This window comes from Ananas comosus, linkage group 10, assembly GCF_001540865.1.
Source record: "Ananas comosus cultivar F153 linkage group 10, ASM154086v1, whole genome shotgun sequence".
Classification (NCBI taxonomy): domain Eukaryota; kingdom Viridiplantae; phylum Streptophyta; class Magnoliopsida; order Poales; family Bromeliaceae; genus Ananas; species Ananas comosus.
This window is the reverse complement of record NC_033630.1, coordinates 4234971-4307059: the sequence shown is the minus strand read 5'-3', so window position 1 is coordinate 4307059 and position 72089 is coordinate 4234971. Positions and strand designations below refer to the sequence as shown.

Here is a 72089-nt window from a genome sequence, read left to right as displayed (position 1 = left end):
CTTTCTCATAATTCTCACTAGCTACAATAATTTTATTTTATCACATCAATTTAATTACATCAAAAATTAATTAATATAGAATATATTTTATTGTACCATATATTTTGTGTCGGTGCGATAATACAATGTTCATTGTTTCTTATTAAGAAAAAATTGTAACAAAGATTTGCAATGATTTTCATTTATTGTAAAAATTAGGCTAATTTGCATTAAAAATTCACAAGTTTTGAGCTTTTGCAAAATTGAGCTATCATTTTCGATTTTACAGATTCGGGCTGGATTTTCAGAAAATTGCCCAAAATATTATTATTTCTTTTTCTCTCTCTTTTTGTTTCTCGTTCTTTTTTTTTTTTCTCTCTCCAAAAAGAGAGGCGGAGGTGCGAGCAGAGACGGAGACGGCCCGCCTCGGCATGCCCCCCGCGCTCTGGGCTCTCGCTTGCGGCTGCGCACCACCCGTCCTCCTCGCCACTGACCCACCAAGGCTGCGCTCACCGCCGCCCTTTGGAACGCCCCTTCTCGTCTCCGCCCCATGTGCCCTCACCCGCGCCCGCGCCCGCGCACGCACCCACTTAGCCCCTGCCCTCCTTGCCTCTGACCTCACCGAGACTGCGCCGTGATCCTCTTTTTTTTTTCCTCTCCAAACCTCCTCCACCGCCTCCACGGTCCTTTGCGACCCACCTCTACCTCCACCTCTACTGTAGTAGATTTTTTACCAAGCAAACCCAATTCTGGGAACTCGACGTCCTTACCACAGCCGCACCGACGACGAAAAGGAAACACTTCTTAGCGCCAAAAAGCTCGTTGGCAAAGGAGGGGACACGCGACCCACCGCACCCATCCGGAATTGACGACAAGCGATGTAGAGACGGAGAAGAGTGTGAGGACGCAAGAGAAGAGGGCGGGGCGGCATCGAGCGCGCGGCGTCCCAAAGGGCAGAGATGAGCGCGGCCTCAGCAAGGTGGGAGACGAGAAAAGCATGGGTGCACGGGAGCATCTCTAGTCAAGCACTTTTATTTGCTTAAAACAAAAAAAATTAACTAAAAATTAAAAACTAGAGAATAATTAAGAAGAAGTAGAAAAGAAAGAAGAAAATGATGAAGTTGTTTTATTAAGATAAAGTTACACTGTTTTAGAAGAATGTTGCACTATTATAGAAGTAATTTGCATTCTTTGAGATGTAAACTGCATACTTTTATGTGAAGGTTACATTCTTTAAACGAAAATTGTACTATTTAGGAGATAGTTATACTATTTCTTCTCCCAAATAGCACCCTTTAAGATAAAAGTTACACTCTTTAAACGAAGATAGTACTATTTGAAAGATAGTTATACTATTTCTTCTCTAAAAAAGTACCCTTTAAGATGAAAGTTATACTCTTTAAATAAAAGTTGTACTATTTGAAAGATAGTTATACTATTTCTTCTCCGAAAGAGCTCCCTTTAAGATGAAAGTTATATTTTTTAAACAAAAGTTAAACTAGATAGTTACACTATTTCTCCATCAAAATAGTGCAATTTTAGGACTCTAAGATCAACTTCAACAAAAGCTCTCTCATTCCGATCAACCTGTCGACGGATCAAATCTCGGGCTTGACCAATGTCTTGGGCTGCTCCACGCAAGATTTCCCCTTTAAATACTTGGGTCTTCAACTATCACCTAGACGGCTTCTCAAAAACGACTACCTATCTCTAATCGAGAAAATCGATAATCGTTTAGCCGGATGGAAGGAACAGATGCTCTCAAGGGGAGGTCGAGTCGTGCTCATTAACTCGGTACTCTCAACCATTCCTACCTATTTTTGCTCAGCCTTTCTACTACCCTCTTGGGTTATAAAATACATAGATAAAATCCGCCGAGGTTTCTTTTGGAGAGGTAAAATCCTAGATAGCGGTTTTCATTGCTTAGTCAAATGGGAGCAAGTGTGCCGTCCTAAAAGACCTGGAGGTATGGGGATTCGAAATTTACGGTCCATGAATTCAGCCTTGTTGATGAAAGCTCTTTGGAACTTCTACGATTCACCAAACACTCCTTGGGTACAACTCTTGAGGCAGAAACACTATAAACATAGACTACCTTCATATAACGATGCTAAGCCTGTGGGTTGCTGCTCTATTTGGAGAGGCGTCCTCAGCACGGCGGCGCCTTTCCATACCTCGGTTTCTTTCTCCCTGGGCAACGGAAAAGGAGTATCTTTCTGGAATTCGAGATGGTGCGGAGACTGCGTCCTCAAATATACCCTGCCACACCTTTTTGCTGCGTCGAACTCTAAACATCTCTCGGTCGCAATCTGGATCAGACGCTTCGCAACACGCTCCAATTTGGGGTTTAATACCTCCCAAGGTCTCGAGATGCAAGACGAACTTCAGCAGCTCACAACTTTACTTAATACCTGGATGCTGTCGGATCTCAGAGAGGACAAGCCCTCGTGGCGCTGGACTACCTCTGGCAATTTTTCGGCTCGGAGCGCCTACAACTTCCTCATATACGACGGAATCAACGACTCAAGAATATCCTTCCTGTGGAAAATCAAGATCCCTCTAAGAATAAAGATATTCTTGTGGTTAGCCGCAAGAAACAAAGTACTGACAGCTGAAATCCTGCAGAAAAGGGGATCGAACGGGCCTTCCATCTGCGTGCTTTGCAACTCAAACGCGGAAACTCTGGATCATATTCTTTTCCAATGTACTTATGCTAAATCATTGTGGAGGGGGCTGCTTCACAATTCCAATACTGCACAACTGTCCTTGACCACTGTATCAGGAAATTTAGCGGACTGGTGGAGACAAAGCAGGAGCACGGTGTCGGGAGTATCTAAAACAAACCTGGACCTCTGTTTCGCAGCAGCCTGCTGGGAATTGTGGAACGAGAGGAACAGGAGAATTTTCAATGATCGTCAAGGTCACTACAACAATCTAAGAAGAAGCGTCCTGTACATGGCAGACCTCTAGAAATCTGTGCTTCACAACTGAGATGTCCCAATCCTGTAGAGGAGCTGGATTTTGTTGTGGTTGTGGATGTTCTTCGCTTTCTTGATGTTTTTCCTCGTTTTCTTGAGGGTCTGATTTTCGCTTCCTCGACTGTCTGGACGCAACTAAGACCTTGTCCGAGGTCTTATTTGTCTTCTGAAATAGGGAATACCCCTGTTTAATCGAAAAAAAAAAATAGTGCAATTTTTTTTAAAGAGTGTAGCTTTCATCTTAAATTGTGTAGTTTATATTTCAAGGAATGCAACTTACGTGTGTGTGTGTGTGTATATATATATATATATATATATATATATATATATATATATATATATATATATATATAGCCCGGCTACTATACTCTTTGGAGTACAATCGCTCTCGTACTCATAAGTCGTTTTCGATGAGAGAGCTTCCGGATCGACGATCAACACTGTTAAACATTATCTAGAGCATTTAAAATGTCTAGAAATCAAATTTTATAATTTTTCGATATTATTTACCTTACGATCAAAAGGTAACAAAATTGACAATTTTTAACGGTCAGTATGGGATTTTGCTAGTTTAATGGTGTAAAGAGGCTAAAAATTTGCACTTTTGCTGTGCGAGGGGTCTTGGCATGTTTTGCTCTTCATATATAGAGAATTAAGGTTGTTACCTTGATAACTAGAGACCTTTATTGAATAAGAGATATTGCATGAAGTGGAGACTCATAAGCTGCATTAGGCAAGTATGCTCAGTTAGTCCTAATGTATATGACAATAAGTCTCATACAAGTTGTCATATGCAGGATACAGAGAGAGGAACAACATTAATTTCAAGTCATGTCAAAGAAAAAGTAAAATTAAAAAAAAAAACCCACTAGTGGAGAAAGGAGGAGGCCTAGGCCCCAGCTGTGTCTACACCCATGTCATAGAACTGGAGGACAGTCCCAACTATGGTATTTACATTTTAATTTTGTTACGTAACATAAGATGGACTAGAAAGAAATGCCTATGTATAAAAAGAAAGATATAAACACAACCTATAACATTAATACAATAATAGAACAGGTGCATTTTTACACTCTTGGATACATCGAGTATTGCACAAAACTCCCAAATAATTCACAAAAAATAAAAAAAAAAGTATTTTACTGACCTGAATGACAAATGACCGGTTTTGCGTAGAATGTTTAATCCGTTGGCACCGATAACCCTAAGTGCAATTTCTGTATCATTTTGGAAGGATATACTTGTTTTTTTCTCCAAAATTTTCAGTGCCCCGTGGACTCTGGAAAATGATTTAGAACACTTTTTAAAGTAAGATATTAATGTAAATAAAACTTCTACAATACTAATAAAATACAAGAAAAATATAAATTTAGTATAATTTGCACAACATGTCATTTTCTACACCAACAAAAATAAATAGGTTTTAATCATACTTGACAGAGGGAGAGAGAGTAAAATAATTCAAAACATATCATAATTGTGTGTTGTGCATGGAGTGTAACTTACAATAAATAAAATTGTAGCAAACACAAGAATAACATGAACCATACATATCTCATCTCACAAGGGCATTTCTCCGAACACCTAAAACTCCAAACCATAACAACACAACCCTCAAAAATTCCAAATTAAAACTTTCAACATTTAAATCAAAACAAATCTGTTGTAAGAATTTCATCAACCACGTGATATGCAACCTTCTGATTGTCTCATGAGCATCTCCACAAACACCATTAAAACCATCTCTACACATAGCGAGAAGTTAATTACCAGTATAATATTAATATTAGATTCCACTAACACCAACCTCAACATATCACATTAGTAACAAATTACACTAAAAATTTACTAAAAGAAGCTAATAAAAATCATACCATTGTCACAATGGAAGATCAAAAGCTCAAAAGCTTTAGAAATCCTCGTCCTCCCCTTTTTCTACTCAATTACCTTAATTTCCCAATCCGAGCCTCACCATCATCCCCATCGCCATCCGCGTCACACAACGCCGTGCCGGAGTTTCGGGATTGAGCTTGGATTTGTGAAGAGGAGCACCGGCGACGGAGGTGTTAATTGAGAGAAGCCATTAGCGAAAGGGACCGAGGAGAGAAACTAGGGTTAGGGCTTGGATCTGTGGTAGGGAGGGAGGAGGGGGAGAGAGAGAGAGAGAGAGAGAGAGAGAGAGAGAGAGAGAGGCGGGGAGGGAGAAGACGAGGGTGTCGGGATTGGGTTTGGGTTTGGATGAGAGGGGGTTTTGGGGTTTTGATAGATGCATTTAATACCTAAATAATAGTAAGATAATTAAAATTGGTAATTAAAAAAATAATTTAATATAATTTAATTAATTACGACGCTTTGGAAGCGTCGTCAAGATAATTGTTTATTGTTTCGCCATATATCAAATATTATAGACACTAGAATAAAGCGTAGTCTAAAAAATATCAGTATTAAAATATTTTGTTGTAGTGACGTGAACCATTAGGGACGTTAATGGGCATGGATATCCGAAATATTGTCTGAATCCGAACTCAAATGGGACGGATTTATCTGAGCNAGAGAGAGAGAGAGAGAGAGAGAGAGAGAGAGAGAGAGGCGGGGAGAGAGAAGACGAGGGTGTCGGGATTGGGTTTGGGTTTGGATGAGAGGGGGTTTTGGGGTTTTGATAGATGCATAGTAAGATAATTAAAATTGGTAATTAAAAATATAATTTAATATAATTTAATTAATTACGACGCTTTGAAGCGTCGTCAAGATAATTGTTTATTGTTTCGCCATATATCAAATATTATAGACACTAGAATAAAGTGTAGTCTAAAAAACATCAGTATTAAAATATTTTGTTGTAGTGACATGAACCATTAGGGACGTTAATGGGCATGGATACCCGAAATATTGTCTGAATCCGAACTCAAATGGGACGGATTTATCTGAGCTAAACGAATATGGATTCAGTTATAGATATAGAAAATAAAAATCCGGCCGATATAGATACGAGTATGAATTTTGTATTTACCCGACCCGAACCCAAACTCGAACCCAAATTCGAATAAATTATATATATATATATATATATATATAGTGAGGCTACTATGCTATCGGAAACACGGAGCCTTCCGTGCTTCTAGTTCGTTTTCGATGTTGCGACTTTTGAATCATCGATCGGCTTCGTTAAACTTGATCTAGAGTATTTGAAGTACCTAGAAAATAAATTTTATGATTTTACAATATCATTTGCCTAGTGAACGAAGGGGCTCAAAATCAACGACTGAAAATAAAAATCTTACCAAATGTAATAATATGACATTAAAATTTTAAATCAAATATATTGATCTTATTTTATATAGTATAAAGAATTTTCTATCAAAATTTCACGTGATTTGGATATTTCTACACCGTTAAACTTGCAAACGGCTCACTACGGCCGTTGAAATTTGTTGATTTTGAGCTCATTCGATCACTAGGCAAATGATATCGAAAAATAATAAAATTTATTTTCTTGGTACTCCAAATACTCTAGATCAAGTTTAACGGAGCCGATCGACGATTCGAAAGTCGCAACATCGAAAACGAGCTGGAAGCACGAAAGGCTCCGTGCTTCAGATAGTATAGTAGCCTCACTCATATATATATATATATATATATATATATATGTATATCTATAATCTATAAATCTAAATGAAAGCACAATATTTCTTGCTACGTGGCAAGTTACCCTTCATCCCTTCATCCTCATAAATAAATAAATATATGAAACCATTTTCTTTATCTAAATATCAAATTAACAAAATAATTAACTCTCTCTATTTACCTGCTACTTGAGTTTATTGCTAATAAATTCATTCTGTTTAATATGGACGATGTAGATTCATTGAACCACTAATCAATAGTGACATTAAATATCAAATTCTTTACTCTTGGACTTTTATCTTATGAAACCAACCCTTCGCCTTCCCTTCACATATAACGCCTAATTTAACCCTATCTAAACCGTAAATTTAGAAACCCATCCAAAAGGCCCAACCCTTTGCCTTCCCTCCGTATATAACGTCTAATTAATGTATGCACTCATTTTAACCCTAATATAATCGTAAACCATAAAAACTCACGCAAAAGCCTCATTCTCTCCTACGCATGTCATGAAAATGAAAGCCTATTTTGTTTCTTATAATAAATTACAACCTCCTTCATTTAGCAAGAGATGTGGGATCGATTTACTTTTTTTTTTAATTCCTAATTTTGATGTATTATCCTCTTCTCATTTAGCCTGAGGCGTGGGCGATGCTTCAGGTCATAACGGTGGCGGAGACGGTGAATTGTGATGGCAGTGGAGACTAAGACGGCTGCGGAAGAAAGTGTGGGCAATGACAGTGGAGATCGAGGCGGCAGTAAAAGCAATGGCAAGCCTCGCCCTCTTAGAGACCAATATTAAGTGAGAGTTTCTCTATCTTTTCTTTTTTTTTTCTCTCTCTTTTTATTTTCTATTTTTTTAATCTATTTTTAACTTATTTTACAGTATTTTTTGAAATTATTTGATAGTTTCTGTTTAAGATTAGTTGGATTGGATTAAAAATCTAATACTCTGATAATACCTGCCCGCCGCATCGCGCGGGTAACTACACTAGTATATATATGAGCTAGAATATTTTTAAAAGCACCAATCCCTTGGTGCTTCTAAGTTTCTAGCTCTTGGATCTACTCCTTAATTACTAATACCCTTTGGATCAAACACTATTCCACCTACCGCCACCTATCACCATCATCTCAACCCTACATCTCTTCATCCAATGGTTAAAAACTCAAAAGCACCACCCCCTTAGTGCTTTTGAGAGTATTCTAGCTCACACACACACACACACACACCAAGTTAACATTTGGATGAATAAATATGCAGTTAGGATGATAGTGGTCCCTCTNATTTATTTATGCAATATATGTATTGTTATCCTTAACTATTTGAATTTGTACTTTTCTTATTCAAATATTGATATTGTATGGCATAAATGTTTAATGTTGCTTTTGATTGTGTTTTGAAAATTTCGATTTTACTATAATATATTTTAAAATATGGTAAAGATAAATTATTATTTTGGGTTCGGGTTTTTGGGTTTGAGTTTCGGGTTTTTGGTCTCGGTTGGATATGGGTATGGATTTTTAAAATCCGTCGGGTTCGGGTCCTTGTTCAGATTTCAATTTGGTTTTCGGTTTTGGGTTCCTATGAACTATGTCATGAAAATATATAAAAAAAAATTTTGAATTTAAACATGAGTGGGAGTGTTAAATATATAAATATCGGGATCTACTAATTAAACCTTTTAGAAATTTACAATTATTTTATTTAATTTAACAACACATTTTTTTTCAAAAAAATCTCTATAACTTTTATTTTTTAAAAAAAAATAATATAAAATAATAAGAAAAAGCTATTTTTACATCCAAAAGTGGGATGTAAATTTAATTTACATGCATCCTTGCAAGAGTTTAGACATTCCCTTGAGTTTAAATTACTGTTAAAATATTATCCTCAATGGATAAGTTGTAAGATTTATATATAATTTTAGATGTACGGATAATATTGCTCAAAATTTTTTATAATAAAATAATATTTTCTCTATTTTATCTTTTTATATTTAATTAAACTAACAGAATATTTATCACTAATCTATGTAATCTGTAAAATTTAAAATATTATCAACATAATATAATTTTTTAATATATATTTAATATACTAAATTAAGTTATTTTCAATTTAAGCTAATCGGATCTAATCTAAAATCATTAATGTTAGCTATTGATCTGTAATTTTTGAATTTCACCCGTATTATCCAAAATATATATAAAATTGAATAAAGCTAAACATTATTATTCTAATCAAATATACACTAATTAATATGTCCAATATATAGTAAATTAAATTTTTTTATGTGAATTCATCTAATAATCTAATCTAACCCGATAAAGTATTACCGAAATTCCTAGGAATTCAATTAAACAAGTATCCAAACCAATAGCTTTTATATATATATAATTTGGTTTTGATATGATTTTGTCAAATTGATTTAAATTTATTTGATCTGATCTTCAAATGATTGCGAAGAAATTAACCAACAAAAAGATCATTTACACGCGTGGTTCTTAACCTTTAACCATATTTCATCGAGTCCCTAACCATGGAACTAAATTCTTAACCTTTAAGTTTTACTGGGATTTCAATCGGGTACTTGATCTTCTAAATTATTGCAATTAGGTTCTTAAGTTTTTTTAGCCGAGTAATTTATTTATTTTTTTATATATACACATATTTTAGGACCATCCCAAAAATGTGATTATTATTATGAAAAAATTATAATCGAATTCAATAGAGATATAAGTTACAACACTTAAATAATTTACGATAAAGATTCATAATNTGAAAATCACACCAATTTATTTATTTATTATTTCTTGTAAAACAAGATAACTACTAAGATTCAGAGAGAGAGAGAGAGTGTTGTAAGTGATTTAGTCGATAACATAAGACATGCATATACGTACGTACATACGTAGGGTATTCCTAATTCTACTCGAATCATGATTCTCACCGTTAATATATATTCTTACCAAATACGTTCTGGGATATTTGAGATTTGAGAGCCGTTGAATCAAGTGCATGTTATCTCCTTTTTTTTAAAAAAAAAAAGGTACAGAGATCCCTCGACTCAATTTTTGTTCCTCTTCTTGTTCTTCTTTTTCTTTACATGTTCTTAACTTCTGATTTTTAAGTCTTTAATGGCGAATAAGAGGAAGGAGAAGCAGTTGTCGGATGTTCCGGCACCCGTCAAGAGGATAAAGAAGGAGAAGAACACGAGAGCGACTCCGAAACGGCGCTACGACGATATGACTGTCGACGAGGCACAGCGGTCGGAGTTCGTGGCGGCCATGCGGAGGACCGGGTGCGACCAAGACCCTGTCTGCGTCCTGCGAAAGAAGGTCACGAGCAGCGACACGAGCAACCACCACCGCCGGTTCTTGCTCCCGCGCGACGCGCTGACAGGTGCGAAGCAGCTGGAAGGGAAGCACCTGCACCTGATCATGTCGGAAGGCGAGAGAAAAAGAGCGCTCGAAGACGAGAAGGGCCTTGACGTGAAGGTTCTCGGCCGGTCAGGGATTGTTCGCGACATGATGATCCGGTACCTGTTTTCGAACAAGGCCTACCGCATGATCAGGGGTGACATCATGCGGTTCGTTGCCGAGAACCGGATGCGCGAGGGCCAGGTGTTCGAGCTGTGGGCGTATCGCGAAGGCGATACGCTCAAGCTGGGCGTGTTAAACTATGATACGGCGCCTCGGCCTGATCCTTCTCCTCCTGCGCCCACTGCTCCCGATCAACAGGAGTCGCCTGGTGGGGCGCACGAGGCGATGAATGTAGCTGATGTTCCAGGTTTGGTTGCGGGTCCAGTTTGTCCCGCGCCCGTTGCAGATAATCGGATATTATTTGCGCGAGCGCTAGAGGCGAATGTAGTTGATGATCCGGTTTTGATTGCGCGCGACCGTGAAGCAGGACGATCGCATCGTCGTCCAGACAGACCGATATCGCTTCCGTTTGATGATGTTACAGAGGTCGCAATTTTGTTGTTGGCGGCGAGTTTGACTCACAAATCCAATCAAAAACGAAGGAAATGAGGGTGTAGATTATACCGTATCGCTAGCTTTTGAAATAAAATTTTCTAATTTCATTACAATAGAGGCTCTTGGATAGGAAGTGTACGTAGCCCACTGAATTGCAATTTGCAGTGGGTTGTAGAGCCAACACTCTTTTTAATGATATATGTTATTAATTACAGCAAAAAAAAAAAAAAATATTGAGATGCAGTAAAATAAAATAAAATTGTGTTTTAAATAAGATAAATTTATTTAGTTAGCGCAACAATTAATCTTTACTGTATCACCCTGAAGTTAATTTGATTTTCGACTCCATCTTTCTTGCGTTTTTGTGTGTTAAATAAATCCTGTGTGTACAAAATTAAGAAAAACTTTTAATTTCGACTCAATTCATGGTTTAATTCTTTTTGGATTTACGATCATTTAAGCTAATTGTTTTGGAGATTTTGAGCACAAATTTTAAATAAATTAATAAATGGATTTTTTTTATTTCAACACAATTCAGTTTAACTAATAACGAAAATTTAGTTGGGATGCCGAATTTCAATTTATCATAACAATTTGTCATTTACTCGATCGCGCTTGCACGCAGCGAAATTTTAATTGAATTTAAATTTATTTCAAAGAGAAAATTAAATTTCTAGGAATGACTAATTCTTGCTCTTCTTTTCCTCCTCCTCCTTGTGCACACTCTAACATAAAATAGAGTTTAATATAAAAAAATAGATATAGCTTAACATATATACAACCTCCAATAATCTTTAAATACAAAAAAAATAAACAAATAAATGAATTTGATCTTCGCCTTTCAATTTACATCTTCTTTACGTTCTTTTATGAGCAATATTTCCCTCACAAGTCATATATGCATACATGCATGCACGTACGCATCATGTGGCGAAAGTACGTGACGAAGCGAGAAAGGCGACAGTGGCGTCGCCGGTTCGTATGCCGGTTTTCTTTTTTGGTGGCGATGTCGCGGTCAATGACGCTTTTGATACACCGAAAGTAGTCGATGCGGCACGGAATAACGATCGCCCCCATCTGGTGGAACCCGAACTCCGCCTCGGCCGCGTCGAGCATGGCCGCGAAGAGCGGGTGCACAAGGTGCCCCACCGGCACCACGAACCTCCGCCGCCTCTCCCCCTCGGCCCCGACGCTCACTGCGACATGTCCCTTCGGCGGCAGCGGCAATTTTGTTACGGGCCATGGCCAGTGAAGGTGCAAGTTCTTCCATGAATGGTGTTGCTGCAGCGTCTCTTTGCTGATGCTGTCCATGCCAAGAAACATGAAAATCAAGCGCGCAAAAGAAGCTACAAATCAAAAGGGAGCTTTTGAGAGAGAGAGAGAGAGAGAGTTGCAAAGGGGATTTGATACTAGAATTAGGAGAGGGTAAATATATATATATAGGAAATGAAAAAGAAAAAGGAAAAAAGCTAATTGGAGTCTAGTTTGAATTGGAGTCGGCGTTGAAGATGAATTGTTAGGTCAAATTAAGACTATTAAGTAGAACACGATTTCATTCTTTTTGCCCTTTGTGTATTAATTATTACTAATTACTAAATTTGGTACGTAATTGGTCTACAGAGCTAGTACTAATGATAGTTAATTAACATTACGATCGATTCTTGTTGCACTCCCTGCTTTCAAACAATCTAAACAGAAATAAATTACAAAATTTCAGTAAAATTTTATTTTAAAATAAAATTTTGTTTGCACTTTCTTTTATTGCTCAACAATTGATTAAAAATTAATTTTACTGTGCTTACTTTTTCTAATTTTTCTAAAATTACAGTTTTATTTTGTCAGGAAGCTGGACATAGATAAATTGTTTAGTCCTGTAAAATAATATAAAATAATTATTTTTCTCCAAATAATTTAATTATGTTCAAATATTTTACTTATATTTGGGCTCCAGACTTTTTAATAGTCTAAAATATAGATTTGAATATGATAGGAGTAAATTAAATTAAATTATGGGCGTGATGGAATTCAAACTGAGAATTTCAAACTCAAATCTCTTATTCTCGTAATATTACTCCAAAAATGAATGAATAATATGCCCTATCAGAGACAACTTTTTATAAATGATCATGTTAATATAGTAAAAGACTAATTATTATAACCATATTCCTTCCTTGCTAGAGTCTAATCCACGGCCGTTCCAAGTTGCACCGTAGGGATGTAATGTGGGCCGTATCGGACCGACACGGCTCACAATAGCCGGGATGAAACCGGCTCTTTGGCCCGAAAGATACGGGCCATACCGGGCCGTGCTTCTGGCCGGCCTCTTAAAATATTTATTTTAATTTTTGTAAACAATTTAGTATAAAATATAAAAATATAAATAATAAATATTTTTATTTAAATTAATATTTTGATTAAATCATTAAAATTAATTATAATATAGTAAAAATTTATTTTTCTTAAAAAATAAAATTATATTATTTTTTTTGAAAAAAAAGATGAATTTTTGGTCCAATAGACCATAGAATAAAGGACTGACTCTTGGGCAAGCCCGTCTTTCCAGGAGTTCAGAAGTAAGATCCCAAGGCCCTGGGCCGAGCTGGCTCGGCTGGAACGGCCCAAGCGGGCTGTGCCATGCCGGACCACCTACCTCTTGTTGGCCCGGCATAGCCCAGGCCCATTTCGGGCCGTGTCGTGCCTCCAGCATGGCCTGAAAGCTCGGGCAGGGCAGGCCAAGCACAAGTGCTATAGTACCCATGCCGTGCTGTAGCCCGGCCCGAGGCCGGGCCCGGCCAGGCGGCCCACGTGCCGCCCGGCCCATTTGACATCCCTAAGCACGTGGTAGGTTCACCGTACAAATTAACCAGTATATTAAAATAGTTAAATGAATTTTCTAATAAATAGATATATTTGAATACTCTTTTGATAAATAGATATGATATGCTAGATTATGTTATTGGACAGAGATTTTCTTTAATTTAGGGTTAATAACATTGCTATCAGTTAATGTAAGCTTATGCTTCCATACTTCTTGATGTACAGAAATATCAAATTCGTTTGTCTTGTCATCTGATGGAATGTTTTGTTTCGTCAAATAATAAATTTAATTTATCTCTGTTACGCGCAGATGTTCTAAAAATATAAATAGATTATTGGCAGGTCGATAACATAATAGATCAATATGATATCGTTGAATATGAGTTAATAAAACAATGATTCTCTAATAATGAAAATTTTTAATTAACGCCAAATTGTTATTCATACAGGCCAACTGGTGACTGAAAATTTCTACTAAAGTTAAAACTTTTCTCCTGCTAGCAGTTAAAAAAAGACTGCTGCTTACCGTGGACAATCTACTCAAAAGAAAGCGGTCGTGATATAACTAATGTATTTTGTATGGCGCTGAGTTCGAGACTATAGATCATTTGTTTGCATGGAAAGTCTTGATGCCATTGGCCATACTAGTGGAAGTGTTTTTTAGATATATAAATGATGATTTCTGGACAGATGGGTTTTTTTTTTTTTTTTTTTTTGAAACTTTTTAGAAGGCTTGGAGTTAAGAACTTCTATGGCATCTTATATTATTAGTGATGCTTCTTTTTCTCAACTAGCCCCTTTATTTCGAGTTCCTTATAAATGGGTTCAAATGGGAAGGTCCCCAAAAGTTGTTTTTTTTTTTTTCTTTTTATTTGATCTCCAATATGAGATTGTATTNCTGGACAGATGGGTTTTTTTTTTTTTTTTTTTTTGAAACTTTTTAGAAGTAGAAAAACGTTAAACTTTTAGAAGTAGAACATTTTTAGAAGTAGAAAAATGCCCTTTTAGAAGTCGAAAAATGTACTTGACTTTTCTAACTTTTTTTTTTTTTTCGAGTTCCTTATAAATGGGTTCAAATGGGAAGGTCCCCAAAAGTTGTTTTTTTTTTTTTCTTTTTATTTGATCTCCAATATGAGATTGTATTTTAGATCTTCAAAAAATCGACTTTCCAATATCTTTCCTTGATTTCATAATTTGATATTATTTTGTTCTTCCGCCAATTAATATTTAAATCTATTAAAAATTAATTAAGATAAATTTAGATATTAATTAAAGTCGAAATCCTAAATATATTAGAATTAGAGTGCATTTTTGGTTGAACATTATATATAATGCATTGGGCTAATTAATTAGCTAAAGGGGGGTGAGAAATAGTACGGGGAGAGAGAGAGAGAGAGAGAGAGAGAGAGAGAGAGAGAGAGGCTGTGAGAGGTGTACGGTTGGAAAGCTTGGCCACCGTTTGTATGCACCTAGTGCACGGGTGCATGGAGAGAAAGAGAGTTGTCTTCTTTGTAGATTTATAGAAGACGAGAGAATGATAGAAGAGATTCAGAAAGAGGGCTCGGGTTGTAGCTACTCTGTATAGAAGAGGAGTCATGTGTAATTTTTTCTTATTTATTGAATCTTATTTTACCTATATATTTTTCTTTTTTATGATTATATCAGGTTCTACTGAGAAAATGGATTTATGGTAAAAATCCGATTCGACGCTTTCGTTGCGAAATCTCAACAATCGGTACCGAATCCACAGCAGTCGGTATCGGAGTGGGTTGCAAATTCTCAAGATCTGGTACCGGGGCGAGTACCGGATTTCCAACACATCAAGTGGCCGCCACCGGTGTTAGAGCCTTTAGCCCGTCGCTCTGCAGACGCCTCTCTAGCAGTCGCTCCCAAATGATGTTGATACCTTTAATAAAAGGGTAGACGAAGCACTGACATGATAGAAATAACTCTATTTTTAAAAATCTACCCACTAATGTTTCTCTAACAACTCATCGTATCGGAGTGTTGGCAAAAGCGTGAGCCAAACATTGTAAAGCCGGAGGATGCCTATTTCTTGATTTGGACCTGGTCATGATGTTTTTGCTGTTTTTTTTTTCGTAGCCTTTTTTCGCGAACCTCTTGTCCTTTTACTTTTTCGCCCTTCTGAGATCCTGGCTGCCTCACCTTATGTAGCTAAATTTATTTGCTTAATAAATAAAGCAGGTAGCGTGCTACTTTTTTCTCAAAAAAAAAAAAATTGTTAGGCCAACTAAAGAGTCTCTACTAACAACATTAATGAATAGAACAATTTATTGCCTCTATGTACTTAAAGTTGACTCGGGCAAACTTCATCTAAATGTTCTCACGCACAATTGTTAAAAATTCACATATAAATTATTCCACATTGAATAGTTATAAGAAAGTAAAATATAGTGTAGAATTATTATACTTTCGAAAATATAAAGCACTGAAGATTTCTGACTTTTAGTTCTTGAATTAAAAATTATACAATTAGAATGATAATAGTCTCCCTCAGAATTACGTGATCGTTCTAGAATTAAATAGTCCCCATATAATAATAATAATAATCTATTGTTAAAAATAGTCACAAAAAAAAAAAAAGTTGATCAAAAGCCCAAAATGCCAGAAGCATCAAGTCATTGTGCTTCCGAAAGCATTATATGATAGCTCTACTGGTAAAATGTGCAGTATCGGTATATTAATTAGTCCAAATCTAATAGGCTTAAATATTTACCTTAAAGAAAATTTTATTAAATATATCACATTTGTCACGTGCTCATATAGGTTTGGGCTGTACCAGAACTTCCTAATAACACACGTGAACTATATAGTAATAAGTTTTCAATTAAAATAAGAATTTAAAGTTTGAGTTTAAAATTAGAATTAGATTTCAAAAAGTAAATTTTAACTGCTTCTAATTTTGGACATCAAAAATCAAAAAACTGATTCTAAAAATCAAAATCAGATTTTAAAAACGAAATTGCTAGACGCTCTATTAATTAAGCTAAAAGTCACTTTTCAAAAACTAGACCAAACACTTCCTAATATGGAAACATATATAACAGGAGATCCCCCGGCGCTAGACTACTTGAAAAAAAAAAAAAATTCTCTAAAAGCAATTCAGGGGATCTTGGAGTGGGTCTACTGGCTTTGATAAAATTTATATTTAAGCTGAGCACTTATATATTTTAGCAAATTACTTAGGCATTCAGTTTACTACAAATAAAAAAAGATAAAATATATAAATTTCAAAGAATTTTAATTGATTATAAACGGAGGGTAAATTATCACTCATCAATGCACAGAAATAACAAAGTACGAAACTCACATCTTCAGGGCCACCAAAAAAAAAAAAAAGAAAAAAGAAAACTGAAAACAAATAAATGAATTTGATATTTACGTTTTTATTCACATTTTGCTTTGATTTTACCAGTCAATAATTCTCCCACATGAAACCAAATTAAAGCCTGAATGACTCAAAAAGAACAATAATGAATTCAAAGAACCAAATCCAATAAAGATCACCATCACACATAGATTACGAATTTCTTCAAATGGTTAAGGGATGCAAGTTATATCTAAGTTACAATTTAATTAGCAAGAACTCTCGAATACAAGTTTTTTGCTGCAGTAATTACTGCAAAACCGCCTTAACTGCCTCTATAGCCAAGTGTCTACAGTGTTTGTGTTTCATCTATATTATGATCATGCCACTCACCTAACTATAAATGGGGACTAAAATGGCAGCTTATGTTTTCTCAGCTTTTTGAAGAAATGAGTCCAGATTCCTCTCTCTCTCTCTCTCTCTCTCTCTCTCTCTCTCNTTTATTTTAAAAAATAAACCTGTTAAATTTTTATTTATAAATATAGTCTTATAAAAGCGGTTAATGATTTGCTGTTTTTAAAAGCGGTGAACCATTCACCGCTTTTTTTCTTTTTCTCACTTCTTTCTATATTTCTACGGTGGTAAAAGCAGTGAACCATTCACCGTTTTTATTCTTTTTCTACTCCTAATAAGGAGTTATGAATGCGGTGAATCATTCACCGCATTTAAAGGTCTATTTTTATAATTATTTTTTTAAAAAAAATATTTTTATAATTATAAAAATTGATAGGATTATTTATAAAAAAAATTCTAGAATGGAACCCAAGTATATATCATTTAAATTAATAAATAAAAGCGGCATAAAAAATCAGGCATATATCCACGATAATTTAACTACACCTGGGCATCATCACCATAATCCAGGAAAGAACATACAGAGTAATTAATGTATCAATAAGAACGAGAAACATACACACTCGCACACACGTGCGCACACAGACACACCCACACACGTGCGCGTCATAAAAAGTTCAGGGGCGAACTAATTATTATTATTATTACTATAAACAGAAATAAAGAACCATCACGCAGATCGAGTACGTAGAGCAGGAATGATCAGTCTCACGAATCTTTCAGCGACAGTAACGCTTCCGCGGCCGGCAGTTCATCGGCATCAAACTTATCATCGACGTCGTCTTCGCGTACTGCCGTCTTCACGTACAGGTTTTTCGCTGCAGCAATTGCCTCATTAAATTAATAAATAAAAACCGAATAAAAAAATCAGGCATATATCCACGTAATTAACTAGGCATTATCATCACCATAATCCAGGAAAAAACATACAGAGTAATTAATGTATCAATAAGAACGCGAAACATACACACTCGCACACACGTGCGCACACACACACACCCACACACGTGCGCTTCATAAAAAGTTAAGGGGCGAACTAATTATTATTATTACTATAAACAGAAATAAAGAACTATCATGCAGATCGAGTAAGTAGAGCAGGAACGATCAGTCTTACGAATCTTTCAGCAACAGTAACCCTTCGGCGGCCAGCAGTTCATTGGCATTAAGCAGGGCCATGCCGAGGCCGCCGCAGGAGAACCCAAACACCCAGATGTCGACGCGGTCGCCCACGCACAAGTTGTTGAGTTTCACAAAGTTGTTCCAACCGCTGATGAGGCGGCAGTTGCGGGTGGAGTCGAGGAATTTGAGCGTCATGGGAAGCTCCCGTCCCAGCCAGTCGAACACCCTCACGGGGAGCTCGTGCTCGCGGTCGACTACAAGCGCGGGCTTGTCGGACTTGATCAGATCCTGCAGCGTCTTCACCGTTGTGCGGCTCAGCAGCAGGCGGCTCTGCTTCCTGCGGACGTCCGACTCTTCCAGCTTCTTCTGCTGTATCAACGTCGGCTGGCTCACCTCCACCTGCAGCTGCGCCAACAGAATTTCGACGCACCGCGACGGCTCCGGTGCATTGCTGGTGCCTGCCGCGGCGGTGCCGACATTATCAGCTGGGGGGTCTGTCCTCGGCTTCTTCATTGCCGGTGGTTGCGCGGAGTGCCCGGGCTTATGACCAAGCACGTTCTCCATTTTGGACATCAAAAATCAAAACTGATTCTAAGAAACCCCCGACGCTAGACTTCTTGAAAAAAAGAAAAATCTCTAAGCAATTTAGGGGGTTTGGAGTTGGATCTGCTGGCTTTGATAAAATTTATATTTAAGCTGAACACTCATGTATATTAGCAAATTACTTAGTGCTTGTTTGGTCGGCGGTTTAAGGAGGGAGATAACACCCCCTATAATGTTTTTTCTTTTTCTTTGTCCGTACATACGTGGCATCCATCCGCATATCCGCACCTCCTCTACATAGTTTGTGCCCATAAAGTCTTAGTGAGATTATATGCGCAAATGCCTAAACCAAAATTCGTCATTGTTTTTTTTGAGAAAAAAAAATCAAAATTCGTCATTGCTAACCCATTCAAAGCAATTTACGGGCGCAACCTTTTTTGAGCCCTTTGTCAACGCATTTCTTTAGACAAAAATTCCGTCACTTCCGAGAAATATTTAATTTTACATTATAAATTTTAAATTATAAATTTTAAAAATTTATAATTTATAACCTTAAAATTAATATTAATATTTTTAAATTTTAAATTTTAAATTGATAAATTTAAATTTTAATTATTTAAATTTTAAATTTGATATTTTATATTTGAAAATTTTAAAATGTTTAATTTGTAATCTTAAAATTAATATTTATATTTTTAAATTTAAGTTTAAAGTTAAATTTTTAAATTTTAAATATTAATTTTAAAATTACAAATTAAATATTTTAAAAATAAAATTATTTCATCACTATTAATGTTATATAAAATTTTCAGATTTACTTTGTCGTTAAATATTTTGTCAACGTATCCCAATATTGTTGTCGGGGAAGAAGACTGTCGATTTCGGATAAGACAACAGGCAAGATAGACATCATTATACAGTACGAATTTTTTCAAAAAATGCGAATTATATCTGAGTTACAATTTAATTAGCAAGAACTCTGGAATACAACTTTTTTGCTGCAGTAATTACCTCATTAAATTAATAAATAAAATCAGCATAAAAAATCAGGCATATATCCACGTAATTAACTACACCTGGGCAACATCACATCATTACGAAAGTACATACCGAGTAAATGAATCATCACGTTCCAATTACACAACAATAGATTAACTAAAAACTCAGAAACTATAATTCGGCATCTGCTTATGGAATCATTTAATTGCATTATTATGTTATTAATTACACCGGGGTATACATTACATCAGGCTCCGCCATGAAATTAATGAATCTTAATTGAATAGCAAATTAGAGAAACTATAATCAAACCTAGCTTCTTTAATAATCCCCCCACTTACATCAATTAAACCCAGGATTATACTTCATAAAAAACTTGAGGGCGAACTGATTATTATTATAAACAAAAATAAAGAACCATCGTGCAGATCGAATCCCCCAAATTACATTAATTGAACCGAGGATTATACTTCGTAGAAAATTGAGGGCGAACTAATTATCATTACTATTGTTGCCATATGGTGTGTCCACATTGGCGGGTTATGATTTGACCCGATCCACATAAGTTGTGGATCATGATTTATCCTAATAAGTTTAGGATAAGTATAAATTATATGTTTCTTATCAGTTAAGAAACATATCTTATAATGGATATTTATTATATGTTAATAAATATCTCAATCCTAATCCTAATGAGATTCAGGATATTTAGGGGTTCCGTTATTCTATATATACGTCCCCGTTTTCTCCCGTGGGAACGACGGGAAAAATAATACGATCTAATTAGAGAATCTACAAAATCTTCCTTCTTTTCTCTCATCTTCCTCTCTGGGATTTCCACCTACGTTCCCGGGGTTTTAGGGTGTGGACATAGGAGAGGACTCTGGTAGCCCTCTCCGATTGGCATCCGTGACGTAAGGCGATCCGTTACGTGACGTAAAGCGTACGCGTGGAAGAAGGCGAGAAACGTGGGAGATCCAGAAGCATCGAGACAAGGACGATCCAAGAAGGCTTGTAAAACAAGCAACCCGATCCGATTCCGGTTCCCGGATACGTTGGCTATCCGGTTTGTAAGTTTCCGCTGCCTATTATTTCCAACAACTATAAACAGAAATAAAGAACCATCTTGCAGATCGAGTACGCAGAGTAAGGAACCATATCAGTCTCACGAATCTTGCAGCAACAGTAACCCTTCCGCTGCCAGCAGTTCATCGGCATCGAACTTATCATCATCGCTGTCTTCGCGTACTTCGTCGCCCTTTTTGCGGTTCAGCAGGGCCATGCCGAGGCCGTCGCAGCACCGGAACGCCCAGACGTCGACGCGGTCGCCCACGCGCAACCCGTTGCGTTTCACGAAGCGGCCCCAGCTGCCGATGAGGCGGAAGTCGCCGTTGGAGTCGAGGAATTTGAACGTCATGGCGTGCTCCCACCCCAGCCGGTCGAACACCCTCACGGGGAGGCCGTGCTCGCGGTCGACGACGAGCGCGGCCTCGTCAGACGTGATCAGGTCCCGCAGCGACGTCTTCAACACCTGTGTGCGGCTCAGCAGGAGGCGGCCCTGCTGGCTGCTGACGTCCGAGTCCGTCAGCTCCTTCTGCAGGATCCACGTCGGCTGGCTCACCCCCTCCCGCAGCAGCGCCAACAGAATTCCGACGCACCGCGACGGCTTCGGCGCACTGCCGTCGCCCGCAGGACGATTGTCGGGCCGCGGGCTGCGTTTCTTGGCGGTGATGATCGGTGAAGGCGCGGCGGTGCCGACGGCATCAGCTGGGGGGTCTCTCCTCGGCTTCTTCCTTGCCGGAGGTTGCGCGGAGTGCCCCAGCTCATGATCTTGCGCGTTCTCATCAAGATCTGGCGGCTCAGATTGATCGGGAACGTCGGCGCGGTTTCGCACTGACTCCTTGAAGATGGCCATTGATGGTTTCTTGAAGCTTCAATCGACCGGGAGCTCTTCCTGATGATCAAGAAGCTGCTGCATGCGTACGTGATCGCCGAGAGAGAGAGAGAGAGAGAGAGAGAGAGTTGTAAGTGGTTACGTCGCGTAGCATAGCATAAGACATGCATATACGTACATACGTGGAGCAATTCCTAATTCTACTCGAATAATGATTAATCTTAACTTAATGTTGATGTATATTCTTACCGTTAACGATCGTGATATATAACTCGTGTTGGTAACTTCGAGTTGAAGGCGATCGTGCTTTCACCAAATACGCCCCGGGATCGATGTTGAGATTTGGACTTCAGAGCCGTTGGATCAGGTTCATAATGCATTGTTTAAAAAAAAAAACAAAAAACGAAAAAAATCGCTGAGACAAGGAAATTCAATCGAGTTTATCTTTTTATTTTTTTTTAATATATACGCATATTTTATGACCATATCTAGAATTTGATTATTAATGCTAATTCAATAGATATAAGTTGCAGTACTTAAATAATTAAAAATTTACAATTAAGATATTAATTAATTTTTAAAATCAATAGTAGAGAAAATTTTATTTATTGTTTCATAAAAAAATAAGTGTTTAAAATTTGTGTGCGCTACAAAACGTTTCATTGATCCTACTTAATAAAAGTTACTATTAAAAGGACCCAATTTAAACATTAAAAAAAACTTAAGGATCTAATTGTAATCATTTAAAATTATTTAAAATTTATCCCATAACAAATGAAAATCACACTAATTTATTTATTTACTTATTTATTTTTTATAAAATAAGATAACTATTAAGATCGCACATAATCATTCCTTACAATTCAAAAAAAAAAATCAAACTGTTAACTAACTTGGCACGCAATCAGAGCCGTCAATCTCCTTCAATTAATTCCATCCTCTCACCTAACTTGTCGCAAGTATAAATGTCACAGTTGTTAAAATCGGCACGATAAATAATAGATTCAAAAAAATAATTAATATAGAAAAAAGAAAAAAGGATGAAGCACACCGAAATTTACATATATATGATTCGGCTCTGGATGAAGACGGGGCAAAATTTTTTATTAATATCAAAGGTGGAGTGCAAAGATTAAATCTCGGCAAAATTCAAATTTTCAAATGCCCAATTTTCAAATGCCCAATTTTATTTTAATTTATATAACTATAAATTTAAACCAAAATTATAACAACAATTATCTGTAAAAAAGATCGAAAATATTTTATTAAAAGACTTTAATAATGGTGAAGAAGCGGAAGGCGAATTAGATGTTGGATGTTCCGCGCCCGTCAAGAAGATAAAGAAGGACAAGAAAACCAGTCCGAAACAAATCGAATTTCAACTGTACTAGAATTTATTTAATTCAAAGAGAAAAATAAATTTTTACAAATGACTAATTCTAGCTGTTCCTTAATTTCTTCCTCCTCCGTGCACAAACTCTAACATAAAATAGAGCGTACGTAATATAAAAAATAGAGCTCAATATATATACAAGCTCCAATTAATAATCTTTAAATACAAAAATTTAAACAAATAAATGAATTTGATCTTCCATCGTCTTTCTATTTACATCTTGTTTTATATTCTTTTATGAACAATTCCCTCACAAGCCATGGATGCATGCATGCATGCATGCATCAAGTGCGAAAGCATGCGACGAAGCGCTGAAGGTGGCTGCGCTGGCACCGCCGATTCGTATGGCGCCGGTGCTCTTCCCTGGCGGCAGCGTCGCGGTCGATGACGTTTTTGATACACCGAAAGTAGTCGATGCAGCACGGAATAACGATCGCGCCCGTCTGGTGGAACCCGAACTCCGCCTCGGCCGCGTCGAGCATGGCCGTGAAGAGCGGGTGCTCAAGGTGCCCGACCGGCACCACGAACCTCCGCCGCCTCTCCCCCTCGGCCCCGACCCTCACTGTGACGTGGCCCTTCGGCGGCAGCGGCGATTTCTTTGAGGACCAGGGCCAGTGAAGGTGCAAGTTCTTCCATGAATGGTGTTGCTGCAGCCTCTCTTTGCTCATGATGCTGTCCATGCCAAGAAACATGAAAGCCAAGCGCGCAAAACAGGCTACAAATCAAGAGGGAGCTTTTTGAGTGAAAGAGAGAAAGAGAGAGAGAGAGAGAGTAAAAGAGAGTTGCAAAAAGGATCTGGTATTAGCTGGGAGAGGGGGTGTATATATATATAAGAAATGATAATAATAATAATAAAGCTAATTGGAGTCTAGTTTGAATTGGAGTCGGCGTTGGAGATGATTTTGCTTGGTCAAATTAAGTAGGACACGGTTTCTTTTTTTTTCTTTTTCGTTTGCGTATTAATTATTATTAATTAATTTGATACATATATAATTGGTCTACGTACGGAGCTAGTATTGTTAACCGTTAATTAACACGCGATTTTTGTTGTGCTCTCCGCTTTGAAACAAATCTAAATAGAATTAAATAACAAAAATTTAGTGAAACTTATTCTAAAATAATAAATTTTATTTGCATTTTATTTTATTAATTGTTCAACAATTTATTGAAAATCATTTTTACTGTGCTTACTTTTTCTAATTTTTCTGAAACTATAGTTTTATTTTGTTAAGAGGAGAGATCATAAGAGGTGGCCGGATAACATGTTCAGTCCAGTAAAATAATAAGAAATAATTATTTTGTCTCGAAAAAATTAAATTATGTTAAAAAATTTTACTAATATTTGGACTCTAGACATTTTTAATTGCTTAAGATGTAGATTTGAATTAAATAAAAATTAAATAAAAATAGGAGTGTGATAGAATTCGAACTTAGAAGTCGAAACTCAGAATCTCTTATTCTGATAATATATTACTTAAAAATTAATTAATAATAAGCCCTAATGCAGACAATTTTTTATAAGCTACATGCTAATATAATTATGGGCGGACCATATTCTCTCCTAGAGTCCAACCCACCGACCGCCCGATGTAGCACGTGGTATATAACTATATAAACTAATATATTAAAATAGTTACATTATTTTTTTAATAAATAGAGATATTTCAATAGTCTTTTGATAAATAGAGATTATATGTTAGATTACGTTATTGGACATAGAATTTCTTTATAGGTTTAATTGCATTGCGAGCGCTCAAACTTTTTATGGAAATTACTTAATTTGGTTCACTATTCGTTAATGTGAGCTTGTAATTCCAAACTTCTTGTTGTATAAATATATTAAATTCGCTTGTTTTGTCATCATAAAATGCTGTTTCGTTTTGTCAAATAATAAACTTTATATCTTAGGTGCACACGTGTGTACTAAAAATATTTACCCAGTGTTAATTTGGTTACTTTTATATTAATAATCTCAGCGGCAAATAGCATAACACATCAATTTGATATTGTTGAATATATGTTAATGAAACACAGTTTATTAATAGCTAAAATTTGTAGCAATAAATTTTTCTTTCACACACACACAGATGTTCTCGATCTGATAGCTAACATTTTTAGAGATATATGTTAATAAAACACGGTTCTCTAATAGCTAAAATTTTTAGAGATAAATTTTTCTTTCACAATGTTTAAAATAGTGTCAAATATGTAAGGCCAACTCAAAAATCTCTACTACAGACATTATATAATTAGCTGTGTACTTTAAGTTAACCGCAAACTTTAACTAAATGTTCTCATACACACGTGTATGAGAATATATTTATATGTGAATAGTCCGACATTGAATGGTTATAAAAGAGTAAAATATTTAAGATCCATATATTATTAGACTTAGATCTAATAGGCTTAACCTTTTAGTCACATCCCTCATGTAGGGTTGGGCAGAAGTTTATAATAATATGCGTGGACCACATAGCAGTAAATTTATCATTTTTGGTGAAATTTATTTTAACGCTCATTGTCTTTAGTCATAACAGATTATCTTTTAAAGTTCATAGAAAATTCAGATTCCAAAAATTATTGAGAAGGTGCAATGACAATCATAGTGACATGTAACTCCTATATATATTAGCATTTGTTTAATTGTGCATTTAAGGACAATATGAAGATAAAATAAATGTAATTGCTTCTAAAAGTAGAAAAAAAAATAGTAATAATAGATCGGAAGTCGCATAATATAGAAATATAACAAGAGACCTAGTTTGCTCATTTGAGAACCAATACATTTATAAAAAAGATGTCCGAAAAAAATATCTGTGAATACTTTAGGAGGTCTTGGAGTGGGGGCCTACTGGCTCTAATAAAATCATCAAAATTACACATAGTTTACTAATTTCTTCAGAAGATCAAGGGATGCGAATCTGAGTTCCAATTTAACAAGAACTCTCGAATACAAGTTTTTACCGTAGAAATTGACAGATTAGATTATAAATTAAAAGCCCTCATGCAAAACCAGGCATATGTACACGTACGTAATTAACTACACATGGGCATCATCCTCATATATAAAAGAACTTAGAAAATTAAGTAAATATATCATCGATCACATCCAATTATACACCAAGAGATTAATTAACTGAAGACATACAGGAACTATAATTCGGGATCTACCGATCTAATCATTTAATTGCATTATTATATTATTAGTTACACCAGGGTACGTATACATTACATCAGGCTCCACGTACCATGAAATTAATGAATCTTAATTGAATAACTAATCAGAGAAACCACAATCAAACCTAGCTAGCTCCGTTAATAATCCCCCCAGTTACATTAATTGAACCCAGGATTATACTTCATAAAAAATTAAGGGGCCAACTAATTAGTATTACTGTAAACAGAAATAAAGAACCATCGTGCAGGTCGAGTACGCAGAGTAATTAAGGAACCATATCAGGCTCACGAATCTTGCAGCAACAGTAATGCTTCCGCGGCCAGCAGTTCATCGGCATCGAACTTATCACCATTGTCGTCTTCGCGTACTTCGTCGCCCTTCTTGCGGTTCAGCAGGGCCATGCCGAGGCTGCCGCAGCACCGGAACGCCCAGATGTCGACGCGGTTGCCCGCACACAACCCGTTGCGTTTCACGAAGCGGCCCCAGCTGCCGATGAGGCGGAAGTCGCCGTTGGAGTCAAGGAATTTGAACGTCATGGCGTGCTCCCGCCCCAGCCGGTCGAACACCCTCACGGGGAGGCCGTGCTCGCGGTCGACGACGAGCGCAGCCTCCTCGGACGTGATCAGGTCCCGCAGCCTTGTCTTCATCACCTGTGTGCGGCTCAGCAGGAGGCGGCCCTGCTGGCTGCTGACGTCCGACTCCGTCAGCTCCTTCTGCAATATCCACGTCGGCTGGCTCACGCCCTCCCGCAGCAGCACCAACAGAATTCCGACGCACCGCGACGGCTTCGGCGCACCGCCGCTGCCCGCAGGACAATTGTCGGGTCGCCGGCTGCGTTTCTTGGCGGTGATGATCGGTGAAGCCGCGGCGGTGCCGACGGCATCAGCTGGGGGGTCTCTCCTCGGCTTCTTCCTCGCCGGTGGTTGCGCGGAGTGCCCCAGCTCATGATCATGCACGTTCTCGAGATCCGGCGGCTCGGATCGATCGGGAGCGTCGGCACGGCTTCGCTTCGTCTCCTTGAAGATGGCCATTGATGGTTTCTTGAAGCTTCGATTGGCCGGGAGCTCTTCCGGATGATCAAGAAGCTGCTGCGCGCGTACGTGATCGGGGAGAGAGAGAGAGAGAGAGAGAGAGAGAGAGTTGTAAGTGGCTACGTCGCGTAGCATAAAGTATATAAGACATGCACATAGATACTCACGTAGGGCAATTCCTAATTAATATTACCGTTAATGTATATTCTTACCGTTGACGATCGTGATAATTCGTGTTGGTAACTTCGACTTGAAGGTGGTCGTGCGCTCGCCAACTACGCCCGGGGATCGATGTTGAGACTTCAGAGCCGTCGGATCAGGGGCGTATTATAGATTTTAAAAAAAGTGCCGAGATCCCTCAAATCAAATTCTGATTTTTTCTTTATTTTTTTGAATTACGTGATTATAGTCTGCAGAGTTTACGCGATTGAGACTGCCTTTATCCCTTTATATTTTATTTATTTATTTATTTATTTATTCAGGTAACTTTTTTTGTCTTGAGAAAGTTTGTTAGCCAATTATTGTTATATTAAATTGGGTTTGCAACCGAATCTAGTGGGTGCAGGGAAATTATAGAGAGCGTTGCCAAATTATTTATCTTTCATTAGTGAGTTTGAGTTGAGGGCAAATCCCCTTTGTTTTGCCAAGTTAAGGGCTAAAGCTACTGCTGTTCTTTTGAAATATTTAAGTGTTGTTATTGCTGTGGTTGTTGTTGTTGTTGTTATTATAATTATTATTAGTAGTTATTATTATTTCTCTTTTTGACAATGTTACTTATTGTCAACATTCTCTCCCACAGTGGCTAAAAAAGAAAAAAGGAACTACTAGAGACAAATTAAGAAACTAAGAATCCATTTCGCCCAGCATTAACAACCCGGCATTTGGCCTACTTTGTTGGCCGAGTCGTGCAACCGGTCAATGGGGTTTAATACGTTACCACAAAAACTTCAAATTAAAGCTTTTTGAAATAGCAAGAGTTGGGCATGCCGGATCCCTCCCGATGCATCTCAGGCAAATGAGGCCCTGACATGGCGTCTCGAGCGACAAGATCCCAGTAGTACAACAAACCTTCACATAGTTCCAAAGAGTCCATAATACAGTAGTGTATGTATACATGTGTGTTATGTATAAAACATAAATCCTGCATGTCCCAACCTTCACAACCACATATCGATACGAATTTGGTTAAAAAAATAGTTTTCCAGCTAAAAAAAGTCATGGAGAATGTCTTATGGACATTTTTGCTTCTCAAAACACCACCAAATAATATAGTAGCAATCACAAAATACCCATAAGAGCCTCTTCAATATAAAGAGCTAAATAAGCAATATGGAAAAGGACAAGGAACCCATGGTAGGAGTCTATCAAATAGAGAGATTCTTTTTGAAGGCAACGCAATCCAAAATCTAACAAAGATGGTCTTCTCTCCCCCCAACCAGAAAAAAAAAGAGGAAAAAAAGAAAAGAAAAGAAAAAAAAAATTGTTAGAATAATAATCACCTATCCGCGTGCTCTCTCTGACNGAGAGAGAGAGAGAGAGAGAGAGAGAGAGAGAGAGAGAGAGAGAGTTGTAAGTGGCTACGTCGCGTAGCATAAAATATATAAGACATGCATATAGATACGTACGTAGGGCAATTCCTAATTAATATTACCGTTAATGTATATTCTTACCGTTGACGATCGTGATAATTCGTGTTCGTAACTTCGAGTTGAAGGTGGTCGTGCGCTCACCAAATGCGCCCGCGGATCGATGTTGAGACTTCAGAGCCGTCGGATCAGGAGCGTATTATAGATTTTAAAAAAAGTGCAGAGATCCCTCAAATCAAATTCTGATTTTTTCTTTATTTTTTTGAATTACGTGATTATAGTCTGCAGAGTTTACGCGATTGAGACTACCTTTATCCTTTTATATTTTATTTATTTATTTATTTATTTATTTATTCAGGTAACTTTTTTTGTCTTGAGAAAGTTTGTTAGCCAATTATTGTTATATATTAAGTTGGGTTTGCAACCGAATCTAGTGGGTGCAGGGAAATAGTAGAGTGCGTTGCTAAATTATTTATCTTTCATTAGTGAGTTTGAGTTGAGGGCAAATCCCCTTTGTTTTGCCAAGTTAAGGGCTACAGCTACTGCTCTTCTTGTGAAATATTTAAGTGTTGTTATTGCTGTTGTTGTTGTTATTATTATTATTATTATTACTTCTCTTTTTGACAATGTTACTTACGTCAACATTCTCTCCCACAGCGGCTAAAAATGAAATAAGGAACTACTAGAGACAAATTGGAAACTAAGAATCCATTTGGCCCTGCCTTTTGTGCACAGTATGAGACACAATGACCCAAAAGCCCGGCATTTGGCCTACTTTGTTGGCCAAGTAGTGCAACCGGTCAATACGGTTTTGATAGGTTACCATAAAAATTTCAAATTAGAGCTTCTTGAAATAGCAAGAGTTGGGCATGCCGGATCCCTCCCGATGCATCTCGGGCGAATGAGGCCCTAACATGGCGTCTCGAGCAACAAGATCCCAGTAGTAAAACAAACCTTCACATAGTTCCAAAGAGTCCATATATAATACAGTAGTGTATGTATACATGTGTGTATGTACAAACATGAATCCTGCATGTCCCAACCTTCACAGCCACATATTGATACGAATTTGGTTAAAAAAATAGTTTTCCACCTAAAAAAGTCATGGAGAATGTCTTATGGACATTTTTTGCTTCTCAAAACACCACCAACTAATATAGTAGCAATCACAAAATACCCATAAGAGCCTCTTCAATACAAAGAGCTAAATAAGCAATATGGAAAAGGACAAGGAACCCATGGAAGAAGTCTATCAAATGGAGAAATTCTTTTTGAAGGCAACGCAATCCAAAGTCTAACAAAGATGGTCTTCTCCCCCTCAACCCAAAAAAATAAAAAAAAAAAGGAAAAAAAGAAAAGAAAAAAAAACATGGTTGGAATAATAATCACCTATCCGCGTACTCTCTCTCAGGGACGGAGCTAGGTTGAGATTGAGGGGGGCCATGGCCTCCCCCCAAATTTTTATAATTTGCATAATAGTCCTTTTTATATAAAAAAAATTTAAAAAATATTTTTTATTCAATTTTAAAAGTATGACGAGTAATCTGTTTTTTTTTTTTAAATTTGGTGCTAATATAATGCTCTCTCAACTCTGAGTTTATTTATTTTTTTTTTATTTAGTACCTTCATATTTTTAATTATTTTAGATATTTTTTATTTAATTAAATTAAATGTTATATTAAAGTTAATAGCTCTGTCAACTAATAGTCATTTATTGTTACAATTATATTTAGTAAAAATTAATAAATTTAATTATTCACTGAATTACTATTAGATTTAGTAAATTTCAAAGTTATTTGAGTGAAATAACATAAATAAAATAATTAGAAGTTAAGTAGCTATAAAAAAAGAGGTAATGCTTTTTTACACTAATTAATTAGTCAATACATTTTTCATCAAAAATTTGACTAGGTAAACTTTGTTTATTTGCTGAAATTTTGATTTGTATGTATTTTTGGGCCCCCTCATAATTGAGTGCTAGCTTCGTTCCTACTCTCTCTGACTTAACATTTATTAATCTTCTTTACTCTCAAAACGAATAAAATGCCAAACCTGCACGAAAAACAAAAAGAAAAACAGTGTCCAGTTAGATAAACTATACACAGAAAAGATCCATAAAGCATGATATTCTAAAATAAAAGCAATGTGGACATACAAGCACTAATGCATTAGTTCTTACAATGGTTGAATCCTATTACTGCAATAAAAACGAGATTTGCAAATACAAAAATATAAGAAGAAAATAAAGCGATCAAAAGATGCAATAACACAAAAGGAGTCTTTGTGTAGGAAGCAAATTTTGGGGAATCGTAACTCTAATGAGACTAAGATAACTATGAAACCACGTAAATTCCAAAAAAATTTGGGCCACATTGCATCTTAATTACTGGATTGGAAGCATCAGCTGTCAAAGTGACACAAGAATGTGATGGACGGCAGCTGAATAATGAACGAAGAAGACAGCTTAATTGAAAGTACTAGCATGATCAGTAGGTGTAATTAGCAATGCGGCTTCCTTAACATGACCGTGGTATATGCAAATATAATATATAGCTCCAAATTAGAGTGTAATTCTAATTATAGTTTAGTTAGACTCCTATTTATCCTCTCTATAGGTCTAGTAAAATTTAAATTATATCTTATCCTAATTAGATTAGGATTTTATTTTAATTTATATAACTATAAGTTTAAATCAAATTATAACAATAATTGTTTGTAAAAAAAAGTTTGAAAATATTTTATTAAAAGCCTTCAATGGTGAAGAATTAGCGGAAGGAGAATCCGTTGTTGGATGTTCCGCGCCCGTCAAGAAGATATAGAAGGAAAAGAACACCAGTCCAAATTAAACGGAGATAAGGCGGTCTCACCGTCGACGCGACACAGCGATCGAAGTTCGTGGCAGCCCTGCGGATGACCGGGTGCAACAAAGACCCCGTCTGCACCCCGCGAAAGTGGGTTTCGAACAGCGACATGAGCAGCCACCGCCGCCGCTTCTTGCGCTGGTGCAATATCCTGAAGCAGCGCGACCGCATCTTCGCCCTCATGAGCTAAAACTGGCTCCGTTCGATTATGTTACAGAGGCTGCAATGTTGTTGTCGTCGGTGATTTTGATTCACAAATTCAATTGAAAAAGAAAGAACTGAGAGTGTAGGCTGTGCACGTACGTATCTGAGCTTTAAAATAGATTTTGTAAATTACAATAGAGACTCTTGAATGGGGAGAGTAGTTGGATTACAATATGCAGTGGGTTGTAGAGCCAACAATCAATATTTTCTTTTTTTTTTTTTCCTTTTTTAAGAGAAAGGTAGCATGCTATCTGATTTATTCATATAGAAAATAAATTCAGCTGCAAAAGTTGAGACAACTCAGCTTCGAATAAAACATAATAAACATAAAATAAAAGGTAAACTTGAAATAATAAAATAAAAATAAGTAAATAAAATTTAAAAAGGTGGAAGTAAAAAAAGTTCACTTAATTAAGATAAAGCTGCGGAACTCAGTCCACTCTTTTCAAATTCCGAGCTTGTTTAACGACGATTAAAGAATCTGAAGATTGATTCTTTCCCGTCAGATCATCTACCAATAGGTTGCGTCTTTGGTCCGATCTTTCGTTAATGCTTTTTTTGAGCAATTCTCAAACATAAACTCCCAGACACCCCTAACCTCCACCATAGATCTCGGAATATTTGTCTACTGTTAAGTAAGCTGAACATCAGAAATTTATTGAATACGCATCCCACGAGTAAATAATTACAGTCTCAGCTTCACTGCCACATAGAATATACTGTAAATTCGCGAACCGGTCTATTTTAAGTAGATTAACAATCGTTGGTACCGGTAGATGCTATTTAATGACTAGTCAAATAAAAATTTTAATTTTATATGAAATTTTTAAATCCCCAATTTTCAGATACAACAATTATTGAAATATAATAAAATAAGATAAAATTGTGTTTTAAATAAGAGAAATTTATTCGGCAACTTTTAGCGCCATAAATAATGTGTAGTGTGTCGCCTGAAATTAATTCGACTCTACTCCTTTTTGCGTACCTCCATTTTTATCGCGTGACGTATATGTATAAAATTAAGAAAAACACTTTAATTTTGACTTAGATCATGGTTTAATTCGTTTTGGATTTACGATCATTTAGGCTATTGTGCTGGAGATTTTGAGCACAAATTATAAATAAATTAATAAATGGGTATTATTTTGGTTCTCTAACTTTCAAAGTTCAAAATTTTAAATCTCAAACTTTTCAAATATTTTAACTGCAATTCTTGCCCCGAAGAAAAGGTACTATATATCTGCAACTGATTCATTTATACGTCTGTATAACACGAATCCAACAATCCTTCAAATTTCATAGATCCAATCTATGATCTCTAAAAATGATACAATTTAACCGGTGGTAGGATTGAAATGTAAGAGAGATTAAGAATCAATATAAACGCACCCTTATTTCGAAGACCCTTTCCAGGAACTTATACTATTTTTAGCCGAAAAGGGCCAGCTTGATGAAGAACAATAAGAGATCAACCCCCGAACTTCATCGACGATGACTCAGATAACAACCGCCGGGTTAAGCCTGCGATTGTTTATTATGCTAGATTTTGCAAAATATCTTACGAAATTACTAAGGCCTTGAATGAGAAGTGTCGTCAAAGTTTAAAATTGGATATTATATTTGGCCTTTTAAGTTATTATTTGGAATAATAAGATATTTGCACTTCGTCCCATTGAGGAGGAAAAGAAGTGAAAAATTGAAGCATATTTAGTCATTTCATTTTTTTTGACACTTTTATTTGATAAGATATTTTTAATTTTTGAGAGAAATTAATTACATATTTCTTGTTATATTTAGGAGTGAAGTACAACAAGTAATATATTAAGAGAGATTATCTGTATTTTAGCTATTAAAATTTTAAAGTACTTATTTTCTTTCTTTTTTTTTTTAATAGATCAGCATGCCATATGGCAATTGCCTCCGAAGTTGAGGGCTAAGGGGCGTTTGGATTAACGTATTTGTAGATTCAACGTAAGTCAAGTGTAGTGGTGTTTGAGTTTTCATGAAGTGTGATTATTTTTTTATTGTTTGTTTTGACGTAACTCGTACCTTCTGAAAGTTAAATTCAATCACTTCTGTTGTTTGTTTTGGTGTAACTTTGTGCTGGTAAAATTAATTTTTTGAGTTCCGTTGTTTGTTTTGATGTAAGTAAGTGGATCTCATTATCTCCTAAATATAGTAGTAAATTTATTACTATAAAATTTAATCTATTATATAATTAATTTTTTTATTATTATTTAAAGATAATTCTAATTTATTATAAATAAGGTAATTCTAACCCATTATAAAGGAAGTAGAGTTTAGGTTTTACTGTTTAATAAATTTTTTAGAGGAAGTTGATTGCAGTGAAAGTCGAGTTCGACACTTTAGAGGAGGAAGTCGAGAGTAGGTGAAGTAGAGCTCTAACATAACTTGAGTTACATTATATTTTTCACTTACATCAAAACAAATAACGGAACTTACACCAAAACAAACGGGCCAAATGAAGTCCCGATCGCTCGGTGGACGACTGAAATACTAACCAACCGTATTAGAACAGTAGAAATACTCATTCAAAATACGTAGTTCAGGTGTCATCTCTACATTTTCACCCAAAGAATTAAATAAATTAAATAAATAAGGAAAAGAAAAGTACACAGCTGGTTCCTGATCCACTTAATTGCTGACCCAAAATGTAGCCCATGATCACAACCAATGAACTCTTGGGACTCAAGAGGTTTAAGACCTCATGCGTGGCACTAACTAATATTTGGATCAATTAATTAAATCAACAAATAAATTAATCAAAAACAGGAGATGCATGTTATGCCATTCTAACTCCTAATAGTAATAATGCTAAAATAAAATAAGATCTCTTCACTTGAATTATCTATAAAATAATAATCAAAGTAAAGCTAGGTGGAGAGGTCTCTCCAACTTTACCATTTAAACAAATTTGATTAAATAGTGCTTTTTCTTTTCCAAAGAATTAATCTAATAGGAAGCAGTACAAGAATAGTTTTAACACTTCTATTCACGTGCACGATAAGAATAAGACAAGAAACATTAATTTGGAAAGATAACAATAAATATAGTAGAGAAATAGATAATAATTGAATCTAAGATATCTAATATAGGAGGTTCAGAACCGGCTCTTATGCAATATTATCTAAGACTCCGTTGGTTTGTCAGAATAAAATATTTAATGATAACTAATTTCATTTGGAGATTTTTTTTGTATGATTGAAAATTAGGAGTTTGATTTTTTGATCTATAAAAGGTGCTAAAATTTATGATTTGATAAGATAACATATTCTAATTATAAAGTGATTTATCTTGTTACAAAAATTTGACTTTGAAAATCAAATATGGCAGTTATTCCATACATTTGATCGCACTCACCATCGCCAAGTACTACGATTTTTTTTTAAGTAAATCAAAGAGATATATAGAATAAGATGTTCATATATCTAAACAAGACCAACAAGATCACTAAGACAGAAAATGACATCGGAATAGTCGAGTTAACAATTTTAATAAAACCCTCACAAGGATAATTATGTCTAGTTATAAAGTATTAATTTTCAATTACTACAACCTAAAACCACAAATCAAATCTAGTTTATAATAACAATTCCAATAATCAAATCCAAACCATTGTTAACTATTACAAGTAACCACCAAAAATACTTAAACCCATGGGGCATCATAGTGGAGAGCACAAACTTGTTGAAATATTCCCAAACCTAAGAGCTGGCCAATAACAAAAATAAATAATAATTATATAAATGTATATGATCTACATGCAGGCGTGAAACTCTTCTTTGGACATTGAATATAACATTCAAACTTTTCAAATCAGCATTCGAAAATATATAAAATATTAACTTAACTATTATAAGTAGAGCCCCATAGAATTTCTCCTCCACAGCAAATCAAAGAATTAGAGGTGCAAAGCAGAGGAGAAAGAAGGTGCAGCAATGGCAATGGGGAAGCCGCGCGCCGTCCTTGTTGCCTTCGCTTTGCTCGTCGTGCTCGATCGAGGCCTCGTGCGCGCCAATTTCTACGACGAGTGCGACGTTACCTGGGGACCGCAGAACACTGCCATCTGGGGCAACGGCGAGAACCTCGCGCTTTCGCTCGACTCTGATCACATAGGTAAAAAGTACTGCAACTGTCACAATAATTGTCTCAGAATGACCGAGGTCTTAAAACAATCTTTTATACGTAATCATCCATCCAGATCATAATCATACTACAACACGTAATGTAACATTGCAGGTTCCGCAATTCGAACAACAAAGCAGTTCCTCTTCGGATCCGTAGAGATGGAAATTCAGCTGGTTCCTGACAACTCTGCTGGAACTGTCGCCGCATACTACGTAAATACAATCTAACTCTTCAAAAAATGAATTCCGGTACAAGGATTGGATCAAATGGTTATTGAAACTCTGCGCTTTACGTATGTTTCAGACATCTTCGTTGGGCGACTACCATGACGAGATCGATTACGAGTTCCTCGGAAACGAAACCGGACAACCGTACACCATCCACACGAATGTGTTCGGTAAAGGCCAAGGAAACAAGGAGGTGCAATTCAAGCCATGGTTCGACCCGACCGAGGATTACCACAACTACACCATCTTCTGGAGCCCAACTGAGATTGTGTAAGTTCATACGATCTTGAATATAGTCGCGATTGTTGGCTTAAATAAGCCAGCATCCTGTCCTGTAGTAGGAGGTCATATGTGGGTCGAGTCATGTTCGAAATGACGTGAGACTGGGTTGGAACAAATATCGCATAGGAATCCGATTGCAATTAAAATCTAACTAACTTTGTGATAAAAATAAAAACAAACAAACATACAGATAAACGCAAATAAATCAACTCACAGATAATCGCTAAATCCCAAAATTGTGGAAAAAGAATATCAACATATTAATCCGGAAGCGTGCGAGGCACTGCCCTAAGGCGTATTCCCGTCCTTACGTGCGGGATTAACCGGAAATAACACCCCAAGGTACGACCGGAATTCCTCATTCTGCGAGCACGATCGTGAAGGAGGTTGACGGAGATTCTCAACACCCAGTGGATAAGGATAAAGGGAATGTTCAAAAATGAGAGATAAAAGAATAAAAGGATAGAGATTAACCAATGATCAAAAATCTTTTCTACCTGCTCTGTTTCATATCCCAGAGGAGGAAAAGAGAAAGGGGATTTAACGCTTTTTCTCTTACGAGAGAGAAACGGAACCCGCCCAACGTAATGCGAAAGAAACGGAACGGAAAATATTCCGTTAGTTTCTTTCTCATTAAGAAAGATAATAAAATAATTAAATAAAATAAAATAAATAAAGTAGTAAATAAATAAAATAATAAATAATAAATAATAAATAATAAAACATCAAAGTGCAAATAAAATAAATTCAAACTCAAAATTTTGAGTTTTCACCAACAGGTCGAGTCATGTTCGAAATGACGTGAGACTGGGTTGGGCCGAGTCATGTTCAAAGTGGCGTGAGGTTGATTGGGCTGAGTCACAATCGAGATCCGTGGGTGTTGTATCTGTACGCTTTAAGTGAATTGGTGGTATATTTCTAACAGCTCGAGCGTTTTGGATTAATGGTTAGTGCCAATGATCCGACGGCGATGTCGACGAGCACCGCTTTATTACAATCGAATTGCTTATAATTTGCAGGTGGTTCATCGACCAGATCCCGATCAGAGTCTACAGAAACTACGAGAGCGCCGGCGCCCCGTTCCCCACCAACCAGCCGATGAGGATGTACTCCAGCATCTGGAATGCGGACGACTGGGCGTGCCAGGGCGGGCGGGTCAAGACAGACTGGAGCAAAGCGCCGTTCGTCGCCAAGTACCGGAACCTGAAGCTGGACGTCTGCGAGTGCGAGAGTGCAGACAGCATTTCCCAGTGCTACTCATCTTCCAACTGGTACAATGGATGGCAGTACTCCAAGCTGACCGCCGCGCAGCTGGGCCAGATGAATTGGGTGCAGCAGAACTACAAGATCTACGATTACTGCACCGACTACAAGAGATTTAACGGCCAGATGCCCGTCGAATGCTCTCTGCCGCAATACTGATGACGGGCCGGGAAAATTGCGAAATTTGCAGTCCCTTCAATGTTATCTACACAGATGACTTTTGTGATTTTTGTTTCCTACATTTTCTATCTCACTAATTATCTATCGAAATAAATCTATATTTCAGCTTATGTTTGTCCAAGATATGTATTCCGATTACGAAACAAAAAAAAAAAAAATGCTACAGAGATTTGGTTTCTGATGTTCAACTTTGTCAAAGTGTCGAAACAACAGGTACTGAGAAGAATTAATGATAATAAATATACATCTGGCAAATAAAATCTTCGCTCCCTATTCGTCCATTGACAATTTAAATATTTATTTTCTTTTTTTTTTTTTTGGTATTTTCATGCTAGACAAATGAACTAGATATTTTTGGTCTTTGCCATAACAAACTGAGGGAGTTTGGATCGAAGTCAGAATCAGTATCGAAATCGAAATAAGAATAAGCTGGAAATAGAATCGAAATAATTTATTATCTTATTTTGTTTAGTTCGCCACCTGTATCAGAATCGCAATAAATTATTTTTATTATTGGTGTTTGGTTCAGATAATTATAAAAAACGTAATCAAATTAATATGTCAATTTAATCTTTATAATATATTAGTTTAAATTTAAACTAAAAATTAAATACTAAAAATTTACGTCAAAATTTTAAAACAATGTCAAAATTTTAAATATATTTTTTTTAAAAAATAAAATTTGAAATGAAACAAATAATTCAAAATATAAAACTAAATTTCAATTTATTCAAATTCAAACTTAAAATTTTAATTGTAATTTTAATTTTAATCCATAAATTTAATTTAAATTTTAAATAAAATTTGAATAAAATTTAGATTTTAAATTAAATTTAAATTAAATTTAAATTTAAATTTATAAATTAGATTTGAAATGCTTGATTGAATTTTAATTTTTAATTTAAGTTCAAAATAAAATTTAATTTATAAATATAATTTTTAAACTTAAACTTACATTTTAATTAAAAAATAAGTTTAAAAAAATTAAATTTAATCCGAACAAATCCATCCCGCCTGAATTCAATTTTCAATCCGACCTCCTAAGCCGGAGCCGGATTGAAAAAATAGATAATTAGGGAGATTTTCATTCATTCGAAAATTGAAATCGGAATGAAAATTCTGTATATAAAATACGGACAAACGAAATCGCCCATTCCAATTCCAATTCTAGGGTGAAAAAGGGACGAATAAAACATGCTATAATATCTAAGCAAATTTAGTATCAATACAAGTTGTAGAATCTTAACAGAGCACAATTAGTCCACTAGCACCAGCAACTTGATAAAACGAGCCTTTTGAATTACAAATATGAAATTGAAAATACTTTTGTGCGGATGAAGCGAATATTGAAATCCATTGAACTACTGATAAAATATTTTTTTTTGAGAAAAAGGTAGCACGCTATCCGCTTTATTCATTAAGTAAATTAAGCTACACAGAGTGAGGCAGCCGAGACCTCAGGGAAAAAAAAAACGAAAAGTCAAGAGGAAAAAGAGCAAGAAAAAAGTAACCGATATAAAACAAGAACAAACAAAGTGCGATTCACCAACTTCACCCAGCTCTACAAAACTCGGCCCACTCCTTTGCCAGTAGTCCAATACGACGAGCAGAAGATGTAGCGTCCATTGGTAAATTCCGAAAGATAACTTTATTTCTTTCGCTCCAAATTATCCACCATGTGGCTGCCACAAGAATCAGGGTCTTCACAATGTCACCCTGAGACCCCCTCTCTGTCAGCGCCTCCCAAGCGGTATGGACATCCTCCGTGGGTGTGACAATATGAGAGTTGTCAAAGAGTGAAATAAAAAAGAATCTACAACTTGTATTGATACTAAATTTGCTCATGATAAAATATTATGGGCATATTTTGTTCATGATTGGAATAGTAATGAAAAATAAAATTAAATTATTTTGGAATGAAAAATAGAATGACAATTCATCCAAAAATATTTAGTTTATTATTGGAATGAAATCAGAATGAAAATTTAAAATTTTTTAGAGAGAGTTTTGATTAAGAGAGAAAAGTGATGAAAAAGGATGAGGTAGGTGTTGGTAAAAGAGAATTTTGAATAATTTACTTTAGAATGGGTTAATCCGAAATTCAAAACCGGATTGGATCATAAATGGATTTGATCATTTCCATTCCGGAATGGAATGGAAATCGAAATCCGATTCTTATAAAACAAACGACAATTATCGAAATCAATGAATTTCATTCCGATTTCATAGTCTAAAATAGGTGAACCAAACATGCTCTAAAAGTGGACTACAAGATCCCTTAATTGAAACCCAGATCACAAATCTTGATTGAGACAATTAAAGCTTTTTCTAAGAAAGAGTTAAAAAAATGTACAAAACTTATCTGAACTATAGACTATTTTGATCCAGCTATCTAATCTTTCAAAAATTTTAATTTATTATATAACATTTCAATTTATTTGATTTGAGTCACTTGACGATACTTTAACTTTAAAATTTGAATACGTAATTTATCTTTACGGATCTAATTTACATATTTCATATTAGCTTAAATTTTGAAGTCAAAGTGTCGTGTCCGATTTAAATTAAATAAAATGAAAGAATTGATATTAAAATCACAATTTCAAAAGGTTGGGTATCTGATTTAAAATGTTCTATAATTCGGATACGTTCTGTATATTTTTAGCAAAAAAAATTCTCCTAGTTTGCAATATTTTATGACGTTTGAGTAAAGTCCTCAATTTCTATTTCAGGACCATTTGGTCTCTTTTAAGTGCAAGATTTTCAAAATCTATTTGATAACAACAATCTTCGAACACCTTTTGATGGTAATGTATCGATGTTCAGAAGCGGCTAAATTCTGAAGTGTTCATGTTTACTTGAGAGATTAGCAGGTGCTGGAAATAAAGCCTTTGAGACCCAAAATATGAGCTCTAGTTTAGTATGTCCACTTCATCTCCAGAGAGATTTTGCTAATAACATTTGAATATAATACTTCATATCTAAAATTATTGCAGTTATTACACCTGTAGAATCTCCTCTAAGGTTTTATTTGAATGCATGAATATCTTGTTCAACTGTAAAAACAACGGGGCATATTGGGAGGTGGGCCCCCTCCAACTTTCGTCTTGTTTTTTATGTGAGTCGGAACAGATTCGAAGCTGCTTGAGTTTTATCTTCTTTTTTTAAGCCTTACTTTCCCTTTTATTCCGATGGGTCAGAATAAAAGTTAATTTTTACATATCGGAGTGAATCAAAGAAAAGAAGGGGTTTTTCACCTTCTGCTTTATTTTTTAACAAATCGAGATAGATTCAAGATGAATTAATTTTTAAAAAAAATTTTGGTTTCCACTTATTGCTCTATTCGGGCGGAATGAAATCTCCGCTAACCTAGATCCATTTGCATCCCTATACTAGAGGTATTTTTTTTATATATGATTAAAATATTTATAATGGACCAAACTAGAGCCCACCCTTCCCTAGACCACTTGCTCCCGCGTGGAGCAAAAGGAGCGCAAAAAGAGCAAAAGGCCAAGAGAGCGACATCTCTATCGTCCGAGTTGAATAGTTGGGACGAAATGATCTAAATGCCCTTTAAATAATTGAAACCGTGTGGATCAGAAACTATTTCCTATATCAGATGTACAAATACATCTCATTAGCGAATAAAAATTTCAAAATAAAATCTAACTTATCAGAGATGTTCTACAACATTTCGTAAATTTTGCACAATAATACACTTCTAAGTTTTGCATTTTTTTAAAAAAATACATGACTCTTTTGAATGGTGCATAAAATACACTACGTGTACGGATACACCGGGAGTAGGCAATAACTTCCCGCGGGGGCCAGGGGAGTTGGGGGTGGGGACACGTGTGGACGAAGACCGATGGACACGTGGGAGGAGGCGCGGGGATTGGTTGAGTCGGTGGGCCCCCACCACGCACGCAAACACAACGCCGCCCATGCTCTCTATTTGTCACGCCCACGGGCACGTAGTATTTGATATCTGCAGAAGCTGTAAGATGATTGGAAACTTACAAAGACCACCCTGACTTTTATCTTCTTCTTTTCTTTTTTTTTTTCCAAACCATTTATTCACAATATTTGATAGTTGAAGATAGGGGTGGCAATCCAGCTCGCTGTTCGCGAGTCAGCTCGTGTTTGCCTCGAAATGAGCTCGAGATCGGCTCGCTCGTTTAGTAAACGAGCCGAACATGAGCTGAATTTTTTAGCCCTCGATTAATAACAAGCCGAAACACGAACTGGAGTCCGCTCGCTCCTGTTCACGCGACGATAACATAGCCGAATACATATATTTTATATTTATATAATTTATTTAATATTATATTTTTATAAATAAACAAATATTCATATATAATATATTTTTATATTTGAATTTTTAGTAAATAAAATATAATGCGAGCCTAATATATAAAAAAAACTTATTTATATGTAAGTTTTAACTATTAGGTCAAAGTTTAATAGATAGTTTTAAATTTTATTTTTTATATATATTTAATCTAATTTTTTATAATTTATTGTTCGTTGGCCAGCTCATGAGCTAGCTCGTGTTCCGTCGTTAAATAAATAAGCCGAACACGAGAGCTGAATTTTTCGGTCAGATATTTAACGAGCCAGCTCGTGTTCGGCTCCGTTTAATAACGAACCGAACACAGACCGCATCCCAGCTCGCTCATGTTCGGCTCGTTTACACCCGTAGTTGAAGAGTACTGAAATCAATTATCTTTAATAAATATTATATTTGATTTTAAAATTATTTTTTTTAAATAAAATAAATTATATAACCTCAGATATCTTTCATACTTTTCGTCATTTTTAGCAATAGAGAATTCAAATAGACGAGTGGCATTGTCAAATGCCATTTAACATACGTTACCATTTAGGGCAGTACTTTTTTATTGATTAACTAGTCTCAAATTTACGTTTGCTTAGCTATTAAAATTATTAATTTTGCCGGTATTAGTGTAATAAAATTGTAAAATTCGAGGTTTAAGAAAATCAAATAGCCTAGATTTAAGAGTATGAATTATGGATTCGAATAATCCATCATTAGAAACGATATGAAAATAAACAGTCTCGTCTACTTCTAAAAGTATCTTACTGAGACTCACGATGTAATTTCTTATACTGATATGCCGTAATAGTATTAGTTAGTTTTTTCTTTTCTTTTTTGTCGGCAAGGAGTTATTAGCGACCAGTTATTTAAATATTAAAACTCTAAAAAGTCGGCAACGAAAACATCCAAAATATTTCCATCAATGATATGTAACAAGTCCCAGAAAATAAAATTCCAACTAGACGTTCTTCCTAAGTTTGCAAGTAACAAAACAACAAAAGAAGGTCTTTATTTTCCGTACCCATCTTGTATACTACTTATCTTCTTTATCAACTTAATTATTGGAGGCTCAATTGCAGGTTTGGTCCTCAAACTATAAGATGGTTGATAATTTGGTCCTCGAACTTTAGTACTATTTAATTTTTAGCTCGAATTTTTAGAATTATTATAAGTAAGTTCTAAAATTTAATTTAGTTGACTAAATATTGATATATCGTTAACGTAGAGAAGTAATGTAGTAGTATTATAATTAATTATGCATAAATATTTAGATGTATTATTTCTGCATGTATCGAGTGAACGCCAAAAAATTTTCTTATTAATTAAGGGCACAGGCAAGTCCTCCTATTACTGGAAGCAGTTAAAAGCGTAGTCAAAAAGGAAAAAGGGCTATTCCTGCTCAGATCCCCGTTTATATCGAGTGGAAAAATGCTGTGAATGAATCTGTCACTTTTGGTTTGTGAAACTTTCGGTTACGACCGACCGTCCTTAGAGCAAGTGACAAAGGACTCGATGGTTGGTACTCGAGATCCAAGTTCGAATCCTAGTTGATTCATATTTCTAGCTAAGTTTATTTCTAAATAAAATAAACGGAAAGCGTGCTATNAAAAAAAAAAAAAAAAAAAACTTTCGGTTATGAGCGGATCTGCTGGCTCGTCGTGTAAGTTGATGAACGAACGCCACACGGGTTTTGCCTTTGCAAACTTAATCCGTGACACTAGGGAACGTGATGATATCTTTAATTTGAGGCAGGAGTTCACTTTATGGATATGGATGGGGGATCTTTCTTTCCTCACTTTGAAATAAGTACTAAAAGTTTTTTTACTTAAGTTTTTTTTTTTTTTTTTTTTTTTTTTTTTTTTTTTTTTTTTTTTTTTTTTTTTTTTTTTCTGGAATTAACTTAAGCTTGGATAGCGGAACATGTTGAAATGGAATCACTCCTCCTGCAAACAAAATGGTATCCCGAAGGCCTGGAAGCATTTCTGCTTGAATTTTCTTATTTACTAAAATAAAAAAAAGGCAGAAAAGAGGGAATTGTCGAATAAAGGAGGGTTTTAGAAAGTCAATACAAGTAAGGTTCGGTTTGGAATTACTGAAAAATTATAATACGTGCGGTGAGAAAATGCGATGAAAAAATATTCTGTTTGTTTCCGTACGTACTATTGGATTTCGCATATCGCGATAAGTCGGCTACAATATATTTTCTGCGGTTCTACCGGAGAATACAGAAACATATTCTTATATATTTTTATCCCAATTCTTTTTTATCTTATAGCATCAGATAAATTTCAATACCAAACTAAGCCTAAGGTCATGTTTGGTTCATGATTGGAATATGAATGGAAAATGGAATTGAATTGCTTTGGAATGGAAAATGGAATGACGAATCATCCAAAAATATTTGGTTCATTATTGGAATGAAAATCGGAATGAAAATTTAAAATTTTTGAGAGAGAGTTTTGATTAAGAGAGAGAAAAGTGATGAAGGGAGAGAAGGTAGGTGTTGATGAAAGAGGACTTTGAATAGTTTACTTTGGAATGAACCAATCCGGAATTCAAAGCCGGATTGGGTCATAAATGGATTTGGCCATTCCTATTCCGGAGTGGAAAGGAAATCGGAATCCAATTCCTATAAAACAAACGGCAACTATCGGAATCAATAAATTCTATTCCGATTCCATAGTCTAAAATAGGTGAACCAAACATGCCCTAAGTGCAGGAGCCTTTCTAAAGTATGGCACAGCGAGGATTCTATATCGAAACTGTTTCATTTCGGTATCGACGGGAAGAACTAGAAATAAAGAAAGTAGTATGTTGTTAATGCTCTCCTTTGAGGAGTCCGCTAAGTGGTGGAAAATTTGAAAATTAAAGGTACCTATTTAGTTGAATAAATTAAATTATAAGACTTCAGAGTTTGAATAAAAAAATATAATAAATTTAAATTTAAGAACAAAAATATTATCTAGAGTACCAGATGTGTAATTTACTCATTCGAAAAAACAAATGGAAACGGGCTTTAAAGATGAAACCGTACAATTAGCATCAATCAATCATATAAATAGTCTAAAGTTTACTTTTAGGAAGTTGTGCTTGGCTTTCCTTTAAAAAAATAATATTTTATAAAATTATCTTATTTTTCAGTTCTAAAAAAATATTTTTTTCGAATGTAATAAAAATTTAGTATTGTTGTTTTTTTTTTATAATTTTTATCAAAAAATAAAAATCCTAAAATATAGCTTTTTTCATGAAATTTTTTCTAAATTTTTTTCACAGAATTTTCTAAGAAACCAGTATTTGGTTCCTTCAAAAACAGGAAAAGCTATTTCTAGAAAATAAAATTTTATAAAAATATAAAAAATATATTTTTTCACAATTTTTTATTTTTTGAATAAAATTTTAGAAAATAAATTTTTTTATGAAATATGGAAAATATAAAATAATTTTTATCCAAACGAATAATATTTTTTCAATCAAAAAAATTATTTTCAAATATATTTTGAAAAATCAAATACACTCTTAAAAAAGGAAATTCACTCCACTACATCCGCGTGATGGACGAGATAGGTTGGCCTCATGCTGGCACAATGATGTCAATGGAAAATGGATGTGGAAACTTAAAATTTTTTTTGAATCCGAATTCGAATTTGACGGATTTATATAATGTTCAACCGATATGGTTACCGATATGAATATAAAAATTAAAAATTTGACGATTTTGAATGTGGATTTGAATTTTGTCTTTACTTGACCCAATCCCGACCTAACCCGGACCTAAATTGGTTTTTCGTTGTATAATAGTATATATGAATGTTGAATATTATATTTGCATTTGTATTTTAAAATTTTAAATTTTAATATAATATGTTATTATATATGGTAAAGATAAATAATTATTTCGGATTCGTGTTTTTCGGTTCAGTTTTTTGGTCGAGTTCAAATTTGAATATAAAATTTTTAAAATTCGTCGGATTCAGATTTCGTGTGGATTTGAATTTAAATTTTGAAAAATTCGCTTTGAACCTCATTAATTGACATTCCTATGCTGGCATTTTCCCTACCAACTTTTGTTTCAAGCCCTCAGGTTTCTCTATAGGAATGTCAATGGGTTAGATTTGGAGCGGATTTTTAAAAATCCCAATCCAAATCTGACTATCAAATTCAAAATTTGAATTCGAATTCGAAAATTTGAAAACGAAATAATTATTTCTTTTTATCATATTTCAAATATATTATATTAAATTTAAATTTTAAAATTTAAATTTAAATATAATATCAAACATATATTAAATAAAAATAGTATATAATAATTTAGATAAATTTTATAGTATTTTTATGGCCAATTTGCATAAAAAATCCACTAATTTTGGGCTTTTGCAAAAGTGGACCACTTTTTTGGATTTTGCAGATTCGGACCGAAATTTTAGCTAACTGACCAAAATACCCTTATTACTTTTTCTCTCTCCTCTTTTTCCTCTCTCCGAAGAAGGTAGCGGAGGCGGAGGTGGAAACAGTCCGTCTCGCCTCCGCCTCGCCTCCGCCCCGCACGCCCTCGCCCTTACACTCCAGCCCTCATCGCCTCCGACCTTGCTGAGGTTGCGTCGCCACCATTCTTCTCCACTAGGGCACGGTGACGTCAAGACGCAGGCTCTTTTCCTCCACCGCGCGTCGGAACGCCGAGACGTCGTCGAAGGCGGCGAGATCGCCTCCGACGACGTCGCGATGGTTGCGATAGAAAGTAAGGGAGATGTGGTGACAAAAAAAAATTATAGAAAAGAATAAAAATAAAAAAAAATTATTTTTTTCCTACAGAAAAGATCAAAACATATAGGAGAAGAAAGAAAATGATAAAATTGCACTCTTAAAAAAAATTACACTGTTTTAAAAAAATTTGCACTGTTTTAATGAAAATTGCACTATTTCATATAAAAATTACACTCTTTTAAAATAGACTTTACACTCTTTAGTCCAGTATTGCACCATTTAGAAAAATTTTGCACTATTTCATTTCTTTCTTTTTTTTTTCTCTCTCTTCTTCTTCTTCTTCTTCCTCCTGCGGGATTAGCACCCACCCTTCTTCTTCCCTGCAGGAGCACCTCCCCTGTCGCCGCCGTCGCCGAGGAGGCCGCGGCGGCGACGCGGCGCATGATGTCGGCGCCGCCCAAAAAAAAAAAAAAGGAAAAGGAAAGAAAATGATAAGTTGGTTAGTAACCGGCGATGATGTCGGCGCCGCCGCTGATGAACTTGGAGACGCTGTGTATGACGACGTCGGCGCAGAGTCGCGTGGGGGAGACCACCATGGGCGTGAAGGTGTTGTCCACCACCAGCTTTACCCCTTTCTCCCTCGCGGTCGCCGCCAGCCGCGACACGTCCGCTACCGCCGGCGTGGGGTTCGACATCGTCTCCATGTAGATCACCTTTCCAATATATATAAAGCAATCCTTAATTAATTTTCACAAGCTTAAACTATCAGAGAAAACGATATAATTAATATACAATGCTCATATATATATAGGCCAATATGTGTCAAGACCTAGTCGATATTAGACCCTCATGGACGGCGGTGCGGACGGCGTGGGTGTCGTTGGTGTCAACGAAGGTGGCGCGGATGTCGCAAGCGCGGGAGAGGAGGGCGTGGGTGCCGCCATAGAGGCACTTGGTGGCGACGACGTGGCCACTGGTGCTGACGATCTGGAGCAGGACGGCGGCGATGGCGGACATGCCGGAGGCGGTGCAGTAGGCGGCCTCGGTGCCCTTGAGCGCGGCTATCAGCTGGCCCAGGTTGAGCACGGTGCGGGGGCTGTTCGCGCTGTGCCTGGCGAAGGAGAACAGCGCACGCGCGATCGCGGCTGGGGCGGCGGCCGCGCTCATGCGCCGCATCGCCGCCGCGGCCTCCTCGGCGGCGGCTGCGGCGGGGAGGTATTCCTGCAAGGTGGGTGCTGCTCCTGCAGGAAGAAGAAGAAGAAGGGTGGGTGCTGCTCCGGCAGGAGGAAGAAGAAGAAGAAGAAGAAGAGAAGAGGAAAAAAAAAAGAAAGAAATGAAATAGTGCAAAATTTTTCTAAATGGTGCAATATTGGCCTAAAGAGTGTAAAGTTATTTTAAAAGAGTGTAATTTTTATCTGAAATCGTGTAATTTTTATCAAAATTTAAGAGTGCAATTTTATAATCTTCTTTCTTCTTCTATATTTTTTGATCTTTTTTGTAGGCAAAAAATAATTTTTTTATTTTTTATTATTCTTATTTTTTTTTATAATATTTTTTTTATCACCAACTCTTTTTTGCATTTTATCGCAACCATCGCGACGTCGTTGAAGGCAATCTCGCCGCCTCCGATGACGTCTCGGTGTTCTAACGCGCGGTGGAGGAGAAAAGCCTGCGTCTCGACGTCGCCGTGCCCTAGTGTAGAAGAAGGGTGACGACGCGGCCTCAGCAGGGTCAGAGGCGAGGAGGGCTGGAGTGCACGGGCGAGGGCATGCAGGGAGGAGGCGAGGCCGAGGCGAGGCGGGCTGTTTCCGCCTTCGCCTCCGCCTCCGCCTCCGCTGCCTTCTTCTGAGAGAGGAAAAAAAAGATCGAGAGAAAAAAAAAGAGGAGAGAGAAAAAATAATAAGGGTATTTTGGTTAGTTTGCTGAAATTTCGGTCCGAATCTACAAAATCTAAAAAAGTGATTTATTTTTGCAAAAGTTCNATTTTTCTAAATGGTGCAATATTGGCCTAAAGAGTGTAAAGTTATTTTAAAAGAGTGTAATTTTTATATGAAATAGTATAATTTTTATCAAAACAGTGCAAATTTTTTTTAAAACAGTGTAATTTTTTTTTAAGAGTGCAATTTTATCATCTTCTTTCTTCTCCTATATTTTTTGATCTTTTTTTGTAGGCAAAAAATAAATTTTTTATTTTTTATTATTCTTATTTTTTTTATAATTTTTTTTTATCACCACCTCTTCTTTGCCTTTTATCGCAACCATCGGGACGTCGTCGGAGGCGATCTCGCCGCCTCCGATGACGTCTCGGTGTTCTAACGCGCGGTGGAGGAGAAAAACCTGCGTCTCGATGTCGCCGTGCCCTAGTGTAGAAGAAGGGTGACGACGCGGCCTCAGCAGGGTCAGAGGCGAGGAGGGCTGGAGTGCACGGGCGAGGGCGTGCAAGGCGGAGGCGAGGTCGAGGCGAGGCAGGCTGTTTCCGCCTTCGCCTCTGCCTCCGCCTCCGCTGCCTTCTTCGGAGAGAGGAAAAAAAAGATCGAGAGAAAAAAAAAAGAGGAGAGAGAAAAAATAATAAGAGTATTTTGATTAGTTTGCTGAAATTTCGGTCCGAATCTATAAAATCTAAAAAAGTGGTTTACTTTTGCAAAAGCCAAAAAAAATTTGTACCGAATAAAATTATTATTAAATAATTTTATACCGAACTCAAATTGAACCGGGCGAGATCCGGTCCGACACATTTAAGGATAAGACTATACAAGCAGTCGACCTAGGAAAGGCTCTCCAGTGTGAGATGTTGTGAAATTACGAAACTACCCCTCAATTTTCTCCTTTTATGACCACTTCGCCCTCGTCTTCGTCCTCCCACCACCGTAGCCTCGAGGGCACATCACAATAACACTACGCCTCTCTCAGTCTCTCTCCTTCAAACCCTAGGTGCTCGATGCGACTTTGAAGGGAACGGGCGAGATCTAGGGCATGGATCGGATCGTCGGGGGAAAGTACAAGCTCGGGAGGAAGATCGGGAGCGGATCCTTCGGCGAGATCTACCTCGGTGAGTTCTACGCACTTCAAGCCCTAGAATTCACCTCTTTGATCTTTTTTATTTTTTTGAATTTTTTCCATTGATATCGATTTTGTTGGTTTGATCTGTCGCAGCGACGCACGTCGACACCTTCGAGATCGTCGCGGTTAAGATCGTGAGTTCATGCCGATCCTTTTTGATCTGATTTGTGTTAGACTTGAGCTGTTGGTTTGGATTTTATAGGTTTTTTTTGTTAGGTGATTTATTTTTATGTGAAGAAATTTGGGATTTTAGTAGATGTGGGTTGTATGGTTGTGTGGATTATCGATTGAAGTGATTGATTTGTTAGTGCGATGGAAAAAAGTTTATCTTTTGTGATTAGGTACAGAAATTTGTGTGTAATTGCTGTAGGTTTGCTCCTTCAAATTAGATATAATTTTGTTTTAGTCTTAGATAATTTTAGCTTGTAGAATTACTTCTTTTAGTTGTTCTGATTTGATTTAGTTAGTAGGGTTAATTGCATACAGGTCCCCGCAAATATAGTGAATTGCAAATATATCCATGTAAAGTTTAACTTTCATAAGTTATCTCTGCAAAAGTCCTAATATTTTCAGATATGTCCCTCTGGTTAGAGAACCGTTAGAAAACTATTTATATTTCTAATTTTGTCATCGCAAATATGTCACTCCAAAAGTTATAACAGTATAATACAAGAGGGATAAAAATGTCAAAAATTAACCCGGGTAAAGTATTTAACCTATGGTTAACTAAACTTTGCTAACGGATTCTAATGGCAGGGACATCTGAAAACATTAGAACTTTTATAGGGATAACTTATGAAAGTTGAACTTTACAGGAATATATTTGTAATTCACTATGTTTGTAGGGAACTGTATGCAATACATATTTGTATTCTTGTTTCAGTTTAGGGAATCGTTGCCATTTATTATTCATTTTTACTTATGTCATAGTTTTTCAGCTAGTATTACTGTTCTCTATTTGTGAATTTGTCCGTGTCTTTATGTATTTTCACCTAGCCAATTTTGTTGCTTTTGCTGAATTGTGACAAAGAACCTGATTATGTTTTGTTTATTCTCAGGAGAACACTAAGACTAAACATCCTCAGTTGTTTTACGAGGCCAAGCTATATAACATTCTCCAAGGAGGAAGTATGTTCACTGCTGAAGAAATGTTGTCTGTTATGCATGCCTACATGGATAGAGTGATCATTTTATTGCAAACTCATGCATGCAGGTGGTATTGCAAGCATAAAATGGTGCGGCATAGATGGAGAGGACAATGTTCTTGTTCTTGATTTGCTTGGACCGAGCCTTGAAGACTTATTTGTCTACTGTGGTCGGAAGTTCTCACTGAAGACAGTGCTAATGTTAGCAGACCAAATGGTACTGGAAAAATGGCATCTTTTGAAATCATTCCTTGTTGCTTGAATTTCTCTACGCCTGCTTTAAAACACGTTATAATAGGTAATAATCATTTTAACAGAAAAGGCACGACATTCTTTTTTTCAACTGCTGGTTGTGATACCAGCTTATTAGACTTGCAAGAATTTTCTTAAGAAGCTGCAAAACATGAACATGTAATCTTGACTTCAAAGTTGATTGCTCGAATTAAGTAATTCGAGTTTGATTCAAGAGATGATATTGTCAATGAATAACATCTAATCTTTTGCTTTCATTGGATTTTGTGAATGGAGTGAAATGTCTAAGAACCACACCTCGTTTTTGTTGCATGTATATAGTGCCTGCAGGCCTGCTAATGTGAAGGTTTTCGTTTTTTTTTCCTTCTTTGATCTGCATTCTTCTAGAATCCTCCTCTAACACTTTTTAATCTGATTTGTAATCACCATTTTGTCTTCTAAGTCATAAAGTACCCCTTATTTAGCAAAGTCTGCTGTTGCTTGCTTTTTGTTCCTCCCTTGACAGTATTTTATAATAAGTTTTTTTTTTTTTTAACCTTGGCTTCTTTTAAAAAGTATTGTTAAATAATGCGAGCTTATTACAAATAACTATTGCAGATTACAAGAATAGAATACGTTCACTCTAAAGGGTTTTTGCATAGGGACATCAAGCCTGATAACTTTCTTATGGGCCTTGGTCGGAAAGCAAACCAGGTAACAACTTGCCTTGTCTCTTGATCATTTCGTGGGTTGGCATATGGAAGTGCTCTACATATCCTTGTTATTATATATTTGTCGATCTAATTATCTAGGTATACATCATTGATTTTGGGCTTGCAAAAAGATATCGGGACTCTGTTACCAATCGCCATATTCCATACAGGTACCGTCTAAATTGCTTTTGTACATGCCACTTTCCCTTTTCATAGTCAAACCTATATGTTGTATTTATTGAGGTTCTTAAATCTTAAGCAACGAGTTGCATGCTAAACAGTAAGTTGAGCATCTCTTTTTGATAACAGGGAAAACAAAAATTTGACTGGTACTGCTCGTTATGCAAGTTGCAATACTCATCTTGGCATTGGTAAGTCATAGCCACTTATATTCTCATGGGAGCTGACACATTCTGATGGGACTTAATCAAGCCTCTTTTTGTCAGAGCAAAGCCGTCGAGATGATTTGGAGTCGCTTGGATATGTTCTTTTGTATTTTCTTAGAGGAAGGTTAGTTTATCCAACAGCTGCATATTCTTGACAAAATTTTTATAAAACTATACATACAACTATATGTGCATATATATATATATATATATATTTATAATTATACTATATTTTGAAAAGATCTATCCTGTGTAAATTAATAAATTATAACTAGTTGCCATCTTTGTTATTGTCTTGATAAGCTTTAGCAAAATTTGTTTTAGTGAGAGAATTCACTAAGGACACATGGAGAAAATAGAAGGAGAAATATCCTATTTACATATTTTGTGCGTTGACAATTAGGAATTTAGTCTTTGTCATGGTTACAGTCCATAAACTATATTTCTCTTATGCTTTTACTACTTGATCAAATTGACTTATTTTGTTATTACTGTGTGAAGTCTTCCATGGCAGGGACTAAAAGCTGCCACAAAAAAGCAAAAGTACGACAAGATTTGTGAAAAGAAACTTTCTACACCTATTGAGGTTAGTTTTTTCCGAGTTACATACATCTTATACATGGATGCCAACTTTGATAGCATGCAGGATTTATTTATTCTTGATGAACTTTTGACAGGTTCTGTGCAAATCCCACCCAGTGGAATTTGCTTCTTACTTCCACTACTGCCATTCTTTGACATTTGATCAGCGACCTGATTATGGGTTTCTGAAGCGCCTCTTCCGTGAGCTGTTTAGCCGTGAAGGTATGGCAGTATGATAGTGCTTAGCTTGCTAGTTTATGTTATTAATATTTGAAAACACTATCAACACCTCTTATTATATTTTCCCCAGTCATTCAATATTGTGATCCTTTTTTTTTGGCAGGTTATGAGTTTGACTACATCTTTGACTGGACAATATTGAAATATCAACAAGCCCAGAAGTCTAAGGCTCAGACTCAATTTTCTGTTAGTATTCTTTTTATTGAAGTACAACAGTTACTTGTTCCTGAATTACTAATTTTTTACTTTCATGTTATCTAACGTTCTGTCTGGGTTCAATCAAAGTGGCAAAAGACTCTCCTGGAACAGCATGGAAATAAAATCTTGAAAGTGATTAATCTGTTGAATAATAATAGCTTTCTCATGAGCAAGACAAACCTTCCCTGCTATATATTCCTAGATTGGTGCTACGATCCTCTCTTTATTTACACTAATATCACGTACTATCTGGAATGCAGCCTGGATCTGGAGTAACAACTAGCCGAGCAATTCCCATGGAAGTTGACAAACATAAAGGTAGTTTCTTATTTCAGGAATTGTTTATATATCCAAAATCTAAGGCCTCTTTTGGGTACACTTAATCCTTTTCTTTTTTTTTTTTTTTTTTTCCTTTCTCTCCCTTCTCATCACTCAAATTCTATGCAATTTAATGTGCCGTGGATATGGAGTTTTGCATTTTTTACCTGCTGGTTTTGTTTGGCAACCAAAATATGTGATATAGTAGTACCTTTACTCTGTTATTCTTTAGAAAAAGTACAGATTAACGTACAATAAAAAGAAAGAGAATTTCATCTGCTGGCGCATTTAATTGCGTAGAATTTGAGTTGAGAAAACAAAAAGAAAATGAGGCCTATGCAAAATGCTTGCTAGGAGCTGCCGTCTTTATGCTTTTTAATCTATTTCGCGCCTATTGGAATGCATGAACATCTTCTTTACCATATCTCTTTTGTTACTTGAAGGTTGTGGAATTGGTTGTAGGGAGTATGAATGGATGTCAACTACTGTGTAGTATTCATGTCCTCCAATTTATTTTTTTCTAGTAACATGATTAGTGCCTCAAAATGCAAAATATTATCCTGAAAAGTTGGAATTATTAATGTACGACCAGCTAGAAGTCAAAAGTCAGACTCCTATGTTCTTATCAAGTGAAATCCCCATATTGCACAAGTTATCACCAGGTTGGCTGTCCCAGCACCTGAATTGGCTATTAGTGAATATCGTAATTTCGAATTGTCATTTATGACCTTCCTTACCTTTTAAAAAATTAGATAGGAATTTGTGTAGTGCTGGTGATAGCATTATATATTTATCGTTTGTCGATATCTCAGGCATAAGTGGCGGGCCTCCTCCAGGTGAAGTTACAGAGTATATGGGACCAAGTAATGCGGCACGCCCTGCAGTCCGGATGCAGTTCAAATCTGCAGCTGATAAGCATATCAGTTCGGAGAATCATGGTTTTGATAATCTTGTAAGTCGTACTGTACAGCTATTAGCTACCTACACTTTTCACATGATCTTTTCTGTCAATTCAGTACTCTTATTTTTGTGTTAAAGTTAGTCCTTGTAATTGTCACCATGTCTTTCTTTTCCTTTGGTTCTTGTATACTTTAACCTCTATGTTGCTTCTTTAAGGTGAAATGAAACCACTATTCTGAATCAACTTCACTATTTATTCTTAATTAGCAATTTTGTAGGATTTGTTTTTTTTTTTTATGCAAGATGTACTCATTCGATATTATGTTGGATCTCTGTAATAAAAGAGGACTGCTATTTTTTCAGAGAGTAGGCACAAGCACTGAAAAAGTTCAGTTGCCGCCGTCATCATTTGCTCTTCCTGGTATTCCAAGGAGAAATGAGTTAAGCTCAAAACAACCCGACCGTAATGATGCTTCACGCCATTCTCAGGGTTTTGTAAGCAATGTGGGCTCCTCAAGCAGTTGGCTTCCTACATTACAGCGTAATGCTTCAGCCAAATGAATGGTATGATTGTTTCTGTTTGTTGCTCCTTGGCTTTCCTTCTCTTTACGTCATATATGTCTATGTGATATTCTTATTTGCTTCTTAATATTCTCTTAGGTCCTTGAGATACTGATGCAAGATAGAATGTTCTGAAGGACAAATTTCTGCATGCTTTCGAAGGAGGATGTGAAGTCAATTGTTGCTGAAGTCACTTCCTGATATAGGCCTGCAAATTGTATTGTTTTTAAGGTGACTGCAGCTGCATTGGGGCTGATGCTATGTGCTTGCCTTGTCAGAGTATGGTTGCTTTTGTGAGGAATCTAGCAGTTTATTCACATTGGTCTACAATCTGATCTTTTCCATATAACCTGGATGCATGTCAAAACGACTTCTTTTGTTTTACCTGTTAATAGATCATATGTTTGCTTTTGATTGCATGCTAATTGGTGTCTCTGAAACACTGTTGCTTTCTGGACTTGATTTGTGTCTTTTGACACTTGTGTAATATTTTTGCTGTATAGTTTGTTAAAAGCTATGGGGCTGTTAATCTGAAGTAGTTTTAGCGCTAGGTACTCGAGTTACTCAAGGCCTGAATAGAGCAGTATAATGTAGGTTTCAAGTGTTACTCTTTTGTCTGAGAGGCTGTCATCGAACTGCACACCTTCTTTACTAGTAAGTCGTAGTTGTTAATTCGTGCATTCAAAATATGCTCTTAAAATGCTGGGTGCTCGGCAGCTCATAAGTAATGTCTTTTTTTCCAGATGGGGAGGGAAAAGCAGCAAGCAAGATAATTAGAAGATTGAAGGTAGCTGCACCGCACATGGTTGCATATGATGCTTCAGGAACTAGAAAGCATCGGCTCATTTGTTTGAATTTTCTACGGGATCTCAACACGGGGCTTCATTAGATCCCTCTATAAGTCATCGCTACTGATTTATTCAGGAGGAAAATTCGTCTGATGCTATTAGGTCAGCCAAATTTGTAGGATAATTCAGGAAGAGGGTAGAAAACAGCAGAATTACAATTGAGCAAAAGAGTAGTATTTGGTTGGTTTATTTTTTGCAGGCGCTACAACCCATGCCATCTATTAAGAAGCATTTTCATTCTAAATCGATATACATGTTTTTTTTAGAGTCCCTCACAGTAAGTCACTTGGAGCTTTGTTAGGAAAGTGCTCTACATGAAAAACCTGAGAAGTTGGCCTTTTTCAAAAAAAAAAAAAAATTTCCGGGTCTCTGCAGTGCGTGTGTGTGTGTTTTTTCTCCCATTGTTTGGAAAAGCCGGAATATCTCCTGGATACAGTAGATTCTGATTTGTCCGTGTCGCTCATTAACTGGACATGGAATCCATATGGAACAACACATGCTTCATCTTAAGTGAGTGCCTTGAACAGGGAATTTTGTTCCTTTGGTTCTTGATATCAGTCGCCATTTTTTCTGTTCTCTTGGGTAGCTTTATTTTTGGCTCTAAACATTCGAGCATTTAATTTAGTTTGTTCCGGGTGTATGGTTGATGTTGACTTGTTATCTGAGTAGTTACAGTGCATGGAGAATAAAGATAATCTCTGGAGGCCAAGTTTCATGATTTAGTGATAAAGTTGCATGGTAGTTCTTCCGAGCTCCAAAATTGCTTGGTTTGTTGAATAAATTTTCTAATGATCTAGCCTTTTGATGCTCGTGATGACCCTACATAATATTAAAGTTTTAGCGAGCGAGTAGTAAATTGTGGCTATAGTGGTATGATCTTTTGCTTCCCAACGTAATTTTTCCTGTCTCTAGTTCATTGGTTTTAATTTTCAAGTCATATTGTGTTTTCCACTTCAGTTCCTGTAACATTTTGCTCTGCTTGATACTGCAATTTGTTTGACAAATTTGAAGCTTTGATGGATGGTGGTCGTATTATTTCCTTTGCTTTCCCACCAGGCATCGCTGAGAGTGTTGTGGTGATATCCTCGAATTTCTTTGAGAAATAGATGGTGTTTTGTCGATGCATGGAAGTTAATACAATTGGGGACGAGCAGGCTTGTAGGCTTTACTGCTCATACGTTGCATTTCACGACCGATGGCGAGTCAAACTCTAACAATCCATACTAGCTGCAGGTACGCGCTGCATTTCTTTGTTGTTTTCATTTTCATTTATTCTTTTGCTGTTATTTATTTTTTTTGATTTGTTCTACTTTTTCTTCGGTTTTCTTTAAGTGGCAATTCTAGATCACTTGCTAAAGTTAGTGTGCTGCCCGCTTGATCATTCATATTCTGAAAACTTCTATGAGGCTGATGAAGAGATCTTGTTACAGATTTCGAATCATATTAAAAAGGTTGATGCCGTCAGGTTTTGAGGGCATTACTGTAGGCTTGCGTAGTTCCGCCTCGCTCTCCGCACATGCAGATGCTAGGATTACCACACCAATGTGTCAAGAGGTGATGTTCCTTCTTCCAGGTATTGGGTCGGCTGTCGTGGTCATGCAAGTCTCCACCCAATATACCACCCAGACTTTCAGCCATTTCACATCATGGGGTACAAAAGTCTTGCACGTTGAGTTACTTGAAAATTGCTTGTGTTTTTTCGTCCCAACAGCGACGCATCGCATGGCAGGTCTCTGCTTTGCAATTTCGCGAGCTTGATTTGTCGAAGTTCCTTCACCAATCATGTCAGGATGTGGCAACGCCCCCGTTTCAAAGTGCTAGTTCTGTTATGGCTTTGACCAGTCGGTCAGTCTTTTTAGGAGATTTTAAATGCTGTGTTTATACGCTCCGAATTCGGATCACCGTCGGAAGTTCCGACTCTTGTGTATGAAGGGGCCTATCTATTGAACAATAGACCCCCGCATGCAATGGTGCTTAGAGCACCGCTGCAATGCGCTGCGCAGCATGCAGATAGTATGGCCAAGCAAGTCCTAAGAAACCATTCATTCAATTCTTTGATTTCGAGTCGTGTGTATCTGCATTCTGCAACTGCACAGATAGTGCCAGTATCTTCACAATTGAAGAATTCGTTATGGATGTTTTTTTTCTAACCCCTTCCAATCGTCGCCAGGCATGATGTACCGACGCAATTTGCAAAGTAAGGCCTTAGGCATTGTCGCCCCATATATATATATATATATATATATATATATAGATAGATAGATAGATAGATAGAGTTGGGTTAGAATACTATTGATAATAAAAAATTTTTTTTGCTATCAAGTTTTTAGTCTTTGGATCAATTCCTTTCATCATTTCTAACTATTGAATTAAATATTATAATTCAGTGGGGACCACTCAACTCTAAAAGGGATTAATATTATCCTAATCCTATAATTTTTCAAATAAGGGTTGAAAATTTGATAGTAAAAATGATTTTTTGCTATTAATAGTATTTCTGAAAAATTTTCTCTTCTTTGTTACGTTTTCATTTTTTTTTTTTTCAAAGTTAGTCAAACTCATTTGGTCGTGGCGTATTTGAAACTAACCAATAACGATAATTTAAGAGAAAAACTCAGGAAAAAAAAAAGGTAATGGTGTCAAACTAGGTCTAAACGTGCTTCTGCGGGTAAAAATCATGTGCAAACTTGTACACATGGAAACATTAAATGGATTGAAAAGAAAAATGAAGTAAGGTACCCTGAATTATTAACGAATTTCTCCAAAATTTCAAGTGAAAAATGCTTCGGTTCTACACATAGGGTTCATTATATTACGCATGCCAATACATTAACAACTTTTAAGGCCGTAACTGGGAGTCCCCCTTCATGAAACTGCACCACTGGTACTTGTCCTTTCCCCAGGTTTTATTTTAATTTTACTCTTTGAACTTTCAACTTCGACGTTAGAGATTCTAAATGGCTAAAAAGAATTTCACTTTAATTTCTGTGCATATATCAACATCAGCAGATATATAATACTTACACTCAATTGCATCGGCATTTGTCAAATTTTTATTTTATCTCATATTTCAATCCTATCACGCTTTGAGTTATAAGCTATTCCCCAATAAAAATTAGATTATTAAATTAAAAATCTAAGGCAGATGAAAGAACATATGTATATATTTGTAGTATATCGACGACATACAGATGAACTTGGTGCAAGCAGCAGCATGTATTCTAAAAGGGACTCAAATAAAATTTTGTCGAAAGCTCAAAATGAAACTTGAATTTAAGTTCAGGGTCTAGTATTGCAATTTATGCAAATCTTATTATCAGGATTATGCTGAGGGAATTCGTTTCCCAATCAAGGTGGTTGAAGTTACTGCAAGATTTGCCGCGAACAGTAAAATACCTGTTACTTAGGCTCAGTTTGGAATTGGAGAAAGAACATGTTGTTATATGTTGTATAGATCGCAACTATTTAGTTACGACATTATTTTTTACCGCACTAGCAAAAGTAAAGAAATATATTTTTGTATATTTCCTCGCCAATTCTTTTTAACCCAATAGCATTAGCATTAGATTGCCTTCAATAGTCAATGCCAAATGAGCTCTTAATAATTCTTCTCAGTGCATCAAGCAAACCATAGAGAATGAATAGCTCATATTGGATAAAACCCTGTGAATAATAGGAGAAACTTTAGACATTCCTTTGTGGTTTATCCTTTTTATTTTATTATTTTGTGAGTGTAATTGTATTACTGAAATATCATGTTGTTTTTATTTTCGCGTTACACGTTACATGTCATACATATTTCAGAATTGTCCTCTCAAAGGTTGATGAAAACCTTAATCCTGATTGTGATTGATGAGTTTCCATCAGCAAGAAAGTGACGATTTACGATGCACGTGCGCCGCAGCATGTAACTGTTCTATTAGGAAAGTTTACGGAAGGTGTAATAAAAAATAAAAATAGAAACCACATGGTATTTAAATATTACAGTAAAACCATGATGAATTATTAAAGTGAAAAAATGGGTACCCATATGGTAGTATTTAAAGTTTAGGAATTTTCAATTTAAGGTCAAATTGGGATCTTTGATATAAGTAATCTAGAAAATTTTGTTACAAAAATTTAACTAAACGGAGTTCTTATTTATCATTAAAATAATTTTTCATATTATTTATTGAAGTTATCGATTTTGACATTCTTGGATGAATAGGCAAATGATATTAAAAAGTTATAATATACCATTTTATAGGCTTCAAATATTCTAAATTATATTAAATAGCAGTAACACATTAAATAGCAGCGACATATTAAATAGTGTTAAATGTCAAATCAATATTTGGCTCTTTAATTAACTATTTTTAGTTGAGTAGCAAAGGATTTGGTGGTTAGTATGTGAAATCTCAAGTTCGAATTCTAGTTTATTCACATATTTCGCTATATTTACTTTTAAAAATAATAAACAAAGCGGGTTGCAAATTTCACATTTTTTTACTTTAGTACCATGTGATTTAAAGTGTATCAATTTAGTATCCTGTGATTTTATTTCTATCTATTTCACCATTTTTTTTCGTTAAATCAGTGACAAAGTTAAAATTAAAGGGTACAAAAGTAAATATTCGACAAACTTATGTGGGGCATCTGAAGTTTTTTATATATACTTTAACGAAATATTAACGGAGAAGCTGACGAAAAGGTAAAAATGAAACCACAGGATACTAATTTGATACACTTTAAACCATATGGCACTAAAGTAAAAAAGTGTAAAATCACGTGAATGGTATTTGAAGTTTATCCAAAAAAAAAATTTATTTGGCTTTTAAAATTAATTTTTTTTTTTTTTTTAGAACGAAGTGCTCAGTAGTGGTGCTGTTAATCTGTTGTACTTGTTGGATATTCCAAAGTAGCTGTACTAGTAGAAATAGTAAGTAGATTTTTTTAAAAAAAGAAGTAAGGCTTCATTTGAAATTATAAAAAAAAGTGTGTTCAATAGAACAAGAAAGTATTTTATTTTTTTGTGAAAAAATATTATGTTGCGTAGATCACAAGGATTTGATTACATGTAACTTTTCTATCGTGCAAAAATAGATTAAAATATAATTTTATAAGTTATTTTCTTAAGGAATGTTTGGATCGTTGCAAAAATTAGCTGAAAAGTATTTTCGCTTTGGAAAACAAATTTTTGAGTGTTTGGTTGCTGGTAAAATATTTTCACATAAAATTTTTTTTTACAGATTTTGCAAAAAATTGATATTTTGTTTTTTGTTCTAAAACAGCGGAAAATAAAAATGGAAGAAGAAAAATACGCGGACTACGTGAGGAGTGTCCGCATGGCCTCATGGACCACATCCAATTTTGACGGTAATTAAGCACCATAATATATGCATAAAAAAATAATATTATTTAAGTTTTTAAATAATATAATTTTAAGTAAAAATTTAAAATATTTTTTATATAATCAAATAATAATAAAAAAGTAAATTCTTAGATTTTTTTTCTACGAACCAAACATTGAACATGTGGGGCATAAAGTTTATTTTTCTTTTACAACAAATCAAATATCAAAAAGCGTAAAATTATTTTTTCATTAAAAACTCTTTTTCGTCGAAAATTACTTTTCACATTTTTACGTCAAACCAATCATCCCCTTATCTGTAACGCCCTAATAGTTCCACATCAGATGGAAAACTGATTCTGATTAGAATATATGAGACCTACTTGCTAGTAATATAACTGGGCTTAAGCATTTTGGATCGGTGGTTTGGGCCCAACGAATTATGATTGCAAGCGGGTCGGATCGTTATAATTGATATCAGAGCCGAATACAAGCCAAAAGTGTGAGAGTTAAGTCCCTATGCAGGACAAAATGCTACACTAACTGATTTCTCGAAGCTCTCACATTGCCTCGTAATTCTGGTCTGCATATGTAATCTAGTTTGGACCCGACCTCTCAATAGTTCCACATTGTTTGGTAATTCTGGTCTGCATCTGTAAATTCCCTCAATAGTTTCACATTGTCTGGTCTCCATCTGAAAATTCCCTCACTAGTTTCACATTGTCCTCTCAATAGTTCCACATTGTCTGGTTTCACATTGTCCCCTCAATAGTTCCACATTGTCTGGTAATTCTGGTTTGCATTTGTAAATTCCCTCAATAGTTTCACATTGTCTGGTCTACATCTGAAAATTTCCTCACTAGTTTCACATTGTCTGGTAATTCTGGTCTGCATCTGTAAATCCTGGTAATTCTGATATGCATTTGTAATCTAGTTTGCTTGGTAATTCTGGTCTGCATCTGTAATCTAGTTTGGATCCGACCCCTCAGTAGTTTCACACGCTAGCTATAATAATTGAATTTAAGTATTTTGGGTCGGTGGTTTGAACCCAAAAAACCTTTTTTTCGTTTAAGGTTCAGCGAGGCCCGCACAAGAGGCCTCAGCTACACAATTTGAGGCTGAAGCAATGATGGTGCAACAAAGCAAAAGCAACTTGATTAGTGCGTTGGATTAGAGTTAACACCACTCTCTCAATGATTAGTTTTTAGGTTTTGTGGCTGCTTTGGAGAAGTGATCTTTGCACTGAGAACCGGAAAAACCGGTTGGAGGTACATGTCCTCTTCATCTATTCAAAGATGAGGAGTGTCGTAGTGTCGTGGGTCCCTAGATGTTGTTTTTATAGTTTGCTGATATATACAATATTATTTTTACAGACGACTGATCAACTGATATACGAGATTTAGCAAATTTTGATTAGTTTATACTGGCAATTCAAAGTACTATACGTACTCAGTCACCTATACCTAATCTTGGAAAATGCAAAATACTTTGCTTCAAAAATTTATCCACTCTTTTCTTTTGTGCGGATGCATAAGAGTTTCTATTGAAGGATTGTTTAAGTGGTATTATATAAGAAAGTATATCTATAATATATATTGATCATTCTCTTTAGTATTTTTTTTGTTATAATTGATGTGGAATCTCTGAATTAGATACAGTTTTTTCTCTAATAGTAGTATTTTTGTATCAAATGTCTAAATTATGTTGCTTGGATAAGAGAAATTTTTATTAAGAAACCAACCAAAGAAGCACTTTGTCATGTAATAAGCTTTTTTAGGCTAAGCTTTAGCAAAATTTTGTTTGGCAATTAATGGAGTCTCCACACGTGGGGTACCAAAAAAAACAGAAGAAAAAGAAAAGAGAGAGAGTACCATGGCAATGTAATCATGGCTCAATAGTAATGCTCTCATTTAATAGGCCTTAATTTAGTATTACAGTAGTGTATGTCTCATCCTTTATTTATACGTATCATGGCCCACATGTTCCGTTTATGTAGACCCATGATCTGGGTCTATTTTGAATTGGTNTATATATATATAGATAGATAGATAGAGTTGGGTTAGAATACTATTGATAATAAAAAGTTCTTTTTGCTATCAAGTTTTTAGCCTTTGGATCAATTTTTTTCATCATTTCTAACAATTGGATTAAATATTGTAATTCAGGGGGACCACTCAACTCTAAAAGGAATTAATATTATCCTAATTCTACAAATTTTCAACTAAGGGTTGAAAATTTGATAGTAAAAATGATTTTTTGCTATTAATAGTATTTCTGAAAATTTTTCTCTTCTTTTTTAAGTTTTTGAATTTTTTTTTTCAAAGTTAGTCAAACTCATTTGGTCGTGGCGTATTTTAAACTAACCAATAATGACAATTTAAGAGAAAAACTCAGAAAAAAAAGGTAATGGTGTCAAACTAGGTCTCAACGTGCTTCTGCGGGTAAAAATCATGTGCAATCTTGTACACATGGAAACATTAAATGAATTGAAAAGAAAAATGAAGTAAGGTACCCTTAATTATTAAAGAATTTTTCCAAAATTTCAAATGAAAAATGCTTCGGTTTTACACATAGGGTTCATTATATTACGCATGCCAATACATTAACAACTTTTAAGGCCGTAACTGGGAGTCCCCCTTCATGAAACTGCACCACTGGCACTTGTCCTTTGCCCAGGTTTTATTTTAATTTTACTCTTTGAACTTTCAACTTCGACGTTAGAGATTCTAAATGGCTAAAAAGAATTTCACTTTAATTTCTGTGCATATATCAACATCAGCAGATATATAATACTTACACTCAATTGCATCGGCATTTGTCAAATTTTTATTTTATCTCATATTTCAATCCTATCACGCTTTGAGTTATAAACTATTCCCCAATAAAAATTAGATTATTAAATTAAAAATCTAAGGCAGATGAAAGAACATATGTATATATTTGTAGTATATCGACATACAGATGAACTTGGTGCAAGCAACAGCATGTATTCTAAAAGGGACTCGAACAAAATTTTGTCGAAAGCTCAAAATGAAACTTGAATTTAAGTTCAGGGTCTAGTGGTGCAATTTATGCAAATCTTATTATCAGGATTATGCTGAGGGAATTCGTTTCCCAATCAAGGTGGTTGAAGTTACTGCAAAATTTGCCGCGAACAGTAAAATACCTGTTACTTAGGCTCAGTTTGGAATTGGAGAAAGAACATGTTGTTATATGTTGTATAGATCACAACTATATAGTTACGACATTATTTTTTACCGCATTAGCTAAAGTAGAGAAATATATTTTTGTATATTTCCTCGCCAATTCTTTCTAACCCAATAGCATTAGCATTAGATTGCCTTCAATAGTCAATGCCAAATGAGCTCTTAATAATTCTTCTCAGTGCATCGAGCAAACCATAGAGAATGAATAGCTCATATTGGATAAAACCCCGTAAATAATAGGAGAAACTTTAGACATTCCTTTGTGGTTTATCTTTTTTATTTTATTATTTTGTGAGTGTAATTGTATTACTGAAATATCATGTTGTTTTTATTTTCGCGTTACACGTTACATGTCATACATATTTCAGAATTGTCCTCTCAAAGGTTGATGAAAACCTTAATCTTGATTGTGATTGATGAGTTTCCATCAGCAAGAAAGTGACAATTTACGATACACGTGCGCAGCATGTAACTGTTCTATTAGGAAAGTTTACGAAAGGTGTAATAAAAAAAAAAAAAAAAGGAAACCACATGGTATTTAAATATTACAGTTAAAATCATAATGAATTATTAAAGTGAAAAAAAGGGAACCCATATGGTAGTATTTAAAGTTTAGGAATTTTCAATTTAAGGTCAAATTGGGATCTTTGATATAAGTAATCTAGAAAATTTTGTTACAAAAATTTAACTAAACCGAGTTCTTATTTATCATTAAAATAATTTTTCATATTATTTATGGAAGTTATCGATTTTGACATTCTTTGGATGAATAGGCAAATGATATTAAAAAGTTATAATATACCATTTTATAGGCTTCAAATATTCTAAATTATATTAAATAGCAGTAACACATTAAATAGCAGCGACACATTAAATAGTGTTAAATGTCAAATCAATATTTGGCTCTTTAATTAACTATTTTTAGTTGAGTAGCAAAGGACTTGGTGGTTAGTATGTGAGATCTCAAGTTCGAATCCTAATTTATTCACATATTTCGCTATATTTACTTTTAAAAATAATAAACAAAGCAGATTGCAAATTTCACATTTTTTTACTTTAGTACCATATGATTTAAAGTGTATCAATTTAGTATTTTGTGATTTCATTTCTATCTATTTCACTAATTTTTTCGTTAGTTCAGTGACAAAGTTTAAACTAAAGGGTATAAAAGTAAATATTCAACAAACTTAGATGGGGCATCTGAAGTTTTTTATATATACTTTAACAAAATATTAATGGAGAAGTTGACGAAAAGATAAAAATAAAATCACAGGATACTAATTTGATACACTTTAAACCATATGGCACCAAAGTGAGAAAATGCGAAACCACATGAATGGTATTTGAAGTTTATCCAAAAAAAAAAATTATTTGGCTTTTAAAATTAATTAAATAATTTTTTTAGAAGGAAGTGCTCAGTAGTGGTGCTGTTAATCTGTTGTACTTGTGGAATATTCCAATGTAACTGTACTAGTAGAAATAGTAAGTAGATTTTTTTTAAAAAAAGAAGTGAGGCTTCGTTTGAAATTATAAAAAAAAAGTGTGTTCAATAGAACAAGAAAGTACTTTATTTTTTTGTGAAAAAATATTATGTTGTGTAGATCACCAGGATTTGATTACATGTAACTTTTCTATCGTGCAAAAAAAAGATTAAAATATAAATTTATAAGTTGTTTTTTTGGTACCGTTTGTTTCGAGAACAACCAATTTTTGTTTATTCTTGAGATAGGTGTAACTTTTGTGATAGGTAGGAATTAGTTCAATTTTGTGTTTGGACGAGAATCGAGATATTTAGAGGAATAAGAAAAATTATGTTTGGTTGATTGGGATGGAATAGTAGGGATAAGAGTAATTATGATTGAAAATAAAACTAATTTATCTAAATATTAAGCACCTAAGTATTAGTAAATAATATTTTAATAAGTTAATAAATAAATTAATCAAAATTACATTATAAATTAATGAAAATTACGATATGAGACGACAAAGATGACATTAATTAGTAAATAACTATAAAAAATAAGTCAACATGTTAATAGAATTAATTATTTAATCATTTATTTTTTTAGTTAATATATTAATTATATAAATTAAAATACTAATTATTTAAATAATATAAATATTAGTAAATAATTGAATATATGGCTAACTATTTAATTAGATAAATAATAATAAATTATAAATAGATTATTATTTAAATATTTATTAATTTAATAACTTAAATAATTAATTAGTCAATTATTAAAAAATTTAAATGCATTAATTAATTATAATTTATAATTATTTATAATTTAATTAGTAGAGGAATAAGGTAGAGAATAGCTTGTTCCACCCAATAGGTGGAACTACTATTCTCCCCTCTTAATGGGTTATTCCGAAATAATCCGTTAAGAGGAGAATAGTAGTTTTTGGCATTATTTGACACTGTTTGAAAGAATAAGAGGAATAAATTTCTTATTCTTTCTTTATCCTTTGAACCAAACATAGCCTTAAGGAATGTTTGGATCGTTGCAAAAATTAGCTGAAAAATATTTTCGCTTTGAAAAACAAATTTTTGAGTGTTTGGTGGCTGGTAAAATATTTTCACATAAAACTTTTTTTTACAGATTTTGCAAAAAATTGATATTTTGTTTTTTGTTCTAAAACGGCGGAAAATAAAAATGGAAGAAGAAAAATACGCGGACTGCGTGAGGAGTGTCGGCATGGCCTCATGGACGACATCCAATTTTGACGATAATTAAGCACCATAATATATGCATAAAAAAATAATATTATTTAAGTTTTTAAATCATATAATTTTAAGTAAAAATTTAAAATATCTTTTATATAATCAAATAATAATAAAAAAAAATAAATTCTTAGATTTTTTTTTTCTCCGAACCAAACACGTGGGGCATAAAGTTTAATTTTCTTTTACAACAAATCAAATATCAAAAAGCGTAAAATTATTTTTTCATTAAAAACTCTTTTTCGTCGAAAATTACTTTTCATATTTTTACGTCAAACCAATCATCCCCTTATCTGTAACGCTCTAATAGTCCCACATCGGTTTGGGCCCAACAAGTTATGATTGCAAGCGGGTCGGGTCGTTACAATTGGTATCAGAGCCAAATACCAGCCAAAAGTGTGAGAGTTAAGTCCCTATGCAGGACAAAATGCTACACTAACGGATTTCTAGAAGCTCTCACATTGCCTGGTAATTCTGGTCTGCATATGTAATCTAGTTTGGATCCGACCCCTCAATAGTTCCACATTGTCTGGTAATTCTGGTCTGCATCTCTAAATTCCCTCAATAGTTTCACATTGTCTGGTCTGCATCTGAAAATTCCCTCACTAGTTTCACATTGTTCCCTCAATAGTTCCACATTGTCTGGTTTCACATTGTCCCCTCAATAGTTCCACATTGTCTGGTAATTCTGGTTTGCATCTGTAAATTCCCTCAATAGTTTCACATTGTCTGGTCTACATCTGAAAATTCCCTCACTAGTTTCACATTGTCTGATAATTCTGGTCTGCATCTGTAAATCCTGGTAATTTTGATCTGCATCTGTTTCACATTGTCTGGTAATTCTGGTCTGCATCTGTAAATTCTGGTAATTCTGATCTGCATTTGTAATCTAGTTTGCCTGGTAATTCTGGTCTGCATCTGTAATCTAGTTTGGATCCGACTCCTCAATAGTTTCACAAGCTAGCTATAATAATTGAATTTAAGTATTTTGGGTCGGTGGTTTGAACCCAAAAAGCCTTTTTTTCGTTTAAGGTTCAGCGAGGCCCGCACAAGAGGCCTCAGCTACACAATTTGAGGCTGAAGCAATGATGGTGCAACAAAGCAAAAGCAATTTGATTAGTGCGTTGGATTAGAGTTAACACCACTCTCTCAATGATTAGTTTTTAGGTTTTGTGGCTGCTTTGGAGAAGTGATCTTTGCACTGAGAACCGGAAAAACCGGTTGGAGGTACATGTCCTCTTCATCTATTCAAAGATGAGGAGTGTCGCAGTGTCGTGGGTCCCCAGATATTGCTGCTTTTATAGTTTGCTGATGTATACAGTACTATTTTTACAGACGACTGTTTTACTGATAAACGAGGTTTAGCAAATTTTGATTAGTTTATACTCACAATTCAAAGTACTATACGTACTCAGTCACCTATACCTAATCTTGGAAAATGCAAAATACTTTGCTTCAAAAATTTATCCATTCTTTTCTTTTGTGCATATGCATAAGAATTTCTATTGAAGCATTGTTTGAGTGGTATTATATGAGAAAGTATATCTATAATTAATATATATTGATCATTCTCTTTAGTATTTTTTTGTTATAATTGATGTGGAATCTCTAAATAGATTTAGTTTTTTCTCTAATAGTAGTATTTTTGTATCAAATGTCTAAATTATGTTGCTTGGATAAGAGAAATTTTTATTAAGAAACCAACCAAAGAAGCACTTTGTCATGTAATAAGCTTTTTGAGGCTAAGCTTTAGCAAAATTTTGTTTGGCAATTAATGGAGTCTCCACACGTGGGGTACCAAAAAAAAACAGAAGAAAAAGAAAAGAGAGAGAGCACCATGGCAATGTAATCATGGCTCAATAGTAATGCTCTCATTTAATAGGCCTTAATTTAGTATTATAGTAGTGTATGTCTCATCCATTATTTATATGGATCATGGCCCACATGTTCCATTATATAGACCCATGATCTGGGTCTATTTTGAATTGGTGTCTACAATATTTTTGAATATACGGGTAAAAGATATTGTACATTTGTATAGAAAATGACAAATTCTTGAGTTTTACAAACTCGACTTCAAGCTCCACTCGACTGAAATCAAAAGACTAGGTTTCGTATAATTGTGAAGTTTAGATGATCTCGCGATTTTGGTGTCGAAACAAACGCTATCGTTTATAACTTTTGCGAAGACAAGTTCATATCGTACATTCGCTGAAAGCAAAAAGTTTCATAATCTTTTTCCAAAGAAGATATCAAAACATAATGGAGATTTGATTTAGTTTGGAAAGTAAGCCATCTTGTGTGGTTATTCGTTTATGTCAAATTATTTTTGAAATAAAATAGTATTAACACTCACTTGCTATATATACATTGCCAAATTTTATATAAAATAATGATTGAGCCTTCAACCTCTAAACAAAAGCAACTACTAATTACCTAATTTTACAGACAACAATCTGGATAACAATCACTAGACAACAAGTCGGGGCACAAACCTCTTTTTGTGAAGGCACAAGTGATAATCAATCCTTCAATCTTCAAAGTGGTAATTAAATACCTGATCTTGTAGATGGTATTTTGAATAACAACCATCGGACAAGAAACTAAAGCATAAGCCTCTTTTCTGAAAGCACAAGTGGTGATGAAATTTTCAAATTTTATAATACAAATGGTAATCAAACATCCGATCTTTAGCATTGGGCAAAAAGTCGAGGAAGGAAACTTTTTTTTTTTCATTTAAAAAGATAGTGATAATCGAATATCTGACCTCTAAAACACAAGTTGCAATCAAACATCCAATTTTCAGAACATTAATCCAAATAATGATTTATGGGCAACAAGCTGGATATTAACCACTGGACAAAACCCTAGGGCACGAGCCTTTTTTGCGAGAGCACAAATAGTGATCGAGCCTTTGATCTCCAAAACACAAGCTGCAATCAAACACTTGATCTTTATGATGATAGTCCAAGTAACGACCACTGGGTAAAAAGCTAGAGTGTGACGCCTTGCTGGTTATCTATCTTAGAATTCTCTAGCCTTAGCACGTTTAGTCCTCTTAATCTCTTATGTATAGATATTGCCTAAAATACTATAGCTGGTTTAAGAGGTTTAGTCCTGCTTTACCTCATAAATAAAGTTATTTTATATTCTAGAAGTGTCACACCAGGAATAAGTCTTTTTTTATAAAAGCATAGTAATATAGCTTTCTAAAGAGTAAGACATTCGAATTTTAAATAGTAATCTGCATAATAATTCCAAAAGCTCGAGCTGTTATAAATATACAATCAATTTACTTAAAGTGTACAAATACAGTATCTACGAGTCTCGATTTTAACTTTGCCCGACCAGCCTCACAGGCTACTTCGAATATGACTTATCTCAACCTGGCCTCCAATCATAGGACATGATATTTAAGCTAACAATCCTTCCTCCAGCATATGCACAAATTTGCAGTATGCGAAAGTCGAACCCGTGACCTCTGCCTCTGATACCAATTATTGGATCGTTGGCGCTAACCTTAATTCCCAAAACTTGAGCCGTTAGAAATACATAATTAAAGGGTCTAGATAGAGCGCCCACGAATTTTGATTGTGAGTCAGTCCAACTAACCTCACGTCACGTCGAACATGACTCGGCTCATCCAAGTTTCAAGCCATTTTGAACGTGACTCGACCAAACTTAATTTCTAGCCATACGACAGAATACTAATCCAATTAAACCAACAGTAGACTCTTATTAGTAGTCTTAGACATTGATTGTTCAAGCCATGTTAACATAAAATTGACACATTTAGATATGATTGTAGTTGGGGCCACTTAAAAAGAAGCATACACATTACCATCATGAGGTACGCCGTTCCAAGAACCCGGTTGGGGCTCTCTCTCTCTCTCTCTCTCTCTCTCTCTCCCAGCTTTAGGCTTCGGCTCTCTTTTTTCTGGAAAACGGTGGAAAAGAAGGGACAGTTGACACGGACTTTAACACCCACTTACTACATCACCCAATGCCCACACACTCTTCTCCTCAACATATTATTGGTTGCACCCAGTGTATTCCATTATTTTATTTTATTGTTCAGATTAAAAATATGTTTAGATAGATATGATCTGCGGCTTGTTTTGCTGTCCAAGTAAATTATTTGGTGATAACTTATATCCTATATATTTGTTTTGATGTAATATTGTTTATTCGAAAAAATTATTGTATTTGATAGATGAGAAGTATAAACAACTATTTAAAAAGATTAACTATGTTTAGCTTAATTTCAAGTTATTTTTTAAGAATAAAATAAATAATATAGTAGGCTATATCTTACCATGTTTTTGTTGTAAAGACCTTCAGATGAGCTTAAAATTCATACAAAACGTTAGTTAATTATTATTGGATAAGTTGTTTTTACATCCAAATAAAATCAATATCAATTTTCTTTTATTATTATTATAAGTTAGGAATTTGATCTTAAATTTTTTTTTTGTAAAATATCAACAGATTTGATAGGATAAGGTGTTTAATTACGTGATGACTTATATTATTTGAAAGAAATAATTTAGAAATTGAAGAGTTACTACTGCTCA

General features: G+C 35.3%; 3 protein-coding genes and 1 long non-coding RNA gene across 17 annotated transcripts; 2 read left to right on the top strand and 2 right to left on the bottom strand.

Moving 5' to 3' along the window:
* LOC109716492 lies at positions 182–5216 on the bottom strand. 6 transcript variants are annotated; one of them, XR_002217942.1, is made up of 3 exons: positions 4105–5216; positions 3623–3681; positions 182–1017 (listed from the first exon to the last, which is right to left on the bottom strand). It is a non-coding gene; the product is annotated as an uncharacterized LOC109716492 (long non-coding RNA). The 6 variants fall into 6 exon arrangements; XR_002217938.1 differs by lacking the exon at positions 182–1017 and adding an exon at positions 1373–3141; XR_002217939.1 differs by lacking the exon at positions 182–1017 and adding an exon at positions 1373–3123.
* LOC109716660 (auxin-induced protein 15A-like) lies at positions 23354–23749 on the bottom strand. The gene has a single exon (XM_020242198.1). The coding sequence runs from the start codon at positions 23747–23749 to the stop codon at positions 23354–23356; it is 396 nt and encodes a 131-aa protein (XP_020097787.1).
* On the top strand, positions 35871–38195 carry LOC109716742 (probable xyloglucan endotransglucosylase/hydrolase protein 26). Its single transcript, XM_020242297.1, has 4 exons — positions 35871–36066; positions 36190–36290; positions 36382–36575; positions 37607–38195. The coding sequence occupies exons 1-4, from the start codon at positions 35889–35891 to the stop codon at positions 38007–38009; spliced, it is 876 nt and encodes a 291-aa protein (XP_020097886.1). The 5' UTR covers positions 35871–35888; the 3' UTR covers positions 38010–38195.
* Positions 49908–58402, top strand: LOC109716306 (casein kinase 1-like protein 4). Of its 9 annotated transcripts, XR_002217881.1 has the most exons (20): positions 49908–50119; positions 50224–50264; positions 51189–51258; positions 51344–51492; positions 52125–52220; positions 52319–52389; positions 52529–52590; positions 52666–52729; positions 53107–53191; positions 53283–53409; positions 53531–53613; positions 53886–53943; positions 54756–54895; positions 55207–55407; positions 55504–55635; positions 55956–56058; positions 56148–56762; positions 57309–57485; positions 57683–57903; positions 57982–58402. XR_002217881.1 is itself a non-coding variant. In XM_020241660.1 (15 exons), exons 1-14 carry the CDS (start codon positions 50044–50046, stop codon positions 55402–55404), a joined length of 1320 nt encoding a protein of 439 aa, XP_020097249.1. In that variant the 5' UTR covers positions 49908–50043; the 3' UTR covers positions 55405–55407; positions 55504–55877. The 9 variants fall into 9 exon arrangements, 1 of the variants encoding a protein (XP_020097249.1); XR_002217882.1 differs by having other exon boundaries at positions 56148–56191; positions 57683–58402; XR_002217883.1 differs by having other exon boundaries at positions 56148–56191; positions 57264–57485; positions 57683–58402.

Excerpts from the sequence above, each read along its gene's own strand:
- LOC109716660 (XM_020242198.1), bottom strand. The coding sequence starts at position 23,749 with ATGGACAGCATCATGAGCAAAGAGAGGCTGCAGCAACACCATTCATGG.
- LOC109716742 (XM_020242297.1), top strand. The coding sequence starts at position 35,889 with ATGGCAATGGGGAAGCCGCGCGCCGTCCTTGTTGCCTTCGCTTTGCTC. Across the intron at positions 36,291-36,381 it reads GAACTGTCGCCGCATACTAC|ACATCTTCGTTGGGCGACTA; the intron begins GTAAATACAATC and ends CGTATGTTTCAG. Across the intron at positions 36,576-37,606 it reads TGGAGCCCAACTGAGATTGT|GTGGTTCATCGACCAGATCC; the intron begins GTAAGTTCATAC and ends TATAATTTGCAG.
- LOC109716306 (XM_020241660.1), top strand. The coding sequence starts at position 50,044 with ATGGATCGGATCGTCGGGGGAAAGTACAAGCTCGGGAGGAAGATCGGG. Across the intron at positions 52,390-52,528 it reads AATCGCCATATTCCATACAG|GGAAAACAAAAATTTGACTG; the intron begins GTACCGTCTAAA and ends TTTTGATAACAG. Across the intron at positions 52,730-53,106 it reads TTGTATTTTCTTAGAGGAAG|TCTTCCATGGCAGGGACTAA; the intron begins GTTAGTTTATCC and ends TACTGTGTGAAG.